The sequence below is a fragment of the Rissa tridactyla genome, chromosome 1, assembly GCF_028500815.1.
Source record: "Rissa tridactyla isolate bRisTri1 chromosome 1, bRisTri1.patW.cur.20221130, whole genome shotgun sequence".
NCBI lineage: Eukaryota > Metazoa > Chordata > Aves > Charadriiformes > Laridae > Rissa > Rissa tridactyla.
In genome coordinates, this window is record NC_071466.1 from 101,648,907 (window position 1) to 101,720,995 (window position 72,089).

A 72,089-nucleotide genomic window follows, 5' to 3' on the forward strand; every position below is an offset into this window, starting at 1 on the left:
AGTTTTGTCCTTATGTTTACCCCAGACAGCCTCTGATACACTTGCCCATACTGAACTATACCTTCAGTGTGAACGTGCCCATGTCGAACAGAACTGAGAAGACTGTGTGCTTTGGGCTCATGGAGAACATTCACTGCACCCAGTGAAAGGGAGGAGGACTTGTCTTGCCTCACCACAGATGGCAAGAAGTTACACGTCTAGGTTCAGTCCCTTTTCTGGGTGCCCTTTATAATCAATTGAAGGAGACAGATACCTCCAGAGGACCATTCCCCCTGTCATCTTTAGGAAGGAGCAAAGCAGTGCCTTTTCTTCCTGATTGCCTATAGTGACAGACAGGATGGTCCGCAGAAGTAGATGCTTCTTGCGGGTGGCTGAAGCGAGGCAAGGTGAATGCTGTCCTGAGCATGTTCATGCAGTGCATTAATGCAGGATAGCAAGCCTCCTATAAATGCTCGCTCCAGCATACCACACAGAAAACTCCCCATAGTGACCAGTCTAGTCTAAGCAAACACAATCTGACCCTTCAGGAGTCTAACAGATGAGAAAAGAAAAAAAAAGAAAAAAAGTAAAAAGCCCATCAGGCCATATATTATGATGTGTATATCTGGAATTATTAATGGGTATTTGTTTCGGTGCAGTTTAGGATGCCTTCACCTCTGCCTTTGCAAATCTTTTTCAAAAATATTCTTAGTTTTAGGTTTGCAGAGTTGTGTGGGATTGCAGTGATGCAGCTTGTACTCTGCTAGAACTTTCTAGCCTGACTTGCACTCCAAACTCCCACAGACTTGCACAAGAAATTTTAGGCTCATAAGTCTCAATGTAACTTTTCAAAGAGGGATAACAGAACCTATATCACTTGGATGCTTTTATATATTAAACTGCTTTTTGCTTAAGTCTAGATCCTGAAGTCTCTCTTGTAACCCATCCTTTCCAATAAGGTTACTGTGACTGAAAGTGTAAAGGCTTAAGGAGCAGGTAATTAGTGTGCTTACTGTGGGAGGGAACAAACAAAAGAAAAAACAAAAGGAACTATAGATTTCTATGTAACCATGAAGGGCAGAAAAAAACACAAAGACTTTTTTATTGTACCTTGGGGAGGTTCGTCACATCATGTTTCAATAACAGGAGTGTTCTCGAGAAAAAAAGAGACAGGAACATACAAGGTTCTGCCTTCAGACTCCTGCTGAGCAATAATGGAAGTATAACTAATTAAGGGCCTGATCAAGGGCCCATTGAAGCCAAGTGAAAGCCTCCCACTGATTTCAATGGGCCTTGGATCTGCTCTGAGTGCGTGGAGTGTAAATTTGACTGCATTAAAAACACGATGAGCCGATGTCTGCTTTCCATTGGGGCTGGCTGCATTATTCTGTGCCACACCAGAGCTAGCTTAAAGCTTCTCAGAAGCACACCAGGGTCAAAGGTTACTACTCCAAAATGGAGAGCTCAAGCGCAGCTACTCTTGATGGACAAAGTTGGTAGAGCAAGGCCTTGGGGAAGGCTATGGTGAGCCAAGCTTGCTGCTGTTCCTGCCACTGGATGGATGAAATGAGTAGCTTTGCAGGAACTTCCCTCTACTCACCAGTGGTGAGACCACACTTGGTGTACAGTGTGCAGTTCTGGGCTCTTCAGTAGAAGAGAAACATGGACATACTGGAGAGAATCCAATGAAGACCCACAAACATAAGTAAGGGACTGGAACGTCTCTGCTATGAGGAAAGGTTGAGAGAGCTGGGTCTGTTTAGCCTAGAGAAGAGAAGGCTCAAGGGGGCATCTTATCAATGTATATAAATTCCTGAAGAGCAAGTGCAAAGAGGATGGAGCTAGGCTCATTTCAGGGCACAACTTGAAATGCAGGACACTTTGTCTGAATATCAGGAAACACTTTCTTGCTGTGAGAGTGATTGAGAACTGGCACAGGATGACCATGGAGGTTGTAGAGTCTCCCATCCTTGAGATATTCAAAAGCCACCTGGACAACATGCTGGGCAACCGGCTCTAGGTGTCCCCATTTGAGCAGGGGATTGGACCAGATGACCTCCAGAGATGCCTTCCAGCCCCAACCATTCTGTAATTCTGTGATTCTGTGAGTTTGCCCCCATCTCCTTAGGCATACCCATCTCAACTCAGCAGCCTGAATTTCCAGAGATCTGGCTAGACCAAGCTGCAAGACAATAGTGATTTTTAAATTCCCAATAGTCTGTTGTCTACTTTTCCTGTGCACAAAGTCAATCCTGCACTCACCAATGACAGTGATCTTTCTACCACACTGTTCAGGTAGCCCTTGTTAATTTGTAAGAACTGAAAGCTAATGTCTCTATAAGAGAATGGCACCTATTTTATAATTTCTTTTAACTCAGAGTCCTGACTAGTGTGGTGCTAGACTGTTTGCAGAGAATGGAATATCTGTAATTGCATTATATATTCACCCTCAGATTCCACAAGTGCTTCTTTTTGATTCTTTGGCCCTTTGTAGTACATTAGCTTAGTTCTGAGTGAACAAATATTATCTCCAGTTTCCTAATGTGGGCTGACCTACAGAACAGTCTTCATATGCCTGCTCCTAAGGCGCTCTCTAAAGGCTATGACAGCTGACTACAGAAGTTGACACATCAATATCACAGGGGAAGAAAACCCCAACCCTAGTTTGAAAGGCTATTTGCAGTCCACATAGGAGCTTGGATTTCCTTGTATTTCCAGTGCTCTATGGTGTGTTACTCCTCTTTTTTACATCTTGTTAAAAGTGTAAGTTCAGACTCTCTGGGGGCCTTCCTGTGTGCACTGCTTTAGAGCAGCCACACCTTTTCTCTACCCCAAACCATAAATAAAAGCCTACCCATGCAACATCTGTTTACTCCCTTGTATTCGGAGTTCACAGATTAGAGAAGAAACATAAGGTAATACGTTAACACCCAGGAAAAAAAAAAAGACTCACTCATCCATAACCAAAAAACACAGAATACAGTTAATTCTCATCTTGTTTCTGTGATCAGCAAGAAAACTGCCACCTGAGAAACTATCCAGGCTGAAAAAATGTATCTTCTTGCCATTACTATAGCAATTCCAAGCTGCAAAGTGCACGTGGGTTTTTTCCCACAAAAAGTGGATTAGTAGGCAAAGAACAAGAATTTGTCAAAATAATTTACCAAGCCAGGCCTGCTATTACATGAGTTAGTTTAAAGTCATGGACTCTGCCAACTTTTAACACCCCCTTCAGCCTACTAGAAGAAGGAAGTTAAATTAGTAGACTCTGGTGCAATGGCAAATATTTTAAATATCTGAAATGTTGGAACTCCACATGCCAGGCAAGTCAGATGTAATCCTCTGTTCTCTAGTTCTGATCAAAATAACCGCATATCCTCAGTTCCAGACAGAAAATAAAGGGGCAAGCACACAAGAGCACGTATTATGCAAACTAGAGGAAAAAAATCAGCCTTCCCAATGACCAATAAAAAAAAGGAAAATCAGAACCAGGAGTCAATTTCTATCCTTTTTTTTCCTATTCTTTAATCTACCAATTGGTTAATGAAAGGTATGGCTGAATCCAAGACCTGCCTTATAAACGTGCAGTATGTGCAAAAGACTAAACCAACCCTGACAGGAAAACAGATATGACCAATGAGAGCTGATCTTTGCAGGATGGTTTCTACATAGAAGAAATAACTGATTTGAGATTGTCATTGATTTTTTGGGTATCTCCTGTAGGTTAACTCATAGCATTGCCTTAAATTTACTCAAATTAATGCCTTGGGTACTATTTTACTATATTTTCTTATTAATCAATGGTTTATTGATAACTAATTCTGATAATCAATCCTTTTTTTCTTGAAAAAGAAATAAGTATACATGGGGAAAAAAGATGCAAAATCAAGAAAAGCCAGAGAGAGTAAAAAATCTTTAAGAAGAAAAATACAGCAAAGGTCTCTAGAACAAAAAGTAAGAGATTTTCCTCTTTGCAGACAAGAAGCAATTTGTGTTCTGAGGTGATGCATCATAATGTTGCCCAAAGAAAAATACGTATCTCACTTGGCAAAGTGATTTACCCTCATAGGCTTAAAAAATCTCCTCATAAAGCACTCTTTAAACATGATACCACCATTGCCATTACCTTGCTATCACCAATGGAAATCCAACCTTGTCTAGTAATGAATTAATCAATCATACCATTGCTCCGCACATAGTGACAATGCAGTTTGTGTCTTGATATTATTAGGTTGTCATTCATTACATACAAATGGTAGATAGACAGACAGACAGACAGACCGACCAACCGACCGACCAGTAGACAGACACATTCTCTCATATATATATATATATACACACATAAATATATATATACATATATCTTTCATTGTGAAGAAGCATGTGACAAGAACCCTTATGTTAGACCTGTGCTGCAGATGGTGGTTTTAGATACTGCAAACAAATCCCTGCTCTGTGTTTAGGTAGATCCATTCAAGCTCAACACGGTCAATGCAAACCTCTCTTCTGAGCTTGGCTTCCATGGGAAAGTAAAAAGAGAACCATGGCAACAAAGGAAGAGAGGAGGTGCTAGCAAGAAAAGATTCCGAGAGCTGCATTTTTAAATTGTTTGTTACACAGGACACAGAGCAATTCATAATGACATGAAAACTCCCTTCAAAGACATGAGGACTTTTGTTTTCAAAAAAGGTTCATAAAGCACCAAAAGTTCTTAAAAAAAGTGTTCATTTACAAAAGAGGTGTCCCCAAATCAAAGATAGGAAAACTGGAAACAGGCAGTTTTTCAGATTTTTGTCAGATGCTTGTGCAATCCATTTATTTAAAACAAAATCAAGCAAACAATCTTTTCTAGACGAATTCCAGCACTATGCTTCTGACTGCACCCAAAAAGATGAAGGAAATAGTATCTTTCATACCATTGTCTTCCCTTTTTCTGATTAGAAGACTGATATAAGTCTTTTGGGATAGAAGACCAGTCTCAGCGCAATTGTCTTTGGACTAGGGTTCATAAAAAACCCAAAGATTTGGAAATGGGAAGGTCCCTATTTTATCCAAATTGAGTGATTTGTCCACAATCAAAACCAGTCCATTTATTTTTAGACATAATTGAACACCTTAGGGCCCTCATGGAAAAGCTGTATAGATTGATTTCTGTTCTAGCCAGTTCTTGGCTCAGAGCCTAAAGAGGTTACTTCTGGGCAAAAATAAAATGGATATTTCAAAGGTCCATTTCACTTCTGAAATCTTTGATTAGTAGGAAGTATTGCTGACATTCATTACTATTAAATTTTAATTTGTCCAGCTTGAAAAAAAATCAATATTTTAACCTAATGATTTTTCAACAAGCAAGAAAAATACAGAACACGTTGTTGGGCAATTGATAAGGAATGATAAACACAGTAATTCAAGATACAATTTTGCTAACACACACCAAAGAATAATAGCAAGCAACATTTGTTGAGACTGTATCATCATTTATATTGGCTATTCTTACACCAATTAGAGACATGGCAATTTGTTGACATAGCTGTCCTGACAGGATATCCTGGGACAGACACATCCACTCTAGCAAGAACACAATTCTATAATATAATACCTCATTTCACTTGGAACACACGAAGTTGTCACAGAGACGATACTCTTACTACACCTCCAGAAGATATTTTACCCTAAAATGTGAAAGTATTCTCATAGCAGTAAAGAGATCCTCATGTAAATATAGCCATTATAATAAAATACATAACAAATACAGTGCAACAATATCCTTAAAACCTCTCAAAATATATTACAAGAGCATTTTTCAACACTGCTGGTACACGCTCAGTGTTACTTGCAGTGTAGATTACAGCTTCCATTTTGAAAAACTGGTATTTCTAGTACTAACAAGAGCAGCAATACAACCCTTGCATGGTACTTACACATTATCATTTGGAGTAGTTTAATTATCTATGTTTCTTTACTGTTTTCCAGATTTAAAAAAAAAAAAAGTAAGTCAGTTTTCTTAAGGTGTTTAGGTGCCAAAATAAGTAGATGTGTCCCACAAAGTACTTTCAGAGCTGGCTGGACATCTACTCTCAATCATTTCTCAGTGTCAGCACCTGCCTAGATGAAATTTCCGCCAGTCTCAGTATGTGCTCCGGACAGATCAATGATTTTTGTAATTTGACACAGCACTTCTAAGGCTGACAGGGTGTGGAAAAACAGTGAAAAGAGACCACAGATAGAAGGCAACTGAAGGTGCCTTTTCTGATCAGTGCAGCCTGCAAGGTTAAAACAAAGTAATACCCTTCTGAGCAGACCCGAAGGAGTTAAATAATTCACAAGGACTGGCAGACAGATGAATGAATTCCCTGCAGGGAGCTCAGCAATTTGATCTGGGGTACTCCTAAAAGGAGATCGGGTATCTTCATGGGTTACAGTCTATTTGAAGAAAGTGATAAATGGCAATAGAGGCCACAAAATCTCCCCTGTCTCACCTCCCCTTTTCAATTTCCACTCCTGATAGACTGTACACATATTAACAGCTTTCTATGTCTTTCAAGGGTATGTATTGCTGGCAAGGACATATACTTTTCTGTCAAGGTTTACAGAACATTTTGTTCTGCACCATGTATACACATGCTGCTGGATCCTATTCCTATTATATATTCAAACACCACACGTAAGATTGCCATCACACAATCTGTCTTGAGCTGTCCCAATAAGCAGAAAAAGTCCAAACTGTGATGTAAAAAAATAAGTCACCCTTTACTAATTCTTATTCAGAATCAATTGGACTGTTTTTTCTGGACGGATAGGCACACCGTGGGAGAAAAACACTAAGGTATCTGTTCCCCACCTCTCCTCATCCATTCTTTCATCCATCTGCACCTGCTCTTAATAACTTCATGGAGGCTTGTCATTTCAGGAACATCTATCCATAATGGAAGTATTCTATCAATACAAGTCCTCATGCCCTTCTCCATTATGCCACCACAAAGCAATTTCAGTGGCTTTTAACCATCTGCTTAAACAGGTGTGCAATTGCTTTCCTGACTAGAGAGGTTTTGCAGTATTGCTACCTTAATCCATGATGAAGGCTGGCAAGCAGATGAATAGACTTTGTCAAGGATTCTAGACCACCAATAATTTTCAGCTTAGCCAAAAATACTACAGCACTAAGTGCACTTTGTACAGTCAGCAGCAGGTCATCTCAGGAAGTACCAGAACAAAGGAATTTAAACTATTGAAGAAGAAGAGAGAAAGCAGTGTTAAATTAATTACTAAAAGGGAATAATTAATGCATATTTTACATTAAACTGGTACTCTTGTTCTACTGCTGAATGTCTTTCCTTCAGTATGAATGAAATGAAAAATCAAACTCATTTTTTGTGGGTGATGTAAAATCTAGGAGACATCCATTTGAAACAAAATAAAATGGCAATCTGTTCTAGTCAGGAGAATTACACAGTGAGTTATTCTCCAAGTCCTATCACATCCAGAGTAAAGATGACATAACTTTATACTCTTCTCAGAAGACAGAAGGCTGTAGCAAAAATGAGAAATACAAAGAACTACACAGCATCAGAAAGTTGTGCAAGCAAGGCTCTGTGCAGTACGTTTAAATATAAATTGTTACCTGATTAAAATTTTTATCCCATAGCTAGAAACTTGTAACTTAACCAAATACACCAAAGACAACTATTACTCTAGAGCTGAAATTGTGCCTCAGGGGTAAACATATTGACTGTCGTGGCTTACCAAGACCTTCAGGGAAGATACTTAAGTTTAACGAATCACAGAACTATCACTGTTTGAGCCCCTGAAGGTGCATATTCTGCACCATCTGTGGGTAATTCTTGGAGAAGCAGAAGGCACAAATTCCTGTGGAACTGTCCCATGTGAATTCTCCACTGCCTAGCAGTAAGTTCAGGCCAAGCAATGTCTCTTTCTAGGCTGCCAATTTTCAAAAAATTCCTGATAAATTGTGTTTGAAACCTGTAACTGCTCTGACAAATGTGGTTGAAACTGATCTCAAAACTGTTGAAAAGTTTTCAGAAAAGGAAAAAAAAGACACTGTAGTCACAACAGAGTTCTTTCAGTAGGAAATCAGAATAAAAAAGAATTATAGCCCTGGGGTCATTTATAAATATATTGTATTTTAAAATGGCTGACTTTTTAAATAAAATTAAAAAAAAACCACACAGAAGTTGGTATAGAAAAGGGTATTAACATCAATGTCTCCAAACAGAAAAAACTAGGCATTTTTTCCAGTCACATCAAATACCAATCTTTGCTGTAGCATCTCCATTAAAGTGCAAAGAAGAAGTCACCATTTTAAATTTTCCTTCAGCACTGCCAGAAAAAACTAGTGATTCATCCGTCTAACTGCCATTGTTTTGGCTGGGGAAAAAAAAAAAGAAAAAGAAAAAAAAAGAAGAATTGCTTGGATGCACATGTCCACACAATCAATTTGAAACTGAACATTGTCTCATTTCTGGAGTGATTTTATTCAGCTCTCCTCCCTATTAAGCTGTTTTCACACTCTTCTGTCAAGCAAGTGGAAGCATCTTGAACCTTCAAGGTCTAAAGTTAAACTCCGAAAGCTCAGTTATTTCATGGTTTCGTCAAACATCTTGCACTAACCCATCAAACAGTGCCGACTTCTAAGATAGATCTGAATAGGCTGGTGCACCTCACACCACGCATCTTACGCAAATAGTTGTTCAAGACCTGAACACAGTACAGCCATGTTAGCACAGCACTATGTCCAAGCTAATAAATTCTGCTTTTTAGGATGCTGACTGGCTCCTCTAGGAGATCCTGCCATGCTGACACAGCCATTCTGCCTCCGATCTCCAAACAGGAGCTATGCTCTGCTGTGCAACCATCTCCTCTTTGCACAACTCACGTGCATTTCTTCTACCTTTCCATGCCTTTAGGCTCCCTCAAGCATTTCTACCCCTACACGATATTTCCTCTCCACTACCTGTCATTATCCCTCCTCTTGTCTTTCTCTCCTCTATTCATGCATCATGAGCTGGCTCGGCTGAAGGCAGGTGATTTCCTTAGGACTAAATACAGAAAGACAAATTCTGATGTTTCTTCCCACAGAATGCAGCCCTGCTAATCTCTTGAGGAGTGGAGTACCATGCAATGTGGCTATGGTTGGCAGAACAGGCCCTGAAGAATGAGTCCAAGATTTAAACTCACTAAAATCATTAGCAGCAGCAACAAGGAAAAGGGTAGCGAGGGAAAAGCTGTATACTTCAAATACAACACACTCTGTAGATGAGAGACCTTCAGATTCAGAGAACACCAAGGAAATCAGGTTTAAATCATGATGCATTTCAACAAAATATACATGCAAAACATGAAGAGTGCCATAGGGCCTACAGGAAAGCTGGAGAGGAACTTTTTACAAGGGCATGTAGTGGCAGGACGAGGAGTAATGGCTTTAAACTGTAAGAGGGTAGATTTAGATTAGATATCAGCAAGAAATTTTTCACTATGGGGGTAGTCAGGCCCTGGAACAGGTTGCCCAGGGAAGGTGTGGATGCTCCATCCCTGGAAGTGTTCAAGGCCAGGCTGGATGGGGCTTTGAGCAGCCTAGTCTAGTGGGAGGTGTCCCTGCCCGTGGCGGGGGGGGGTGGAACTAGAAGATGATCTTTAAGGTCCCTTCCAACCCAAACCATTCTGTGATTCTATGATTTGGCTGTGCATCTACCAAGAAAGAGGCCAGAGGGGAGATGGCACGGGGAGTTTGTAGATGGTTTGTGGCTCTTTTCAATTTCTCTAATCTAGCTTGGATTACCATCATGACTTTCACTGAAGGAGGTACTGCGTATAACTTCTGTAATAAAAAATGTACGGTAGTGTGCTAGGCAGAATGAAGAAAGGATATAAAATCATAATAATCCTAGTTGTGCTGAAGAATACAGCCCAGGGTATATATCAAAGTAGTAAAACAGATTTTATTCACTAAAGAGTTGTAGTGGAGTGTTTCTCTTTTCAAATATAGAAGTATAAGATAATTATAAAATGCTGGGGTTAAATATTCTGTATGCATTTTCTGGAAGTGGAGCTGTGATGTGATAAATCCAGTAGTTCTTGACTACTGATAATTATGTGTTTGGGCACGCCAAAGTAATTTTCTGGACCAGTTTAGTAATATGGTAATAATTTCTTTCTCCTTGAAATTAAAATTCCCCTAAAATCACAAAATAAGTGATTTTGGAAGTGATGCAACCTTGTGGATAAGGTCAAATAGAGCTCATAAACAAACAAACAACAAAAAAAAAACCCCAAAAAACACAAAACACCCAAAACCATCCAAAGGAACCCCTCCTAAGCAGAAAATTAAAAATTATCCAAACGTGCTAGAGGTCTCATGCCTGTCTGATAATGTGAGAAAAACTTCTCCTTTGGAGACCTGAGTAGCAGAAAACAAAAGGTAATTACCATCTGACAGCTTTCTCTATATACAAAGAATTGGTAGCTCCTAATGGGCAGGTGTCCACATTAGAAAAAACATTAATTAGTACCCTTGTTGGCAGGCTCAGCTGAGAAAAACATGACTAAATGAGCATGGAAACTGAAGTGCCTTCTGTGATGATAATTGCATGTACCCACATTTATTGTAATTTGGGATGTGATTTTCCATTTGGATCTGAATCACTGAAAGGGTCTAGTTGTTGTGACAACATACCGAGATAATGACTCTGTTAAAAACACTCAGGGCCTAATTTCCAAAGGTATTCATCACCCACACCTTTAATAGGATCAGAAAACTTTCGGTAGCTTGGAAAATTTGGACACTCATCATAATTGCAGTGCAAAAACTGCCAAGTAAGAATTATGAGAAAGCCACAAAGTAGCAGTCCCTGTCAACACAATGAAAAGCAACACCAAACTTTAAAAGAACAGATTTCATAAAAATGAGGAAGACAGAGAAGTATGAGAGGGAAAATGTTTTGTTTTCTTTCATTTTACATGAAGAAAAAAAGAGCAGTAATAAATGCTAATCCTGGGAATTATACACATCAGCAACTTCCTTCAGTAGCAGAAATGCAAATTCAAATAGTATATTAAAACTGAATTATAAAATTTCTAGAAAAGTTGAAGGTAAAATGTATTTTTCACAAGGACAGATTGTAAGCAAGTGCAGAATGATATGGCAAAGGCAGGTGTGATTTAAGCAGATCCTCAGAAGTACTGGATGAAGCCTTTCAGAAGAGGCTGATCCTCAAGGCTGTAACACTGAAATACCATGCTGGGCTTCAATATACGGTGGACCTGTCTGCAAAAAAGACCGACAGCTGTAACCTGGGAAGATGTGGGTCATTCTGGTGATGGTCCATTAACCTGATCTATCTCACCAGTTGCAGAAACAATCACACACCATCTCATAAAGCCCAAACAAGTAATTTTCCCCTCATGTAAGTGTTTGGAGTGCCTGCTTTAACTTTTCCAATTGTTATTATTATCACTATGGTAAACATCACATTCTTTTAACTTGCTTGATATGAAACCCTTTGTAGCCATGATTCATACCAGCTTGCATCAAATTAGTAATTACATAGCAATCAATTTATCAAAGTGAAAATCATTCTGATCTGAGGAGTTGCATCATCAGTGTTGATTTCAGAGGGTGGACAAAAAGTGAAGACACCTTGTTACTACTGTATACTTAGAAAAAGTAAAGGAGAATTGATTTCTCTCCTATGGAATGCAAACCCAGGTAGTCACTTTAATTTGTGGCTTTTCGAATACCACGGAAAAGCCTGGGAGGAATTCAGAGCCTTAAGCCCCGACCCTGCACTGAGACATCTCTGTCTAGACTGAGGGTACCTGTGGTCTGACCACATCCAGCAGAGCTTCATGAAGATGTATAGCAGGTCTGCCTGCACTTAATTTCACAATCAGGATGCCTATGTTGGATAGCATTCTCCAGGCTTCTGCAGCTGAAATTGCTCTGGAAAGAAACAGAAAAACAGAAAGAGATGAAAAATAGTCCATAAAGTTGCACACCAAGGTTTTGCAAAGCAGAACGAGCTGTTCCATTGAATGGTTAGGAACGCCTGTAACTGCTCTGTTGTAGTACGAATGACTAGAAGTAGACCTTTATTTTCTAAAAACAAAACAAAACAAAAAAAGGAATTTTAACTAAAAGATATCAAGAAACAACAAAACGTCTTACCTGAATCTTGTTCCCATTTTCTGTGAGTAAAGATTAATTTAGCCTTAAATTACATAGAGTTGACTGAAGTGTCAAGCATTTAAGAATTATGTGGCAGATATCAAAATCAACTCAAGCTACAAAACTCAGAAGATTTTTACGTATCGCATATATTTTGCACAGTGGTAAAATGCTTATGTTAATAGGACAGTATGGGAACTGTCATGTGCGTATCTTTTTATTAACCAGGCAGGTTTTCACATAACCGAATGAATGCTGGGCATAATTTGAGGAGGAAAAAAGACACCATTAAAATAGGAAATAAGTATGTTTTAAAACTCGGAGAGAAAAAATACTTAAGTACTTCTTCTGACTACATTTATTCTTGATTAAAATTTCACAAAACAGCTCTTAGGAAATATATTTGTAGTTCTGAGTAATAATGAACCTCCTCGTAATCTTAAAATGCAGTGGAAAATTGCATTTTAGACAATGAAGAGAGACATATATAATAATAAAGAGATAATGAATAAAATAAATACATACATAAATACATAAATAAATAAAAATATATAAATGAGGAGACAATGGAGTTAAAAATGATAACTGTAATGTTTTTTCTCAAAAAAGTAACCATTGTTAACCACAAATAAATAAAGTATAAGACCAAGAAAACCCAAAATTGGAATAATATAACCAGAAAATTCACAAAGCAACCTTAGAGACCTCTGACTTCTATACTGTCCAGTGCAGCACGGTGCAGTTATATCCAACGTATCAGAAACTGTCCTGCCTCTTAAGGGGAGACACTACAGTCATATCAGTGCATCCCAGGGCCAAGCTGATGAGCTGCACCCACAGTCTTAACGGTGATACAGCTTCCCAGCTGAGCCCCTCCAAGGGCATGAGGCTGGATTAGCTCCCATCAGTGGCAGACAGGAGGTCTCTCTGGGGACACTTGTCCTAAGTTTACAGGTAAATACAGTCAAGGTGACAGAAACCAAGAAGCTGATAAGCAATTTGTGCTTGATGTGCAATAAAGCTCTGATGCTCTTGTCAGTCTTTGCTGCCTGGCATTGCCCTCTCTGAGTGCTGGCTGTTCTAGTGGGCTAGTGCGGCTCTGGGGCTAGGTGAGCATCTCACTCTTTCATACGTAGGCTAGACTTGAGCATACTCCTGCTCTCTGGTCTCTCTGTACCATCATACAAGGTTTTTATCCACACCAGGAACCTTCAGCCTTCACACAGGACATAGGCCCATGGGCATCTCCAGAGCCTGCTCTCTGCCATACTGCTGCTTCTATTTTATGCATGGAGGCATCTCAGACAAGAGGGAAGAGTGGTTAAAACAAAAACAAAAAAAAAGATAGAGGAAAAGTCAGAACATTGTAATGTCAAAGAAGCAGGGACTTCTTTAGAGCAATAGTGAGGGAAGAGTGTATGATACAGGAGCTTAGAGAGCTCAGGAAAGAGCAATCATGTAGGAAAGTTATGGGCCGCTGCCTTAGAGACACCAAAGTACAGCAGAGGAGCCTAGAGGATATATCTGCTAGTGGTACTGTCATTACAGTTTGATATCTCTGTAATGGAATAAAATGCTTTATCCCATCCCATCTCTATTAGAGCACATATTTTTCCCTTTAGAAGCTAATAGCCATTATATTTTATTACTATTAACTCTTAATTAGACTAAAAGCAATGAAACGGCTAGCTTCATGAGCTCACCTTTCATCACTAGAATCATATACATTATTTTGGGGGTGGTTTAACTTAAAGGCAACTCAAGCTAGTACATTTTGAAACCTCTTCATTATATGGCACTGTATGTAAAGTACACTGTATATAAAGTGCAATCAGCAGTAGTACCTGAGAAACACATAGATTTGCTGTGTCTGACTTGCAAATGTTTAGCCCGATTCACAGAGAGTTTGTCCGGATGCTCCAGTTAAAATGTATTCAAATCCCCAAGACACAATACAGATGTCTACATGGCACAGTAAAAAACATGTCTAGGTAAAAAGCTAACTCAAGTACTGGCAACACAGTTACATTAGTGCAAGGCTCTTGCAGACTAATTTACTTGTTGACAGTTATTGTTCTTCCAGAAGCTGGTTGGGGATCTCTAGCTAGCATTGCACTGTGCCGAGATGACATTCCCTTAGAGAAAACAGCCTTTGGTTTTAGCCTGAAACCATAAACGTGAATGCTACATCTAGCCTCAGCCGACAAAGAGCACGAGTCTCTGAGAGCAGTCAGAACCTTTTGTCAGCTTGGTCTAAGTACCAGGAGAATGGCGAAAGCAACAGTGCAATGATTTTCATCCTGTTTGGTATTTTTATTAATGAACATTTTATACTTCTGTCATTTATGATCATGTATAACATAATATATTCTACACATTATTGAAATACAAATATCTCCACAGAGTCTAAAGACTTGAGGTGATGCTATGATTGAGCCTGCAGAGTTCAAGCAGTAGACAGTCCCTGCCTCAAAGATGTAGAGTCTATTTAGATAAGATAGATAGTACATGTGGGTTTGAGGGGTAGAGGGAGGCGTGCACCGTGTGATAGCAACAAACAGTGTGCTAGTTTCACAACCATTCTTTTTGGAAGTGTGGGAGAGTGTGAAGAGAGGGAAGGTTAGTTATAAAGTTAGATGGAGAGGAAAGGGAAGGGAGAGAGCATTTTAGGAAAGGTGCTGGGCTGCGTAAGACAGGAGAGAACAAGAAGAAGAAACAGTACGTGGGGGTGAGGAGAACAGGAGGTGAAGGGTAGGAGCAAATCTTTAGCACAGCAGAAAGACGATAGTCAATATCACAGCAATTTCAGAGAGACGGGGCTTCCTACCCCCTTTGGCCATATAACAAGTATTTAGTTTGATTTAGTCATGTCAGTTGTGTTTCTAATGAGTTGAGCATGTCCACCTGCTATTTGACTGCTCTGGTTGCCCTCTGTTGATGCTACAGGGAGCCTAAATAACTTGCTTAGACTGTATATCCAAATTTTTAGTAGGCTGAACTTAGGTGACACAAACCCCAAGCTCTATGTCCAAAGGTCCCCATTTTGACTGCTTCTGCTGCAGTTCCTTTTATTATCTTCATTAGTTCTGAAAAGCTGGCAGATGGAAGCCCAGGGTTGTGACTTTGTGCATTTGGGGAAAGACAGAGTTTCACCCTAAGGTGGGAAGGTCACTGATAACAAAGTCATCATATGGAAAGTGCTACACTCTCATTTTCTGATTTTTCTCTGTGGAAGACACCAACTTAAAAATGAAGTCTCAGTTTTGAAATTCAGAAAGGCTGGTTTACCTCAGCATTTCTCTTTTTTTATACTTTTGCAGTTTCACCAAAAAAGACCTGTGTAAGCCAGCCTGAATATTGACATAAGCAACCAAAAGTTCAATTTTCTCTCAGGGAGTAGTAAATGGGAGGTATTTTCAGATATTTTTCAGTAGAACAGGGAGGTATTTTCGTTATTCATATTTTTGCATCTGACACGTTACTTTTTCTTTTTTAACATGTCTGCTTTTGAAGATTTTTTAAAATAGATTGAACAAAAGACTGCTAAAATTGGAAACTGTGTGAGACATTTTGGTATTATTCAATCGGAGACAAATCTGACACTGAGGACAGTTCTTGTTTAAGAACTTCCATGGAATGAACATGATCACAGCACAAAACAAAGAAAAATGTCAGTTCTCCTAGTTGTATGTTCATCATTTAAGTCTCACAAGGTACCTGAGGAAACAGGTTCCGTTTTGAAATGGTTGATCTGTTCTATTCAGTTATGAGTTATTTTTACAATGCATCAAGGCAAGTATTAAAAAAACCATACTTTATTAGATCATAATTCTCTTAAATAGTTTGAATAACAGTTTCTAGATTAGTTCAGGAATTCTTCTACTTATAATTTTTCATGTGAAATCCCCAGTCTATAAATGTTCTTTAAGTGATTCCTATTGAAATATGGAATTTAATGCTATAAGAATACAAACAACCAGCTGAGATTTTCCCTTTGAGGGGCACAGAAGAAATGAGTTCATGAAAACCTAAACATACACATTATTAACAGCTGAAAAGATTGGATAAGCATTTTTAAGTTTCTTTTCTATATTGAATCTCCTCTTTTGTGTTTCTACCAACTTTTTTAAATAAGGTAGCTCCTGTTATCTCAAGGTAACTTATATTTCTTCTATTACAATTCAGAATATATTAATGAATTATGCCCTAAAAAGGAAAACAGCAGTTTCTTAACAGTTTGATACAAAGGTCTTTGAACTGGTAAGAACATCTCTACAGAATATAGAGCTTTTCACCATGCATTAATTGTACACAGCCACCCTACCTGCACTCTGGAGATTTAGATGACAAAGCATGTGTAAGATTATCCCCTCTGTCTTGAAGACCATTTGCCGAGATGTAATTTGTGCTGGTTTGTCCAATGTAGTCTTAACAGCCCTAAGTAAAAAGCTTTCCAGTCTTTTTAGCATAGCAACACTGCATCACTTTGTTGCCAGGATAGTCTTCTCGATTTTCAGCTTATACTTACACTTGCTTAGTTTCACAATGTAGGCTAGAAATGTTGTATGTAAGACTTAAATACACCATTGCAATAACTTCATCCATAATTTGTTAGAACACCCAAGCTGAGCTTCTGAAAAGCAAACAGTACAGATAGTTCGTTGTCTGTCAAAGTACAGAAGTGGAAGCTCTGCTAATGTTTAGTCAGCCCAACTCATTGTGTTAGAAGAGATGTATTTTTACTGGGATCTGAGGGAATCAAATAGATCTTCAGACATTCTGTAGGGTCTTTGTAATGGGAGAAGAAAATTAAGCCTGTATACCTCATCCTCTAGAGCAAAGAAACTAAGAAAATATATCTGCCTTTAATCATGTAGTAATACCACAACATTACTTAACTCCCACCTTTGGTCTTTTAGGTACCCCAAATATTTCTTTATTAACCTGTCACTGTGTAATGTTCCCATTACTTCTTTAATGGCCATTTTGTATTAAGCCTTAAGAGACTCTTCCGCAGTTGACAGCAGAAGCAACAAGTATCTAACAGCATAAAAATGTAAAACAGAATTGTTAGTAAAATAATCTGCAGATTCTGGCACTGTTACCACAATAAATTAAAGATATTTAAATGCCTGTAGTTCTGAGGTTTGCTGTCAATGGTAGGATTTTTTAATAATTTTTAGATTCATGTTCTCTGCAATCGATTTTAATAGTTTAAAATTGTGAAGCTCTTTAGATTATTTAAGAAACACTGAAAACCTGAGACTTACTACAGCTTAGATCTTACTTAAGATGCCAAAAACATAACATCTTTTTCTCTCTCCTTTTTTTTTTTTTTGGTTTGTTTCATCGGTATGATTATTCTTTCTCCTGCAAACTCTCAGATTCTTTTTTCTCTTTGTCTTGTTCAAAGAAATTTTTATTTATTTGTGTTCTGGTAGATGCAAGTACATTAAACAATGTCCATACATACTCAATAGCAGTCAGTAACATTTATTTATGCTGCTTCTGTTCCTAGAAAGATTTCCCATCCTCAGAACCACCACTTGCCATCCCTGCTGTTTAATATGTGAATATTTGTTCCTTACAGTTAGACAATGACGATGTATTTGCAGTGAATTTAATACATGACTCTGTAAGCTTCGTATCTTGAGTCTGAGGGGAGTTGACAAGCTTCTCTAGAATTCCTGCTTGATTTTCTGCCTGGAAAAAAACAGAGATTTTTCCATACATATTTCACAGACCAAGTGTGAATGATGAGTAAGTTAACTAAAAACTCTGAGAAATGTAAAAACTATATTCTAGAACCCAGAGAAATAAATTCAGTTCCTCCTGTTGTTAATGCAAATTTCCTGCATGTAAAGCATCTTATATCAGAGCTACTGAGAGTGCTTTATGACATCTGAACCTGTTAATGAGCCATACTCACCCCTACTGCTCGATAACTCTAGTGAACCCAGATAAGGTACACCCTCAGTGAACTCTGCTCACTCCATCTATTCAAATACTGTATTTTAAGCTCTTTCCAACTGATGCAAATTGAAATCACCCCTTGTGCCAAGCACAGGATAGTCTTCTAAAATGTATTCTTAGCCATTCAAACACTGGGATCACTGCAAAGGAATGCAGATTACTTGCTAGTATTCTCACCTTTAAAGCTGAGGATGAAGATAATTTGCTTCAGATCACACTGTGCTGGGTCCTGCACAAGTATAGTCATTACAGTCCCTACTCCAAGAGTTAATTCTAGAAGACAAGACAAAACAGGCCATTGGGACCAACCACCTTTCTTGGGATGGGCAAGACAGAATAATAAAATTAAACAAGATATACACCATTTTTTAGCTTTGGTACAGGGAGGCATGAAAAGCAACTCCCATAGGCAGGTCTTGTATACAGCTTGGATTTTAGTAATAGTAAAATAATGCAGTAATACGGTGCATCTCATTGTTAGAGGTCTTACAGATGGGCTATTAAGCTATTTTTTCCCTTTGTTGGATACATGTCCAGATAGAAATGAAAGCTCCTATGGTATTTTTCAAAAGGAACAGCTCCAACTACTTCCAAAGATCCCTCTCCACCTAAAATAGGCTATGCTTTCGAGAGCTGAGTGTAGGCTATTGCTAAAATGAATAGCACATAATGAGTGCTGCATTTGCCTACACACCATTGCCTAACAACCAGTATCTAATTCATTACTGTAAAGCATTTGAGGATGTCATGAGCATGAAAGACACTATATAAAATGAAATTCTATTAGTCTCATTTAATAGTGTTTCAAACATAACACCATTTCCATGTAGTTTGAAAAGTAATTTAAGATATCCCAAGATAGATTACTCTAAGCTAAAATTTTAGAAAAGGTTCTTCTTTGCTTCTTGCTCATTGAATTTGCATTTAGTGATTGAATAGCTATTGCCTTAAAGGATATATCAATGAAATTACTAGGGATTTGCCAGTGAATTACTTTCAAAAGTAACAAAGCTTCACAAAAAGTATGTGTAATGGATATAATGTATTTGAGTTCTGAGCCATAGCTCAGCCAGTATAGGACTGGTGAAATACTATTAGAAATTTCAGCCAAAGTTTTAGATTACTTCAACAGATTCCTAGAATGTCGGCACACTCTGCACTCATGAACTGGCAAAAGAAGAAGAGAAGTTTCAGCTGTGCAGTAAACAAACAAAACAAAGACAATGATCTCATCAGTTTGTGCCAGCTGAAGCTAACAGTCATTGAAGAGGAAGTTACAGGATGTAAACATGTCCTTCTATCAGAAAAATTACTGGAAGATTATGCACTCTCTTGCCCAAGAATGTTTTCCTACAAGAGAAGTTACCTAGATGTTCCATGTATTGATTCCCATCTGGAATCTGATGCAATCCTCATGATTGGATTGCATGATTGCATTTGATGCATCCTCCTTATACATGACTGAAAATGTAAGTTTGCACCACCTTGTTGGCACTATTGGCATCTTCTTGTGCGCCTTCTGACAGAACCTACGGCAGCCTATGGGAAGTCAGGCAAGGGGAGCTTTATACAAAGGTGCCTGATTTTCTTTGGCTGAGAAGTGAAAGAGTAATGTGAAGGCCACGCTTTCTGTGTTGGCACTTAGAGCATCACATTAAACCCATGAATGTCACAACAGCATGATAATTTGAGATTAAATTCAGTGCAAGGCAGGACACCACAGTCTTGAGATATTGTAGGATTGGGCAACTGTTCATTTGCCTTAAAGAAGCTTATAGAAAGGAAATATGTTTAAACCTATCTGACTATTCAGTAAGAAAAGGCACCATGAGTTGATAATAATGTGCAAATTTCACAGCAGTGTCAACCAAACTAAGGCCAGGCACACAGCTGAAAAGAAAAAAAAATAAATAAAAAGGGAAAACGACTCCATTAGACAAGAAGAGTTTCCAGCTTCTTTCTTATACCCGCAGCTGAATGAAAGACCTCACCAACAGTGCAAAAGTATAAAGAAGCATTTTAGATAGCCATTTTTACTAGTTGAAGTTAGCATGCTTCACATACCAATTTACACTTCACACATCCCTTCTTGCATCACAACAATATCATCTATCACTTGCACTTTACGTGTATATCATTTAAAATAAGAAGAGCAGGATTTCTTGCTTTTTATGCACCCAGGAAGATGGTAGCCATATCACACAGGTATGAAACGGCAGCACATCTCTGCACACAATCCAGTCTCTTACAAGAGCAGAGTCTGTCTTTGCTGCTCCCCTGAGGTTGTGGAAGATTTGGGCTCTTGGCTCCAGGACAGGTACACTGTCAGCAACTGCCCATGGATTCAGACCCCTGGAGAAATCTCTCCATGCTGACGGCATTGCTACAAAAAAAGATATGAGCCTCACTGAGCTAGGAGAGATGAAAAATAAGGCCTGCTTTTCATGATGTGTTTGTTTATTCAGTGATGTCAAGAGGGAATACTACCAAAGTCTGCCCTTAAAGACAAGTTCTGCCCTGAAATGATACACTCTGTTGTGTGTTTATTTACTTTTTTTTAAAGAAAGAAAGTCTCACTCTGCTGTCAGTCTGTATTCAAAATCACATCTGCTGAAGTCAGGACCAAAAGTATGTTTTAATGTTTTTTCTTCCCCAAGTTAATCTGTTAGAACTCATTCTGTCAGAAAGGATGGAATTCCTTATTTATCTGCCATCAAAACCCAGATTTCTTAGAGGTGTTCAAACTTTCTTAAAATATGCCATTTTGATAAAAGAGACAAGTGGAAAAATTTGCTTAGTTTCCAGAAGAACTTCGTAGTGTGTGCGTGTGTGTGTGTGCATGTACTAGTGATCATTAGAGAAAGGAAAAAATGCAAAACTTGAGAGAATAATTTCATACAGATTCTAAATCTCAGTGATAACAATAAAAAATATTATTTTTTTCAATAAAATGCCTGGAAAATGGGATGTCATTTTTTAACCTGTCCCATTGAGAAACAACGTTCATACAAGAGTACCTTTATCTTCTGAAGAAGGAAGATCAGAACTTCAGTAGTCCTGGTCATTTTTCTTAGGACAAGTAAACAAAACTCTTTCAATATTTTCAAATGCAGCAATTACTTGAATCTCGTCTGCAATTTCATGTTGTCTCTCTAATGGCAAATTTCACACCCGTGACAGTATCATAAGCCTGAGAACCTTAGCTTGCTTCTTTAACCTGCTATACTCTAACTGCTGCAGTGAAGATATGCAGCTTCTTTACATGTAAATGTTTCTGTGCTTACCTATCAGTGATCTCAGGACGTTACTGGAGGAAAAAGTGCATTCTGTTAGTGCTTGCCTTTACCAGCTTCTTCAAAACAAATATTTGACCATCAGCAGAACTCCAAAGCTCAAAATCTTCTGATCTTCTCCTTATATATTATATTTAATACTTTCACTTTAAAGGAAAATGACATTCTAGTTTCCTATGTCCTTATGATAGACCTCATCATTAGTAAAAAGTATTTAATAATATGCAAGAGCAAAGTATTAATATTTAAAATCACAGCTTGTTATTAGCCTAATAAATCCAGCCTTCCATCTTTAGGGCTCAACATTTATCTTCCCCAACTGTTCGTTCCTGATAAACTACAAGTTCCCTGGTGGAAGGAGGTGTTTTAAGGTCACATTATAAAGTAACATGGACACAAGTTACTGATGATTTCCACAGCACTGTGCTTTCCTTTGATGATTAATACCATGCAAGAAATTGCCATACAGGACCTTTTTTTTTTTTAACTGGCACTCTTGTGTTATTACTTTCTTCCTCCTTTCTCTCTTTCATAGTAATGCATGAATCTGATGCTGAATGATACATTACCAACATGACTTAGGGCACTGACCTTAACTAAGGGCACCACAGATTCAGGGCATAACCTTAAACCTTTGTCTTAATATGAAATGCTCTAAGGGGTGTGCGTGCAGTTGTGAAGCATTTTCTGCTTGTTTCATGCATTCCAATTACTATGAAACGTGAGCTTTTTGTTAGCAGCAGTCTAGCTTTATGAAGTGCAAGTAGTAGCATATTTGGTATAGAAAATATTTCTTTCGTGTTTTTTGCAAGAGATAGAAGCCAGTACTGGGATAAGACAGAGATGGTCAGACCTCACCTCCTCTCAAGTCATAAGATGATCCTACTCTTTTAAATAAAGCAGGAGGGGTAGCACTTGTGACAGCCTGGCACCCCCGCAGCAGGGTCTCCTCATGTCACAGTCAGATAGCATTGGAAGACTATGTCTATACTGTCGAATAGGACCTGTCAGGGACCATTCTCACACCATTCTCAGCCCATGGCTTGCCCCAGTGCTACTTGTTTGTACAGACCCATCCAAAGAGGGATGTTGCCATGCTGAATCCTGTCCCAAATCATTTCAGCAGCTGTTGCAGGCCACCCTGCCCAGAAACCCACACCAGAGCTGAGACAGGGGGCAGAGAGCATCTCTTTGGGATTGCTGCCTGTTAAAGTCATATTTTGGAGGAAATCCTCTCCTCTGCTGAGGTTTTTGGGAAAAAAAGCTGCTTGGATCAAGAGCTGACATCTGCATACCCATGGCCTGTGAGACAGAGGTGGAGGCAGGCTCCCACACCCCTTATTAGTAACTGTTGACGCCTGGCCGTTTTTCCTTTGGGTTTTCCAGCTGGACTTGTCAGCTGTGGTTAAAACTAGTGAATATCTGGGATGTTTTCATCTTGAAGACAGCTGTGGGGTAAGGGACAGGTAACCACTAGCTCAGCTTACCCACAGGGCTGGGATTCAGTCACTGAAGATGCTTGTATAATTTCAGGGATCGTAAGGGTGAGAGCAGCCCCACTGCATATTCTCAAAGCCAGCTTTGAAGGTCTGAATGTTTTAACTCTGCCTCTGAAATCAGCAGATTGGACTCGGCCTCCATTGTTCTGGCTGAGGCGTGCTTTGGGGCATCAGTCCCTGTTAAGGGGAGTTCCGCCAAACCTAAGAGCTCTGGATTGCCCAAGCCTTCTGACAAAACAGGCTTAGTTACAACATCTACAACAAGTGTCTGAAATGGGAAAACAAAATTAGATTAAAAAATTTATGCCAAAGACAAGTGACAAAGATAAGCAAGTTTGATTGGGAGTCCCTCATCTATCAAAGAAATAAATGAAGCAGTACTTCAGACAGCTCATTTCGGTGTCAGACCCAGTGCCATACCACTCACTCCAGCTTCCGTATGAAATTTATTTCTTTCTAAATAAGCACTTTCTTTCGTTCAGTATATCTGTTTTGTGGGATGGTCATTTTCATACCTTTTCTCAGGAAGTCCTAGCATATTTTAGTGCAGAGCACAAAACAGAGGAGGATTTCCTCCTCCATTAACACTTTGATTTAATAACTTCAATTACTCTAACTAGATATACACACAGAGAAATAAATATAAGTTTCACACTTCATAGTTGACACAATTCAGAGACTACAAGAAAAAAGCCCCCAGAGGTGCAGGCTATTTAGGAGTAAAGTTAAATCCCTAAATAAAGCAGAAATATATAAAGGACTAATGTCCTTTCCTCACATTGCCACTTGCCCTCAAGTGTATTTATATTTATATATATATTATATATATATGTTTGTTTTTTATTTTGTCTGTTCCCCCAGGAGAAGCCCAAAAGAGAAACAGAGATGGCCAAATTGACAGAGTCAATGAGTGAGTACAAATAGGAAGTTCAACCACTTTCTTTTTCCATCTATCCCCCTCCCTTACATAATGCCACAAAACCAGAAAATAGTGCTTGCATTCAGGGATCTCATTCAGCCCTGTCTTCACTCCTAACTTCACCATAAATCATTCCACTCCTAAAAAAAAAAAAAAAGAGGAATGCCCAAAACAAGGACTGCTATTTCCTTCATGCACTGTTTAAATCAACTGGATTTGGACCTAAATCCAGCAAAGCAGCTATTACGTGTTTGACTTCATGAGCCTGAGTTTTACTCAAATAGAATGTAACTACTTGTGTTTAACAAATGCCTTATTTACTTGATTTGGGTTAGTGCATACATTTCTTCACAAGCTTACAAAAGGTTGCACTAAATCCAGTGCAATTATTCAGACTGTTGCCTGTGCCAGATTCATCCAATAGGAATTATGCCCTGAGATATATGTGGAAAGCTTTCTATGGATTTCACTGGTTTCTAAGAGGTGTGTGTTGTCTTAAATATGTAATCAACAAGAGGTAGTTTGTATTTCTGCCATAATACAGGATCTAGGTAATGGAGTACTACCTATAAACACTTGTAGCTGAGAGACTCAGAATGGTTAATCTATTTCTGAACAAAATTAGGAGGCAATTTAGAACAAAATACTGGCAAACCACAGGCTCTTTCTCAAAACTTATCTAGCTCCACAGCCTATGCGAGCTTAGATAAATTGACTTTAAAAGGGAGAAATCTGTTTCTCTGCTCAGCCAGAGACTATAGAAAGACAGAAACACAGATATGCATGACTCATTTACATTAGAAAGTTGTTTCCAGATAATTTTTTTCTGTTAGTTTATGAATTACTGCTCCTAGGGGTATGCTTCCCTACCTTTTTGCTCTCCCAGTTCATTTCACTTCCTTTTGAAATCATTCTCTGTATCTCCTTACATATGCCATTACAGGGCAGAGTCACCCCTAGCTATAAAAAATTATTTCAGGATCAGAAACAACCTATCCCACAAAAAGGTGCTGCAGACCTGGGAGACATGATAGAGGCAGCAGAACATCCAGGTGGCAAAGACCCCACTCCTAAAGCTTCGAGCACAGTTACAGGATGCAGAAGTCAACCTGAGAGCTTCTCTCCCCACGGGGAGAGCATTGCTAATCAGTAGCAGACTACAGGCAATGGCATAAGATGCATGGCAACCTACTGATGGGTAGTTCAACTCTCATTAAAGCCCTTGATGGAGGTGTGCGTTGTTATCTGAATGCTGTTCTGTCCACCACTACTTCTCCCACACTGTCTGCATCTCATAAGACCTGGCAATATTCAAGTTTCTAAGTCAGATTCACAGATGAGATTTTTAATTTTTTGAGCTACCAACAGGGTACACATTTCTATACCTTCTGCAGTATTCATAAGCAGAAAGAAGTATTTCTCCATGGTGTAGTAAAGCCTATATGGTATCAGTAGAAATGTCAACAATACAGTTTAGCAAGGCCCAAAAGGACAATGATACCAGACCCTAGAGAACCCCTGTGCTATAAGGAACGTCACTTTTTCTCCATTAATCTCTGTCAATGTACAATGTCATTCTTAGAAACATCCCGCGACCCCATCACTTCTCTGGCATTACTGGATGCTGGATATCTGTATAATTATGTCCCAATGGAGGGGTGGAAGATGGATGGAACAATGGTGGGATCTGTTATCAAAGGTGGAAGCAGATAAGTAGTATCTGTTCTATGTGTTAACTACTTGCTGGACTTGGCACAACCTTTCTGAAACAAGGTGAATGAATCTCACCAAAAAGTGTCAGGGCAAAGCAAGTAGACTTTCTGAATGGTCTGAAGAGTCAGAGGAGCAGCCTCCATAAATCTTTATAACTGATCAGGAACACAAGCTCAAAAATGCACTTTGAATTTCCTTTAGGATGTGTGTTTGTCTTATGAAGTACTTTTATTTTGCTTCTTTAATACAGCATGCTTCTTAAAATGATTGACTTGCTGCTTTCTATAAGGATTTGTTCATACTTCATGCGAGCCTTTTATGAAATTTTCAGATGATTTCATGACATTTTTAAATATTTTTAATAAATGATAAACTGTGTTGCAACCTGGAAAGAAATTTCTTCCTGAACGTACCACAGTGCCCATTTTAAAGCTAGTGCAGATTAAAAGGAAATGAATGGAATGGGGAAGCAACAAGCTGGCATAGGATGGGCCTCTGGTTTGGACTGCAGGGCCTTTTTCCTGGAACTGAGAAAATAAAGAAAGGCCTTTGAGGCCTTAGAGGGTTTCAAAGGCCTCAAGAAGTGGCTTGATAATGGTACCAATATAATAAAATTATTATTTTCCTTTCAGTTTCACCCAAGAGCTGTGCTTCTTGTCTCTTTCCTCTGTTCACATCTCTGCACAGTTCCAGAAAAAATCAATCACCTTCCCTACACTGCTCTTTTTCTCTCTATCAAAATGCTCTGATGAAGTTACCAAGCACTGCTCTCTGCTCCTTCTTCTCCATAAAGATTCTCTGGATGTTTCTGCAGTAAGAAAATCCCCGTACCTGAGATTCGCGTCACATTGCACGCTAAGAGCAAGACTGACAGAACACTGATGCAGTAGTTGTTCCAAGTCTGTTATCTTCGCCAGCAGGGATAACAGTCTGTATTTTTGTCACATTTTGTATTTCCATTCTCAGAGGATCTGTCGCATTGTAGGAAAGCTTGGTACAGAAAAAAAGTGTTGTAATACTTTCTGTCCTGTTTCTATAGGACTTCTATGATTATTGAAAGATACAAGGTATCATGACAGAGCCTTTTACTTGTGTGTGTTGAGACAACTGTGTGCCTTGAAAGTTTAAAAAAAAAATCATTAAAATACAACAGTCAAAGTGCAAACTAGAAAGAAATGTTGTGCTAAATGTTTAGGGATAGTCCCTTAGAGCTGATATTGAAGTAGAAATGCATACCAAATAAGACCACTCTTTGCCCCAAGTTATTATTTTACAACACTTGCACAGAGTTAATAGAAAGCTGCCCAAGAATTCCTTTATAATACCTTGACATCCATATGCATATGCCTGAATTGAGCAATTTACCTCATATAATCTCAGAATATTTAAAAGCTGAGCAGGAAAAAAAAATAAAAATAAATAAATGGCAACCAGAAACCAAATTATTTTCCCCATGGTTTTCTCCTGTTCCTGTTCTCGTGCTTCCCATGCACTGGTGGTAATTTTTAACTCAAATGATGTCATCATCTTGCCTGCAAATAGCTAAAGCACAGCAAGCAATGTAGGAGAGCAAATATTAAGTGATACAGGAAGGTATCAGATGTTCAGCCTGATGTAGTTGGCCAATATGAAGAATTAGATATTCAGAGAAACATCCTATACGGAGCTATTCAGTCCTCAGGAATGATCACCATTTTGAATACTCTGGAGAATAAGAATTGTTACAAGACATTTGGTGAGTAGCCAAATATGATAACGCCTTGATAGTACCTTAGAAAAGTCCTGTTAGGGTCCAGCGTCGTGATATTGACAGGAATTTCCTCTTGAGTTCCATCAGTTTCTTCTCCTGTTATCCAGTTAGTCAAGGCATACGGCATGTTCCTGAGTTGCCTTGGGTGAAAGCAAGCTGTCTACATCACAAGCCCTAAGTGGTATCTGTGGGATGTCTACCTTATCCCAGGGGCTAGCTGGTTGCTTCTTTTGCAACATGATGGCTCACCAGCTTGGATAGCACCTGCAAAGCTCTCCTTAGGGTCCTGGTATTTCTAAAAGCCCTGCCAGAGATGTGCTTTTTGTTGAAGACCAAGTGAGAATGTCAGTGTGTCCCTTCTCTTTCATCCATACTGAGCTCTGAGGTCTCCAGGTCACTGGTGTACAGATGAGTTTGTACAAACTCTTCTCCCTTAGGTAATGAGGAAATCCAAGGTCTCAGCTCCAAATTTTGCAGAAGCATGGATGTGGTGTGCCATATGATGGCTGCAGCATAATCAATGTGTGATATGAGCGGTGTGAACTCGCTATTGGCTAGAATGGAAAATGGGCAAGGTTGGATGCCTTAAAGCATTTAAACAGAGAAGTGACAGACAATTAAGATGTACTCTGGCCATAGGGGCATATCAATAAACAGTCATGTTTGTTCTGCTACCCAGTTAAACTGCATGGTACACCTGCATGAAGACAGCCAGAGGCAGAAGAGTTGGTTTAAAATAAGGAGGTTCCTTCATTTGTTGCAAAAATGTCCACTCCAAATGTCTGTAAATTTACTTCCAAAGGCAGTGGAATAATGAATACTGAGACCTTAGATGACTCCAGACAAAACCTTCTGAATTTGGCATGCCATGCATTTTACTCGGGGGGAGGGGAGGGAGGGGGTGGTGGGTAAAAAAAAAAAAAAACACAAACAAAAAATCAAGCTAACCAGAAAGAATTTCAGGAGCAGACAAACCCTAGGAGAGACCTGGTTTGTGGTGGAGTGCTTTTCCCAAAAGCTTTCTTTTTCTTCTCTACAGTATCTGAATCTGAAGTGTCCCTATTGCTCTCTCATATTTGTAGAGAGGGTTCATAAAGAGAAAAATTTTTCTGCTTTGAGTTACTTTAAAGTCACATTTACATGTGCCAGTGTAGTCTGGAAGTTTTTGAGCGATTCTAATTATTTTGAATTATTGCTTTATGACACACAAGAAAAATGTGTGGTATGTTTACAGTAAATTCATATCCACCATACTCTGTCTTGCTATAGGACATATAGGACCTTTCTACTTTAACTTTTTTTATTTCCCCCATACTACACCTTTTATCTTTTGTTCAGAAATGTAATCTTTTTCCTATCGCATCATGAGTTGGTGGTGCATGCATAAATGCTATCTTCTGTGAACGCAACACCAGTTGTGCATACACAGAATCAGGACTTTGAAGAACTGAACCCAAAGCCATGTCATCAGTCTAGAATACTGATTCTTCAGTCTCAGAAAGCATTTCCAAGTACAAATATGCAGTTCAACATTTTCCACTGATATCAAGTACCATCAATTCATTAGAAAGAACAGATTCTTACAATGCAAAATTCAAGTGCAAAAATGCCAAAGCATTCAGAAAACTCATTCAAGAAAGTAATTTGCCCGTGCATGGGGAAGTTAGAGTCATTTATTTTCAAGATACTCAGCTATCCTTTTATGGTTACCCATTTTATGAGGGTGTGCCAAGAGTGAAATAGGAAAGCTGTTTCTTCCACACTGTGTATTTTCATAGTCTCTTACTTTTCAGTAAGAAAAGAGTTCTGTTGTAATAGTTACTTCTGGAGGAGTAGTCTTGCAGCAAATATTGAGCCATAGAGATAAATGTTTTATTAAGTGGAACATCTAATTACTGTTGATTTGTTACTGTATATACAGGTTGATAACAATTATTTCAAAATTAACTCCTTAAATCTTTGGTCAAATTTAAATTACAAGTAACCAGAGCGAGGATTTTTATTATTATTATTATTAATAATAATAATACAGTTAATAATAATAATAATAGCAATTGTAATGATGTTGTTGCTATTTCAGCAGGAATTAGCTGATGTATATAATGAAAAGAACAGAAAGAACAATGCTCTTATCATTAAATGAAAATGTAGTCTATTCTTCATGGTAAAGGTCAGGTTTTGAGAGAAGAATGAAATTCTAAAGCAGGAGTTCATTATGCAAGAAAGCAAGAAGTTCTATTGTTTCAGTGATGCACTAGCAGGGGCTTAGAAGAACTGTGAACTTATATATGCAATAAGAAACAAAAGAAACTTGTCTTAATAAGGAAGCCAATTGACAGTACTTCCAGTCCTCAGTATACAACAATGTGAAGAATGTTTGCTTTGCATTCTCTGAGCTTTTAAGGGTCTTGTCTTTAAATTCTCTCTGCAAATGCGAGGGACAGAAAATTTTTTTTCCCATATAAAAACCAAGACTTTCATATAGTCATATGATTCTAGGAGCTTAGATTTTTCAAGAATGTATTAAAATTTGATAGCACTGCTAGTATTACTTTGCTAAGCTAAAATATTTGTGAAAATTAAACTGAGGGATGAGATAACCAACAGCTGAATTATGAATGAAGTCTGACTTTCTGTTTTTCTAGTTAGGAACAGTGAATATATTTAGGCTGCGTAGTGCCACTTCTTATTGAAACACTATATTTCCTGCTACTTACACCTTTAACATTTATTCTGTTGAGGTTGTCATTTTCCATTGTAGGTGTGTGTTTCAATACTTCCCTTACTTTTATCAGCTCAGGATCACCCATTTCTAAAATGGAGGCTATGGTCAGTCTGATACTATTTAAGAATTCTCGGTGCCTTTCCTTTGCATTGCTACGGTCCACAGCACAACAAAGCTGGGTTTTTCAGTCACATGCTTCCCAGAGCAAACACTCATCTTCTATGCTAAATCTAAATGGTCTAGACACAAAGCTATTAGATAAAACACCTCCAAAGCTTCCCACAGCACTTGTTTCTACAGAACTCAATCTACAGTCATATTGCAGTAACATCTTCTGATCAGCACTAGGGCAAAATTGTGAATCCATATCAGATTTGGTATAAGATACATTTAAGTGTAACATAGTCTTTAGAGGGGAAATACACGACGAGAATTAGTTTAAGCATGTGCAGAAATTTAATTTTGAAAGCAGAAGTCACTTCAGATTTAAGTACCAATTTTTGAGGACCTTGGTACAGGATGGAGTTGCCAAAAATGTGGGTTAGGTGGCTAAAGCTTTTTTTGAGATAACATTTTCTCATCATACCCTAAATATGGGTATGTTCACATCTGGGCCAGTTAGCATTGCACCCTTAACTGTCTATTTCCAGCTATTTGGGTCTCGGCTTCACAGTTTTAATGCTTTTCTAGTGCAGAACTTTTTCTATTTTTATTTAACATGCACTTAAATCTTCCGAAGGTGCTAACCAACAATGGACTTCAGTTGCAGAAGTGAGCAGTGTGCAGTGCTGAAAGAAAAGACCACAGAAAGAGCAGGAAGTCCATATTCACTCAGGATAAAGAAGTCATTAAAAATGTCTAATCAATTGTCTTCACAGAGAACAGATGAGTTGAATTAAATGGTGAAAAACAGGATCAATGTTTCTGAAAGCTGTAGAAAACTGTCTGGCCTGGATCAGGCTTATTGAGCTATCAAGCAGATAAGAGACCGTAATGGATTTTAGTTCTAGGAAATAAGCGTAGCATGATGAATAGCAAAGAATGCTCGTCAACAGTAAAGGGAAAAACAATCCTGAAAAAAAAGGTATCTGAGATGTACAAGAACAGCTGTTAAACAGGTAGTACCATAAATGTATTGGATTTTGAGACCCTTAGACTTTGAAAACGAGTTGCAAAGGTGTCCAGAATCAATAAATGGAAAATGTCATAGAACATGGTAGGATAAACTATTTGATGTGGAAGAAAAATACCCCACTTCATTGGAAAAAGGGCCAGTTGCATTATTCAATACAAGCAATGAGAGAAAGGTCTTATGATGGTATTTTTGACAGATGTCTTTTAAAAGCCTTATAATCGGGTATTAAATTAATCCCTAAAGCTAGACTATATTCTCCCTGTATTTTTCACCTGCCTCCATTGCTCTTCAAACATTTGACAGGGGACAACAACAACTATATTAACCATATTACAGGCAAAATAATGCCTACAACGCATTAACTCAAACTGTATTATTTCTGAACCAATGCCTGAACTCACAGCTCAGGCCCTTTCAGCTTTATTTACTGCTATTCCTTTTACCATGAAATATCTTGACCTACAATGGAAGAGAAAGCCAAAAAGACTCCTGTGAGAGTCATTGTCAACAGTAAGAGAGCTGTTAAAAGATAAACCAATAAGAATGAAGACACCTGTAAGATCTGTCCTCCTTTGAGTCAGTGCAGCACTGTTTCCAGACGCAGGGATAGCAGCGATTGTGCAATGTTCTGCAGCCCAACATCAGTCTATCCCAGACTGCAGCGTTGCTCCCTTTGCTGTCTCAGCCCAGGCATGTTGCACCAGCATATCTCTCTGCAGAAAAGGAAGGACACAGTTGTGTGCCCCTGCTGATCCTCACTGTTAGCACTGTGCACTGCATGAAATTCTGCCATGTGATGAGAGATTGCTCCTTCTTCCTATTATCATCCCTCCTGTAAAAAATTCCTCTATCTCCCCTCTTCAAATATTTGCCAGCTTGCAGAACTGCTCTCTAATCACCTTGTAATTAAACTGCAGAATTAGATCTTATAGTCCACTTCAACATTCAGGGCCTCCAGTCCTGGTTGTTCTTTGCTGAACTCCCTCCACTTTGTCATCATCGTACTTCATAAGTACATTTCTTAATCCACATACCTATAAAGCAAATGCTCAACACAGAAGTAGCAGCAGCAAAGTTACACTGAGAAGCCTAGCTCTTACAATGGCGTGTCCCATTTCACCTGGAAGTCTTCCACTGGATATCAGTCGAAGCCCTAACTTCGTTTTCTTTTCTTAGTTTGGCTTAATGACTTACTTGGAAAAGGAAAAGGAAAAGGAAGAAACATAAAAAGAGAAAAGGAAAGGAAAGGAAAGGAAAGGAAAGGAAAGGAAAGGAAAGGAAAAGGAAAGGAAAGGAAAAGGAAAAGGAAAGGAAAGGAAAGGAAAGGAAAGGAAAGGAAAGGAAAGGAAAGGAAAGGAAAGGAAAGGAAAGGAAAAGGAAAGGAAAGGAAAGGAAAGGAAAAGGAAAGGAAAGGAAAGGAAAGGAAAGGAAAGGAAAGGAAAAAGAAAAGAGAAAAAAGAAACAGGCTGCTATAGCTGACCATTGTTGAATATAAAGTAACTCATCAAAATCAATATTCATCCAAAATAAAATCCTGTTTCCTCAGGACAGACACAGCAATTTCAGCCCAACTGATGGAATATTACCTTAGATAAATGCATTTCTCTTCACCCTTCCTGGCAGCACCATCTTGCGGAGATGGGAGATGTCAAAAGACAGATATCAGAAAAAAACTGTAATGGCCATCATATCTGAGGGAAATACTTTTCATAGGGCATACAGCCTATGAAACACTTTGCCACTAAATACTATAGAGTAAATAAAGAGTTTAAAAGAATCCTGGCAGAGATGGGCTGCTGAGCTACAAATACACAGTTTAGAATCTCAGACATTAAAATACAAGGAGTTAGAAGGAGATCATCCACTAGGAGGGAGGCTAGAAGGAAGTGATCCACTAACCAGTAAAGACTAGGCAAAAAGTTCTTCTGTGGATGGTTTCACAGAACTTCACATCAGTCTGCTTGAGAGATTAGTTTCTATCTCCCTCGTCATCACCGATGAACGCCACCTATTACCATCGCCACCACTAGCCCCACATTAGGACTATCACCCAGCAGTTAAGATAACTTTCCCTGTCTTCCTATAGTCTTAAGGCCAGGAATCTTTTTAACCCGCTGTCAGTATGGACGACCTGTGTCCACCTGAGCAGTAGTAAGAGCTCTAAGAATGGCTGCAGAACTATTCCAGTTTGGTCCTGAGACCTCAGAGATCCTATCGAATTCCCAAAGACAATGTACCAGCTTACAAAGAGACAGAAAACCCATGACACTTCTGAAGCTGAGAAGAGTCACTGCCGACTGTTACAAGGGCTTTCACTGAGCCCTGTCCTTCCCCAGCTGGCTTCTTCCTCACACGGCTAGAGAGGGGGCTGAGAGAAGTGTGGCCAAAGAGACTGGAGACGAAACCCACAATGTATCTGGCTTCTATAAACACATACTTTCTGCCTCATCTCCATCAAGTCAGTTGAATTTTAGGGTTATGTAAGTGATTTGGCTCAGTCCTTGGGTGAAATTTAATTGCTTGTTTTATCTAGGAGGTCAGATCTGATGGTCCTGTCTGACTCCCAATCCATATCCCATATGTCTTCACGCAGCTCACGCTTTATGCATGGAACAATATCAGGCTCTGTTCTACTACAACTGATTTGTGAATGACTGATACAGAGATGATTACACTTCCAAATCATGGACACTTTAAATTACCATTTTCGTTCATTCACAAGAACTAAATTCACAGAATGATTGTCATCGTCTGACATATTTATCTTTGTCAAGCTGAGCCTGCTATCTCTACATCGCAGGTTTCCTCTGTTGCTCCCAGGAACTTACACAATGGAGTCACGTCACGTGTCATGAAGCATTTGCTTACCTAGCTACAAATCAAAAGGACAACAAATAGCATGATTACTTGTCCTTAAAAGTGGCACATTTTTGTTGAGTTTAGAAAACCTATACTTTCACTTGACAGATTTGGGAGGCAGTTTAAATATCCTGTTCTGCTCTGTTTTCTAGTATAGTTTGAATAGTTATTTTAATGATAGGCAAAGAAAAATTTTCTCTGAAACCTACTGAAACATAGGATGGTGTATTGGCGCACATTTTCTTATCTTTTCTTTTTTTTTTTTTTAATAAGGAAAAGAACTATCTACAGACCTCCTGCTAAGTCAGTTTGCTGCCTATGGCATATTGCTCTTGCATGCGGTTGAGTGTCTTTTTGGTGATAACATTATTATTTAGGGGAGTATTACTATTTAAGGCACAAGTAACTCATGCTGTTGTACTAATTTGTGGGTGAATGCTGTATATTTTTAGTATCCATTCAATCATATGTGCTGGGCTGTAATGTTTAAAAATGAATTCATGAAAAGCATGATACAAAACCCATTAAATTGAACAGAAAAACTCCTACTGTTTTTCTGCCTCCCTAATTTTATAAGGTGCCCATAATGTTAACATGAAAAGGAAGGAGAGAGACTCATAAACTAATTTAAATGATTTCTTTATGTCAGTAACTTTGAAAGGTATTAACCCTGCATTAAGGTATGACCTCACTGACTGCTAGTTGGGCAGAACAGTTCACACAATGGAAAGACTGCCCATGTCAAGGTCTTAAATATAGTTGCGTTGCCATGTCTTAATCATGTGACAGGTTTTAAAAACCCAGTGCTCTCTCGGTTCATTCTGTGCCCCTACTGCAAGAGATTCTGCTCTGGGTTTCGTCACGCAGTTTGACTGATGTTTACAGAAATCCCAAAGGCTTTGCAGGTGTAAGGGCAACGTTCAAAATGACCACGTTTCAAAACAGCTTGAAATGGTCTAGTTTTAAAGTACATTTCTTCAAATCAGTACAGTATACCTTGTCTTATCTTTTGGGGTAGGTCTGAAACAACCACACAGAAACCTGTTGTCAAAAGTGGACTGGTAGCAAAGTTTGTGTTGTCAGGCTGTTGGCACAACTCTGTTGTTCACTGTAGAGCTTTGTGCAAATGTCTGTGAAGGGGTCCATGACCGAGAGTCCCTTCCTCTGAGATACAGAGCCACAAGGAGAAGGAGGCAGTGGTTTCTATGGCCACTTTCACAGCTTGAATAAATGGATAAGTCTAAATGCTAAAGCTCCTGGACATGAGGAACCTTGACTTGAAGCCCTGGAGAAACATGGTTGGTGGGAGAGATTAACAGTGGGATTTAGGCTTCGTTCTGTGGAAGTGATTTAGTAAGAGCTGGTGTGTTCATGTGGGCCAGTTGCAGTAAGCGTCAGTTCTTTCCCCAAACACCCCACTGTTCGGGAGCAGACAGTTGGCTCCCTCTGCCTCACTAGCAAAGTCCAGTTCCCTATGAAACCTTTCACACCTTAATGCTCCTATTTTGGACACCCCAACTGTAATCAAATACTTCTATTCTCCCTCTTTCCCACTTCCACTTCCAAATCCTTGACAAAAGATACTGCAGATCTACATCTTCCCACTCAACAGCAGAAGGCCTTGAAATGCTTCTTAAATGCTGTTGAAATTGGTCAGTGGATTAATATTTTTTTTAAATTGTCACATTGAATGAGTGATAAACAGAATCCATAATAGTCTATGTCTTAGAAAACTAGGGTAAAAATCCAAGGCCTAACTTGATAAAGGCCTTTCCAGTAACCCTTGCAACCATTGTTGGTTTAAACTCAGGTATCCTTTTTCCATGGCATTAAACAAACAGCTGAAGGAAAATAATTTAATAATTTAAGAATAAGAGGAGGACAAAAAGCAGCCAAATTATACAAAATTTAAAATGTACAAGGAAAATGAGTGCTGAGAATGTGTATTTTTAACTTGAGCAGTGCTGTTAGGTGGTGGGTTTTAATTTTAAGAAACTCTTTTCAAACTTCCTTTGGAACAGAAGAGAGGTATGCCATTGTGGCAAAACCATTTATTTTTTTTTAAAAAAGAAAATACACTGAGAAGGGGGCTGGGGGAATCTCATCTTTATCAAGAGATTATAATTTCAAATTAAGTCTGCATTGTGTGTTACTATAGAAACTCCCATTTTGTGGCATGTTTGTGGGGAAAAAGTCAAAAGTTGCATTTTAATGAAGGTAGATCACACATGAGCTTCCTCAGTAAAGCAAAATAAAATAGATGTTTCTATCAGAAATTGAATAATTACCCAAAATAAGGTGAGCTAATTAAGGTCATGGGGAAGGGATATTAAATCCTGAAGTGACAATATGTTATGTTGATTTTTCAACACTAGTCTCCGCCTTACAGATTATGTATTAGATACTGCGGGAGTGTGATGGATTGAGAGGCTTGTTGCCATGGCAATATTTGCTGCTTTGCTGGTATTCCCTACAGAAAGTAAAGGATTTTTTTTTTTCTACTCAGTTAGACAAATTGGCTATATATAGCAAGAGATGTTGGAGAACTGAAACAGCAGAATCTGGTGAGGGGAGTCTTGGGGGAAGGACTGACATTTATAAGTCTTAAGAAATCACAATAGACTACATACCAGTGAGGACTGAGGAGGGCTGCTGAAAGAAAGAAAGAGAAAGGGAGAGGGATGGAGAGAAGGAAGGAAGGAAGGAAGGAAGGAAGGAAGGAAGGAAGGAAGGAAGGAAGGAAGGAAGGAAGGAAGGAAGGAAGGGAGTGAAAGAGGCTTATGTCATATATACATAGTATATCTTGTGTTTAGGGGCAGGGAGGCCAGCAAAGGAGAATAGGTGATGTTGCTTAAAAGAAAGGTACAGCTGCTGTTGATTGACTATTCTTGAGGTGGTTTATATCTTCAGGGAGAGCTAGGAGGTAAAAACCTCTAAAACCAAAAAAAAAAAAAAAACACAATGGAAATGCTTACCACTGAAATTGTCAGTGTAAATCACAATTTAGGCTCCAAATATAAGACGCCTTCTTCTGTTCTTTCTTTTTTTTTTAATCTTTGCTCACAGCATTTTTAAAGCAAGGTGTTGATACCATTTCTATCCTCCTCTTGGCACAGTGAAAGCAAATGTGCTTCAGTCAGATGTTAGGGAGTACTGTCTCTTATGTATGGTTCAGTCTGTTGCTCGGAGGTGTGGGAAGAGTGTGACAATGTGCTTTCATTTTAATATTAGCCCATCTCAGCCAAGCATCTATGGATTACTGCAGAGGAAAAAAAAGACTGTTTTGTTTCTTCCTCTTTTCCACTCCTATCCCTTTTATACACAGAAATGCATCAAGCAATCTATAGTATTTGCACTGAGGCTTATAAAGTCACTACCCCAACAAAACTGACCAGGCAGCTCTAACTGCCCTTGGTTCTAATTCACTTGCCATACCCCTAGCCACTCTTTCTTCCTCCTTTTTATGCCAGTCATCCATTACAGTTTTTCATTTTTAGAGTATCAGATACATACAGTAACCTGTACAAAAGACAATCTGTGGCAAATCATTAATACAGCTCTTGCACCAGAGAGTTCAGGCTTACATGAAAGAAGAGCATCATAAGGAATATGTTCTTCACTGACCACGACTGACTGGCAGTTTCATGACTATGGGGCATCCTGAGGAAATGCACTTTTAAAGGATACAGGATGAATAGACAGAGGGGAGAAGAGCAGGTCTATAACCAGGATCTGATTTCTGAAAGGCAGAAGCAGCTTCAATTTAATAATAGAAAAAAAAAAACACTGGAAGAGAAACAGAAAAAACTGGAAACACAAGTGCAACAGTGAACAGTGGAGGAGCGGTGCGAGAGTATACATGTGCAGAGGCAAGGAAGGGGAAATCTTAGCAGCAGCTTTGCAGGCTGTATTTCAGTCTATGTTATTCCATAGAGCGTGTATTACAGCAGTTTTAGTGATGTGATTAGATAGAAAAGACATATAAGATCATTATAAAAACACTTAACCAATTAGTGAAGAAGTGAGGGAAAAACAGGGAAATTAGAGAAGATACTGAAATTATGAAATGCTATGGAGACAGAAATAACAGAGCCCTCTGTTCACACCAATGACTAGAACTGGGAATGAAGACAAAAGAGGTTTTTTGGAAGGGAGGAGTAAGAAATCCTTCCTTAGACATATTAACATTCAGCTGTCAGATAGAACAAGAAAATTAAACTAGAAATCAGAAAATTAATTACAGTTCAACAGAAACAGAGAAAAGTTGGGAGGGGGGAAGAGAATGATGAGAATCTTAATATCCTATTTTCACCTGTATAACCTCATAAAATCCGCACCTCTTTGAAAGTACAGGTACTAGAAGACAAGTCCTCACATAACTCAAGGTTCAAAACCACTATGCAGCAGGGTGGGGGACAATGAACAGGGATCAGAAGTAGAGTGACTATTGGTAGAGAAGGATCAGGCTAATGGGAGTGGGGCTAAGTGAACAATGATGGCAGGGATGGAAGTTTTCGCTCCTTTCACCAACAGATGTATATAAACCACACAGTTCTTGAATCAGAGATTGCTGGAGAAGGAGGAGTTGCCTTTGGGTTTTTTGGTTGGTTTTGGTTTGTTTGGGGTGTCTTGGACTTTTTTGTTTTGTTTTTTTCTGAGGGGAAGGCTGTTTCATTACCAATAACCCACACAAAATAAATGAAAAAATGCAGCGCGTCATGGAAGAAGGCATAGTAGGATCATCAGGAATGAATAAGAGTCTGTATGAAAGAGGCTATTAGCAAACTGAGCAGGAGCACTTTCAGATGAGTAGCTCAAGTGAATGATTTGACAGAAGAAGACAGAGAATTAGGGCTGTCTGAGGCAGACTGTGTCCCTTTGGAAAACCTTAGCCACAGTTTGTCTCTCCGTGATCAACACTTAGCATTTCAGAAGCATTAACAACTTAATCATCATTATGTTTTTGAAACTTACCAATGGAGACAAAACCATGTGTCCGACAAAACCATACTGTCCTGTTCCTGACATCTGGCTATGAAGCCAATTGCACATTGTGCTTAAATAAGCGCTAACTGTACACCTGTACGTAGCAGAAGTTTGATTTGCTTTGGCATAAAGAGTGAGGATCTTAAGTTTCCACACAGGGCTATAGGTTACCCTGCCAAGATTTTCAATAGAAAATGTAAAAAAATTGACCAGAACAAAGAACTGTATGGGCTATGTAGTATCAGGCATTCCCGAGGTGGCAACAGAACAACAGATGTGGTGTTTCAGCTTTTGTCTCCCACCAGCACTGGGGAAGCTATTAGAGAAGCGTCTGTTATTGATTCACACTGCTTAGAATCCATTTATACTGGCTGGTTTGGGAGCCATTATAATTTACAGTCTGTCATGTAAATTGTTCTTGGTCTGTGAAATATTGATCTATTAGATAGACACGCCATGCATGCACACTGAACACATGGACTCAAAATCCTCAGGGATTTTGCTTTTTAAACAGCAGATTATTGCCCACGTTCACTAACTACTTCTACAAACAGCTCAGTAATTTCAGGCTTTAATACCCTCCTCAACTCTCTTCCCACATAACTAGAGGTAACATTTGATGTACTAGGGATTAAAGACCTGACTTTTTTTAATTTAAAATAAAGTAATTTTCATGTGCACAAAGTATTTCTTAAATATCTTATATTGAGATATATACACACACATATGTGCACAGATTTATCTGTATATAAATGTATATGTATTTTACACAACCTTAGATTAGATTGGAAGAGGTGGTGATGGGCTGGCTTCTTGGGTGAGAATTTGTTTTGGCTTTAAACCTTACATTGCCAGTAACATAAAAGAGAAACTATGTACAGCTGATCTGTAAATGACAGTGATATATGAGAGTAGCAAGGAAAAAGCAGTTGTGTCTATACATATTCTGTGCCCATCAGTCCGCAGTAAAAAGGCTTGAAGCAGCTGTGCTTTCAGAGCACCCTCAAGTTTGGAAGTGCCAGTACTAACATGCCAAGGTCACACCACTTGCTCACATGTTTCCTCCTGGGTTGTCCCCCAGGACTTTCGACACGGTATCCAAGTACTTTGTAGACAATAAAGGAAATTATTTCTGTCTCCACTTTGCTGACAGAAACTGAGATGGGAGTTACCTGCTAAAGGCCACCAAAGGAACCGGAGACGAGGGCTACAACTACTGATGTCCTGAGCCCCAGTTCCTTTGCATCCCAGTTGGCCTTCTGACAAAGGTGCTAAGCCACAGCAATGTCAGGTGCAAAGGCTTGGTAACTGAGATTAAAACCAGAGTCTCCAGGTCTCAGCTGAGCACCCAGGAAATGAAGAGCATGTGGTTCTAATGACAGCCAACAACTTTAATTAAGTATTTCTGTAAGCTTCCGAAAAGGACAACTAAAAGTGAGTTAGGGACCAAGAACTAAATGACCACCTAATTACAAAGTCATTATTTATACACCTGTGAAATTTATGAGTAAAAGAGAAATTAGATGTACAACCAGCCACCTTTTTCACTGCATATCCTTGGTTCACACACTAAACATCAGAGAAATGTAAACATCAAAGAAAAAGCAAAATACAATTAGACACCATATTATAAGTATTCAAGCCCTAATTTTGCTAACTTTGTGGCTTTAAAACGATCTTTTAATACAGTTGTTTTTGCATACCAGCTCTTCTTTTTAAAAGGGAAGAGGAAGCTACCTGTCATTATACAATGATGGGATACAGATGGAATATGTGTGTATGTTCCATCAGCAGCAGATTAAAATACAGATCCCACACTAGTGCAGCAGACTCCCTCCCCCATCCCGTGGCACAAAAATAACTGCTTAAGTGGCAGGAGGCAGCTCTCATCCTGCTTGAACCAAGCACTAGAGAACTAAAGTACACTAAAATAGCAGTAGGTGTGGTGTTAGCCGTGCACCAGTAGTTGTGCTACGCAATCAGGATACTCAAGAGGAAAGAGGCACAGTTTGCTCTGAAATGCAGTGCCAGTGGGTTTGATGGGCAGAGATGCTGCTGAACCCGTGATCTGATTCTGCTGCCAGCTCTGTCCCATCCCATGAAGGACAAGGCCTAGCTTTCATTAATGAAGAGCCCTTGCTGACAAACAACTTCTAATGCAAGACCCCTGAAGAATGCACTTCCTTCTTGGCCCAATGGTTTCTGGCAGAAGAAAGCATGGTAGTCATGACCAGACATCCCCACTGTATCTATTTCTCATCAGACCATTCAGACTCTATTTTAAAAGAAGTGAGTTGCTGGAGCAATGTACCCAGTTCTATAAAACACTGGATGGATTTGGAGGAATGCTGCCTTTTTGTATGGCATAAACCACAGACAGAAAGTGGTAAGGAGAAGTCATTTACTGAGACAATGCTAGGGAGATAAATATAAGATCAGAACAAGGCACTCCTGGCCTCCAGTCAGACATAAATTTCTTTGCAAAAAGGTGCAGATAGTGTAACTTTTCTAAGAAATACTCCCACCCAAAATAAAGGAAAAAAAAAGAAAGAAAAAAAGAAAGGAAGGAAGCAGTAGAGAGCATTAAGCTACCTTAGCATGACAGATACCTGTGCTTGCTGTAGGGGTGGAGAAGGCTGTCAGAGCCCTCTGCACCTTCTATGGTGTCAGTTGTTCACTGCACTACAATCTTATTCGGAAAAAATTCTCTTTCCGTTTTTGGTTAAATTTCTGGGCTATTTCTGCCCACTTGGTCTAAAAGAATAAATAAACTAGTCATCATAAACTGAAATAAATCTACGTGGCAAGCGGTGTTGTTAAAATGGCGGTTAGAGATTTAACATCAAAGAAAGGTGAGCTGGCAATGTATTGGCCTTTGCACATCATATGAAAAGTCATCTGAGACAATTAGTGGGAATATGTTCTTACAGATACAGGGGAGAGGGACTTCAATTTTTCATCTCTCGCTGCCTGCAAGACAGAGAATACATCACTCAGTCCTCACATCAAGGTGAGCAACACCAGTTACAACCACATACGACAAGCACTAGCACAACACCTGAGATAATCACATACAGAAAAGTGATGTGATTTATCATATTCACTTCCAAAAAACCTAACAGCAGTAAACCAGTTTACTATTTCATTAAGAGAAACAGACATAAATTTCCCCAAATGAGCTAAATCCATTTCAAGAAGAGCTAAGGATCCGCCCTCTACATGCATTCTGCCAAGGGTGATGCAACAGAAAGCCCCTGCCTTTAGAATTCCAAGGTCTCAGTGCTGATAATTCCCACAGGAGTCATGGTAAAATCCAGGAACTATTGAAAGATTACGACTTTGTACTGTGTTTCCATCTAAAAATTCAACACATTGATATGTTTTTATCTCAAACTTGAGTTAATGAAGATGAGTTCCCCATATATTATGAATAAAGCAATAAGATTTTAATCTTAAAATGATCTTGAAGTACAGTTACACTGTCTGTTTGGAAGCTGGATTTCAATGTAAGGAAAGTCTGTTTCACAAAGCCAATAGATCTGGAGTCACTCCAAGAACATATACATCTACAGCTTTTAAATAAAAAGGAATCAATTAGTTCTTCCATGGTATCAATTAATACAAAGCAAAATCTTTATTTTTTGTAGTTTCCCCTCAAAAACTGAAAATATTTAAAAGGATTACAGTCCTTTAGCACCATCTTGAGAATAAAGTGACAAAGTTAACAGAGTGTTATTTTACTGCAGCAGTCATTCTGTTTATAGTAGTGTAGAAGACTGATGGGGTAACTCCTTGTTCTTTCTTCCTGTAATCATCACTTCACATTATTTTATATTCACCTCACTAAATGCATCCCAAGAGCAGAAATGTATGTCACCAAAGATTATTATTTGCCACTAGCTTTATTAAACAGTTCAGAAAATGATAGAAAGCTTTGCAGCTACATTGGCAACACCCCAATGAATTGCCATTTTAAGATGTATTCTAGCTACTTTTGATGGAAGGCAGTTCAGTTATTCCTCAAATTTTTAAAAGTGATAAATATTATGAAGACTGTAAAAATGTGACAAGTAGGAATTGCTGCTCCGTATAGTGTGCAATTATTTATTCCAGCTTTATAATATAAATAAAATACTCCATGAAAAATCCCTCTTAAATATTATTTTAAAGACTCTTCCTATAAATAGCTAGTGAAAGCATTCATTTCCATTCCCTTAATGCATTAGGAAGAAAAGGTCACTAAACAGGAACCAAATGGTTAAAAGGAAAAATTGATACAAAACTTTTTATCTCCAATATGCATCAAGATTGAGTCTTAAGCAGTGCTTACAAAAAGCTACAGTCAAATTCATGTGACATGCACATAGATGTGTACACAGGCAGGTACATATGCACGCACAAAACAAATTTTCTAAATATTCGCATTCATTACTACATACATCTGAGGTTGCTAGAGACGTGGCATTACCAAAATTAATAATGTATCAGCTGAAATTCGTTACATGCATATTTCAAAAAAGTTGCATAGGCAGTACTTCAAATCACTGCTGTCTGGGAGACTTTAAACTTCTGTTCTGATTTAGTGCTTATGCAAATGCAATGGATAAAGCCAGGAGCAGCTGAGAAAGGTGCTTTGCAAGCTTCCCCTGACAAGTTTGCCAGTCCACTTCATCCCCATGCTCCCATATCCCTCCTGGTCCTGCAGGTCCTGGTCCTCTTAAACATGTGGTAACGAGCAGTTGATTATTCCAGCTTCACATCTATGGAGGTCCGCTTGCAAGCTCCCCTGCAAAATTCATTTCAGCATTTACGGGCTGTCATTATTTCCCAGTAGTGCAACCAAGCAGAACACAAGCAGCGTGGTGGCAGACAGAATTTGTGGTTCTCGGAGCCAACAGCTGTACATGTGAGGACCATGAAGGAGCTTCGTCTTGTCTCTGTGCACGTTCATAGGAAGTTATATGCACATATTCTTTTCTCAGCCTAAAAAGCCCATCACGACACTTTATGGAGACAAACAAGGTGAACAAGTGCCTGCCTTCCCATCACGCCTCCCTGCCTCATTCTGCTCCCAGGGTAGCATTACTCATATCACAGGATGGCTGGGAAGTATGGCACCAATGCTCTAACAAGTGAGATTCCTAAGGAAAAAATGAAAAACAACCTCTCTGATAGCTTTCCATCTGCCTGCATTCCCTCACTGGCTTCTGCACCAAGGAAGCCCACTGAGTTGTATTTCATGCCCACACTATTTTCTAAGGACAAGTGCAGAAATTACATTTGGCTTGTGATGCATTTTGCCCTCAGCTGGGAACATACAAACTGAATCATCACCTTTTTCCTCTTTCAGTACTTTCCACACAGGAGGTGGTCACATCTCCCACCACCACTCAGAACTTGGCATGAATGTCTCAGCCTCTGTGGAAAGCCACCGCTCTCCTGTGTGTTGTCCTTGGTTCACTTGCTGAGAGCTCCCTTCCGTACCACAGACAAGATTGGAGGTGAAAGGGCCAGGAGAATACTCTATTCCCCCATCACAAGGATATCAGGTTTTCCAAAGAAAACAGAAGATTCTGGTGACAGCACTGTTGACGTCAGTACTAAGCAAAAACCTAGAGTTCTTCCAAAAAAAAATGCCTGGAAATAAACCCCAGACAAAATTGAAAAATAAGCATTCACTTAATCTAAAGTTACATAGCAGATAAAAGGTGCTTCTTAAATCAAAGGTTCTTCAGTAGCTGTTGCGAGGTCTATAAATAAAGGCTACAGGTCTATCATAAGCCTCTTTGGTCCCACTCTTCCCATAGGGATCTTGGTTTTGGAACTCACTGCTATGAAGGCATGAGCAGGTTTCTGGTACCGGCAGTGGCAGCCACTCATGCTGAAGTTGGTGCAACAACATGTCAGAATCTGTGATACTTTATATTCTGAGGTCAGAGCTATAATCTATGAATGAATTAACAGACAGAAAATGAAATTATGTATAAATACAAAAAAAAAAAAAATCAGAGCACATTCTCATTTGAATGGTCCCCCTGGATCCAGTATCCCTCAGTAGCTCAGTGTCTCTCAGTAGAGTTAGTGTCATATACCTAGGTCTAGAAGGCCAAAATTTCCCCTGCAAGGCAAAAACACTGTGCCTCCAACACTGTGCCATCTACAATACTGACAACTATTTGGAGCAGTGATTCTTCCTGGGTGCAAGAGAGGTTGATGCCTATTGACCCTGTCTGGAGACCACTTCAATCTAGCCTATAAACCAAGCGAGTTCAAGGCAAGTCTCACGGTTGAACAGTACTTGCACATACTACACACAGTGAGGAGGAAACACCGAGAAAAGAGGAAAGGGAATGTTTCTAACAATGCATTATATAAACAAGAATAAAGCAAATTGAAATAGATCACAATGTTTGTGCAAACAAACAACATGCACGAACTGCCTACCATAACATTTCACATTACAATTGTAATGGCTCTGGGTAGCGTGATGTTCCGCTCTGAAAATGCATTTGTACTTTCCCCTAGGCTAAAATAGACAACTGCAGGCTGGATTTAGGCATTCCATCTTTCATGTCTAAGCTCTCATAAACACTCGGGAAAAGACCATAGCACAAATTCACCTGTTCATAAGATGCTTAATGATATTTTATCAGTCATAATTTTGTTGTTGCTTTAAACTGTGTCAGCAGTTACCTAGTTTAAACTAATTGCTACTTTCCTAATAAAACATTCTAATATAGAGGTTTAGAACTAATAGCCCTCCTAGCCAAACTTACAAATGTCCATGCTCCTGCTGCAAGAGACTCTGGAGTGTCTTGTTGCATTGGATCATTGAAAATAGAAGCAGAACTGGAAATCTCAACATCATTTTGACAAAAGAAGGAAATTTTTTACCGTAAGAAGGATCATTCACTGGAAAAGCCTCCACAAGGATGTGGTAGAGTCCCCATCGCTGGATATTTTCCAGATGTGATTGGACAGGGTGCTAGATAATCCCATCAGGCTCCCTTCTCCACAAAAAGTTGGACCAGATAATCTTTCGAGGTCGCTTCCAACCTGGGCTATTCTACAATTCTATGAATAATATTTGAAACCTGGCTCTGACCTTAGAAATAAAATAAATCGGCAGTCATTGTAGAAGTGGATGGAGGGAAGCGAGACAGATGTTGCCCATGTGAAGGAACACACCACCTTATTAAGGCTAACTATTTACCCTTGCCCCCTTTTACCTGTACCCTTGTTTACCCTTTCTCTATTTGTAATTGTTCATATAATTAAATTACTCTCATCTGAAATGAGTCCTCCTAAATATAAAAGCCTCCTTTCTGGAGAAATGATGGTCATGTAAGATCACAGCTCTATTTATCATAAATTAGCCAAGAAAGTATCAATACAATTTGTATCTAATTAGCCATTATAGGCATTTACTCTTTCCAGTATTCCAGGACAGACTCTAAGGTCCTGATCATGCAACCAGCTTAAATGGTGTGGGTGGACCATTGCACTATGTTGCTGAACTGGAGCCTCAGGCTTTATCTCTAGTGCAGTCCCTGCTGTGACCATAACTCGTGCGAGCATTCCCTGCTAGCTTTAAACCAGCTGGTTTAGACCTGGCTTGGAATAAAAAAGCAACAGCCTGGAAGTTCACACCAGGCACAAAATCTGCCTGATAAAGGGACAGATCTGGCAGAGGGTGGTAAAGTCTTGGGAAAACTAAGGATGTTCCCAGACGTTGCTATGGAGGTCATCCTCAGAGGCTCTGCCCAGAGCTCTGAGCTGCCCAGCAGGCAGCTCTCCAATCACTGCAGTGCACAGCATGGCATTTTAAGGCAAATAATCAGCAGTCTCCATGACATTTCAGGCTCAGACGTACCCCATCATCAATTAAGAAACTGAATAATTACTCAAGTGGTTAGTCTGGGCTAAGCAGTGTCAGCTCCTTTCCCTTTCAGTGGCAGTAAAGGCAGCTCAGCTTGCAGGGTTTTGTGAATCCTCCTATGAAGGCACATCCCTCTCTTCACTGACCCACTGGGGCCCTGAGCATCTCACCTCTATCCTTCAGATCCCTTTCCTGGGACCATCTGCCTGATTTAACACTGTACCAGACCAGGGTTAGAGACACCCTGATGGTTGCAGCAGAAGTCTTAGGAAAGACATCTCAAATGTAGCTCAAGGAACATACATACATTTTTAAGTGCAGTGTCTTAAGTAAACTCACCATTCTGAGAAGTTCACACTCTCACAGCTTTGACAGAATCACAAGCAGCAATATAACTTGTTTGTAAAGCTGTCTGATAAGAAGCATGATAAGAAGCATTTCTGTATACTCTACAGAAATTGAAAATACAGTCCCTGCCCTGGGGCACAGGATCAGAGAAACTAAAACCACTTATACAACTGAGAGCAAGCAATAATTTAGCAGTGAAGTATTGGAGCTTTATTTCTTTTACTATTTACTGATTATTAACTCATTTCTTGCACACATTCCAGATTTTCTGCCTATTTTACACTGAAGTTAGAAATCCAGGGGAATTATTCCATTCCTATCGACTGAAAAATCATAAGCAGGACTACAGTAAGAAGACAGTCAGCTAATCTGGCAGAAATTCATATATGCTTCAAGAATGAGTCAAAGGCATCTAACATACTTGTTCCTTTAGCTGATCCTGCAGCTGATCACAAACCAGGTTCACCAATTAGTAGCAGAAAATGAGATGATGGGCAGTATGTCTACAGACAGCAGCAACTGTCTAAAGTTCTCCCAGCTATTGACCAGCAATAGCAACATTTCATATACCAGCTGCTATCCAACTTTGGAGAGGTCAATCAATTAAGCACTGCAGCAGTCCCACGGCATACATATCATTTTCATCTGGGCTACAAATGCTGAAAAAAGTCACTAGATCTCACAGGGAGTCTGAACTTGATACCTCTTTTGTTCTGCCACTTTTCAGTAATCTCAGTGCTTCACAGTCTCTTCCATTGACTCCATTTCCACAAGCATAAGGAGGGGTAACACTAATTTGTCTTTAAAGAACTTTACTACACACATGATATGTTATCTATACATTTTCAAGAAGAATATTTACAAATATTTAAAGAGGACTTCAATAACTAAATGCCTTCCACATACCTGAAAATCAATCCAACTCTATACCAATGTATTGTGTGCATAGTTTCTAAATATTGCTACATGTGAAAGTTCCCCAAGCCAAGGAATTTAGTGATTAAAGTAAAAAAAAGACATAAATACAGAAACAAAAGACTAGAGAGCCTACCGTTTGAAGCTTCTGATAACACCTCAAGCTTTACTTAAGTGTGCAAAGGTAAAATAATTAGTTTGTGTATTCCATAAGGAACCTGAACTTGCGTTTCCGTTTATCATTTATACAGCAAGGAAATGTCTTGCAATAATCAGGTAAAATAATAAAATTTGTAAAAGCTCTTTTAAAAGCCAATTAGGAGTGTAATAAGAATCTCAATGCATGTTGCAGTGAAAATGTGCCCTGGCCAGTTTGCTCTGCTACCCAAGGAGGATGTAAGCAATCCATTAGACTTTTGGCATGATGTTACCACAGGGCACTACAGAGTAGATTAAGGACAGAATTATTTCCAGCTTTACCTCTAGGTCTGAGTCAAGCTCTTCATATTACTTAGCATTTGTATTTGCTTAGGTTTAATAATACGTCTTTAGCTGTTTGAGGGCAAAAAGAAAATAGCCAATTTAATAAGAATGTTTGCCAACGAGAATTCAATATATTTTAATTTTTGTTATTTAAGGGCACTGCCATATTATTTGAGCTCCTCAGAAACATTAGTTTTACCTTTCCTCAGGACTGCAGGGTGACGCAGTGTTGCCCCCTGAGGTGCAAACATAGGCTTGTATTTTCAAAAAGTCTGTGGTGCACTGCAGCAGAAATATGTGTGTTTGAAGTGGTCAACAAAATCCAAGGCTCCAAGTTTCAATGGACATATGCCAGAAAAAAAAAATTAATCTGATGATAAGACTTGCTGGATCCCAAAGGATGTTTATGGAAATGTGGGGAACAGATTTCCTGGGTTCTGTGCCTTGGGCACAAGTACAGTCTTCTTCTGGGACACATCACAATACAAAAGTAAGTAAGGTTGCAATTAGAAATACCTCAGGCCACCTCGAATGCTCACTGCTAGCTCCTCAAATAGTGTAAATATGCCAGTTAGCCTGGGAGGAAATCTAGTCTCATATACACACTGCACAGGAAACGAATACAGTATTAATCATTTGAGCCTAATCCTGTTATTCAGCTCACAAGTAAGGAATGAGCTGCTATATTTTACCTTCTTCAACAGCTGTGTTTCATCTCATTTGAAAAGATGGAGTAGGAATAGGGAGATGGTAGAATTGCATTATGCCTACCAAAACCAGTACCTTCTCCATATGTGTTACGCAGTGACAAATACATTTTTTCAGGTTGACAAGCAAAACTGCTTTTCTTTTACAAAGTCTGGTTCACCAGGTGCTGTAGTTCACGTGCTGTTTGGAGGCTGGGTGTGATCACCTCTCCATCAAATTGCAAGCAGCCTGGTGTCCATTTGACCTCTAAGCTGGGAATGAAAAACACCAGTAAACACACAGTTCAGAAGCTCAATTTTACTTTTCATGATTAGTGCATGCACACCAACTGTTCCCTTGTTTGCGTGCATGCTCGATTCAAACAAATATTCCAAGCGGGTAGATTTCTATGCATATTTGCAACAGAGGCAGATCTCAAGCAGAAAGGTGGGTAAAGGCAAAGAGGACTCACAGCTCCCCAGCATGAAATACGTTAACAGCTTCCTGACAGAGAGGGAGAGAAAGTCCAAGGCACCTTACAGGCCTGGCAGATCCCCTCGGGCCAGAAATGCAGAATTCTGTATTTGTGCTAGAATAGGCCCTCTGGGATGTGCCAAACTGCCATTAACTAATCAGTGAGCAGCAAATACAGAGTAGCTGCTCTTACTGCCTTCAGTTGGAAATACCCTGGAGTGATTCTTTCATTGAATTCCCAAAGACTGCTTAGGTACAGGGAGTGTTTTTCAGTGTGCTGAGAATTCCTTTGCGGAGAGTAACGATTTTGAAGGCAACTCAGAAATAGCACTAAGACTCAGAATGCAGACAATACAGCTCCATGTCAGCTGGCGGTCGCTCTGACAAGTAGATGGTATGTTGGGAAGATCCAGAATTTCTGCCTTTCTCCCTCAGGCATGCGCACTCAAAAAGCCTAACCAACCTTACTCCAGAGTGCTAGAAGAACGACACAGAATTTTAAGAGCCCACAATTGTCTGTTACTGCCAGCTCATAGCAAGAAATATTTCTGAAGGAAAGCAGAGGGTTTTTTTCCTCTAGATGGAACTGTGTGCTTGGCAGCTGGGTGAAATGTGTCACTCATACAAGCAGAAATATCAGTCTCTTGAAGTACCACACCAGCACTAAGGCATAGACAAGAAGAGATCCAAGTCAAACTTTGCCCTGAAGCACCTTATGATACTTGGCAGAGCAACTCCAGCAGTGGAACTGCTGGCCATGAAATGCAAATAAAACTGTACTCTAAACGACAGTACCAAATACACCAAAGAACCTGCTGATTCCAATAAAGTGGACATGAAATACAGTATATGCTCTTGCTTATCATTAGTAGTAATATTAATAATACATGCCATTTTATTTTATTTCAGTATTCCAAACCGTTGAATTAACAGCATCTTGTACCTGTTTTTATCAGACAAAAGTAATACACATATGCACATGAACAAATACATGCAAGTATAGATATACACGGACAGCTGGTTAGCACAGAGCTATAAACAGAAGCCAAATGCCTGAAACTCGCTCCCTCCAAAAGAATAGCCAGAGAGAGCCCAGCACTCCCAAATTTCCCTCCCCCCAAAAGACCTCAAGTCCCTGAGAGCCTTATCTGATGGTTTTTACTGAAGGACCAAGAATGATTCAGCCACTCAGAAAAAGTCCTTAGAAACAAAATGTAAACATCACATTTTGTGAGGGATTTGTGTGTGTGTGTGTGTGTGATTTTTGTGACACTTTTCAGCTCTTTGTCTGCTGGTTAAAAAATGAAAAAAACAACTGTGTCATATAATCGTTATATTTCTTTCTTCCTTTGTTCACCTTCCAAAATGCAATTACTCCTTTTGGGAGGTAGATTATCTTCATCTTTTTTAGTGGCATATGATACTCATATGCAGATCAGTAATTTTCAGGGGGGTTTGATGTCTTGTTTTCATAACTATCACTGAAATCCTTTCCAAGCCTGCCACATCAAAATACACCCTCTTTCATTAAATGTCATTTGAATTGTGTCATCAAGAAGGCACTTTTATTAATTTGCATTTTAGAGCTAAAGCATGCTTGTGCATATATTCTTGCTTCCACTTATAGTCCTTATGGTCTTGTAGGCTATAGCTTGGTCTGAAAGCTTCTCATACTTTCTTACTAATTACTACAGTGGGAACACTGGTGCTCAGGCTGGGTACAGTCATCAGGAGCTGCTTCATGGAATGAGCTAACTCTTACCTAACATGGTACAGGAGCCAGCAAATGAGAATTCAATCTGTAGTCCCTTAGGCCCATCATTCCTTTACAAGAATCAATTCTTCTCATTTTCCTGCCTCCATAAAATACGGACAAACAGGAAACTTCACTGTAGCACCATCAAACACTGACTGGTTGAAAAATCCACCCATTTTTATTACTAAGCAATTTAATTTTATCCTTCTCTTGAAGTTTGCAAGCTGTATCCCTTTACCTGACATAGTCCAGGGGGCATTTTATGAAGCATCAGAATAACCAGTGACACCACCTGACTTCCAGTACCGTGTCAGAAAGCTTCTCTTCCAAGGCTTCTGCATAGGTTAGTTTAAGCACCCATTTTAGATACTCTGAATTAGGGACCTCTGGAGGAGATCCTCTCCCTCTGCTGTCTACAGAAACAATGTGGGGACATGGGCATCCAAGCTGATGTAGCCTAGGGCTGCATGTATTCATTTCAACTGCAAGTTTCCATATTCATATTAAAAACCCACGCCAATAACCTTCACCTCGGCATGCATAATTCTTACAGATGAACATGCTTCATATGACTATTTGTGAAGGAAAACGCGGATTTACTAAAAGAAAGAGTTGCCATTTCTTTCCTGTAATATCTGACAGAAATTCCTCCTTCTTGAAAACTTGTAGCAAAAGTGCAGGAGGCAGCACTGTTTCAGACAATGTCCCAAACAGGTCATCCACTCAAGGCAGCTGGGAGGTAGGGGGGTGTGCTTCTCTCCTCATACACTGTAGGGGTTAGCTGTAGGTTTGCTTTTGCCTCTGTGACCCTTAAAAGTGAAAATAAAAGCTTTTTAAAAGCATCTTAGCCTTCCAAATTAAAACCAGCAAATTTTGAAAATTGTGGACAAATAAAAAAAAAAACACTGTAGTTTACACTTTCTTGGGTAGGACATTCAGAGGCATGTCTGCATGCTGCATTTGTCCAACCACTCATTAATTGTGGCAGAAAAAGAAGTTGCATGTGGGAAGATAATAAAAGAAAGAAATGAAGTAATTACATCTAATATATTATTAAGGGCAACTAAGCTCCTTTACTAAATTACCTCCAAAAACTTTAAATATGAGGTTTGCTTCTAAGGGCCTTAGCAAGTATTCAAAATACAGTTTGTTCTTGTGGAAGAATAACAGTTATGTGTTCTACCAAATGACTCTCATATGCTTGCCCTCTTGGCTTAGAATCCTGTCATTTAGGCTTTTAGCTCTTGGTAAATGTGTCTAGACCTTTCCGTTGGTCTTCCCCCAGCTTTTTGCTGTGCACAATGTTATATGGTATGGGATATCACTTTGGTCAGTTGAGGTCAGCTGTCCTGGCAGTGTCCCCTCCCAGCTTCTCATGCACCCCCAGCGTACTCGCTGGCCAGGTTGTATGAGAAACAGAAAAGGCCTTGATGCTGTGCAAGCACTGCTCAGCAATAGCTAAAACATACCGGTGTTATCAATCAACACTCTCTTGTCATAAATCCAACACACAGCACCATACGAGCTGCTATAAAGATCAACTCTATCCCAGTCAAAACCAGTACACAGAGCCATTGGCCTCTACCATTGACGTGGCTGGCTGCAGACCAGTCAGAGGAGTGAAAGGGAAGCCTGTGAGGGAAAACCCGGCTCTTGTAGAAAACTTTTAGGAGAAAGAAATGTAGTGGTGGAACAAAGAGAGCCTGTTGAGTGTAGTGCACTCAGCCCATGGGATCTTCGCAATATATCATCTAGTGGCACTGAATATGGAATATAATCAGAGAACAGTCTTAAAAATGTCTGAAAAATACTTCTGTTAAAAGCCTTTTGGTTACTTATAATGTTTTGCACATGTAACACGTCACGTACTATATACTGGGGTGTGTATCATAGGGAGATAAGAAATATTTCTATTCCAAATAATATACAACATCCCCCTCCACAAAAGGAAGAGACTCATGAGGAAAGATTTGTGGTGAGAGCTTACCTAAATAATACAGAAGGAAACATACCAGTTGCTAAGACTCCAACACCAGGAGCCAAGGAAGACCCATGTGTGTCGTTTTCCTAGTAGTTTTTTTCTGAAGAGCCCTTTAAAAAAGCTTTTAAGAGTTTTGCAGCCTGCTGGCTGAATCCTTCATCAGTCATTAGGATTGGCTTCTTTCATGTGAAAATATAGCAGAACTTCTTTATAACTCTAACTATTTCAGGGAGGAGAATGCAATGTGACATTCTTCGGGTGACATACATTGAATCAGGACATAGCTGTCTTGACTCATATAGCTAGGGATTCAGTTTTAATAATACAGGTTGCATCACAACTTGATACAGAGTTCTCAGGGTAAAGGGAGAAGACACAAAACTGAGGGGCAACATTGGTTCCCTGAATTACCTTTCCCTTTTGACACACAAGAAGATAAGTGTATTTTGCAGCTATTATTGTATTCCTCTTACACTGTGATTTCAGAACAGAGTCCCTTCTTCCATGTTTGTCACCCAGCCACTTTAAGCTAAAGCTGTTGCTTCCATGCAAGAGGCAATTTAATGAGTGAAAGGTTAAATGTCTGAATTCTGTGCACATGAACTTAGCCTGAAGTCCATGTGATAGCTGGGTAAGCAGGCAGAACATTAGTTGTAGCAAAGTATTTCCTTTAGTGTCCAGGCCTGAAGGAAGGTTTGTTCAATGAGGCAAAATAAAGGGCTGGGCAAAAGAAAAAGGTGCTGATTTCTGAGCTAGTCAGCTCTTTGGGAACTGATATTCTTGTTAAATGAAAGTTAAATTTCTCCATTAGGAAATGCCATGACCCTGATCCTGTGCCATCAGCTGTGTTTTCAAGCTGGACCTACCTTGAGTCTAAAAAGCCTCCTCCTCCCTTCACTGATCACCAATAAAAGATGGAAGTTAAGACCATCCCCTATATACTCACAATATTTATTATCAAAAGAGAAGCAACTTTTTTTGGATTCTCCAAGTTTAAGAGGATCTAGAAGAGGATTGATAAACTTGGAGAAGATGGCTGGCCCATTCTTTGCACTAGTCATATTAGTGCCAAAGCATGGCAGTTTGTTCAGAGTCTCACAAGTCCTTCACGGAGCACAAGCAAACCCAAGAGCTAAAGCCAGGAGTATATAATCAATTTTACAAGCCAACTGAAAAGATGAACATGATTGTCCATTGAGTGACATGGACAAATTTGTTTGACTTACCAATCAAGAATCTCCTGGCCATTTAAGTTATTGCTCTGCAGTCCAAGCGGGAGATGTAGGAACAGGGACATTTGCAGTCTCTGGAACCAACGAGCTGTTGGACTACCTCAAAGTAGTTTTTTTGGATAGGTGCTTCCCCATTTTGAATCTCATGTTACAGCCTGGGAAAGGTGCAGAAGGAAGAAGACTGACATCTGTTCCTAGGGCTTTTTTTTCCTTTTATCTTCACTGAGTCACATGTGTCCATTCACATCCATCATATAATTTCAATGTTTCAAGTAATGGGACCACTGAAGAGTAGAAAGGGAGTTAAACCCCAGGGTCTGGACTCCAGGGAAGGGACAGAAGATCTCTTAAAGCATTGTTCCCTCCTTTGCCACCCCTAGTCCTGTTACTGGAGAGGAAGTAAATTCTGATCAAACACTGTGAGTGTGGATACAAAATCAGTCCAAAGTGGTAGGTGCCCTGTCACCACCAAGGCACAGCTCTCTTATGCAGATTCTGGCTTCTTACAGAAATAAACCCTTCTTTTCCCCCAGGGGTCCCGAGTCCAAAATGTTTAGTGTGATGAAAGGGCTTCCATTTCTTCTGTTTCAGGATTACTAGTGAATTGAGGCTGTAAATTATTTAAAAGCATAATCTACAGAAAATGTTTAAGTCTGAGAGTGCTTAGTGCTGACCCAGGAGAAAATCAGTCATTTCTCTCTTGCATGCCGTTGTCTTGTTGGTTCCAAGCTCTGCTCTATCAATAGGAAACTTAGTTCAGTTGCCTTTGAAATTAAACAGCTATATCAGACTTAGCAGTTAGGAACTACAGGAAGGCATCAGTCAAATGGCTTTAATTATTCCCATTCTCTCCTTGATCGCTCCTTTCTCCCTCCTCATTTTCCTCCAAGTGATCAAAAGCTAAGCTGTTGTTTGTGTCATGGAATACCAAGCAAATTTCCTTATGTTCTGTACAGGTATCAGTCATGATCTCGTATACCTGAGCAGCATGAAAATGACTGCTGCAATGTGATCTAAGCTGCCCTAGAGACTTGACTGATTGATAAATAGACCACACGGGTGCATCAGATGTCCTAAGTAAGCATGTAAACAATAAACAACTCCACAAGAAACCATAGCCTATTGCTTGTGCTAGTAGCAGGAGTTTTCATTATACATAGAAGCTTTGTTCTCATTATTATTGTTAACAAAAGTGGTTCTTTTGGTTGTTACCCAAAAATATATTTCAACAGTTGTCACTGCAAATGAGAAACTGGTAAGTCACATTGACAGAAAAACATCTCAAGCCAATCTGAGAACTAAACTCTTGCAATAATATTTCTGTCCTCAGAAAAAAGCCAAACTAATATCCAGATTCCTATATAAAACACCAAGATGATGATGAACTGTCAAAATAACACATAATAACATCTTATTAAAGAAATAGGAGCCATCGGTGACAACAGCACATTGGTGGTAGAATCATCAAGTGAGCAGTGCAACATTTCTGCCAGGCACGATATGGCAGAAGAGGGATCGGGAAGCTTTCTAAGGAAATCAGATCACACTTGACATGCAGCAAGTGTGAAATCCACAGCAATGCTTCCTCTCTTCCCTAGCACAATCTTGCTAAGCGTATTCCTTTCCATGCAGCTGGGTCCCTATAAAGCCCTGTGAGGACAATTCAGCAAAAACCTTTAAAATACTCATGAAAGTATGTAAGATTCATTCTCTTACTTGAAGTTGTGTTCATGTCCTGTGTTAAGTTAACTTGTAAAAGCAAGGTATCTTCTGCTACAACCATGAATGTACTTCAAAAATAGAAAATTCAGATTCTTCAAAAATAGAAAATTCAGATTCATATGGGTTGCCTGACCAGGAACATTCACACATCTATAAAACTTCCAAACACTGTTTTATCAAAAGTGGAGTGTATTAAAATCCCTTTTCCTTGACAGGAGGGAATTATTCAACCTGAATCTTCTGCCCACCACCTTCTTCCCAAGGCCTTCCAGTCTTTCTTCCTTCATCCTTCCCAATTCCTTGGACAGTCTTCCACCCAGGTACCGGAAAGACCTGCAGGCAAGCAAATTGGTGCTTGACTCAATTTTATTTCCTCTTGCGCTACCACAGGTTTCCATCAGCATGCGGCTGCCAAGCAGGGGGAAAAGGTCTTGTCTTGCCTTTTCTCATACTTTACTGCAGGACACTATGTGATACTCTTCACTCTGTGCACATTGACCGATACTTGTGCTCTATTTGAGTAGGGTGAATTTAAAAGGGAGAGCAAGAGCTAAACCCCACTCCAAACTCAGTAATAACTGGCCTAAAATAACTGGGTAGCAAAAAGTCATATGATGCCCTGAGTTGCAGCTTCCCTGAAAAAAAGAGGATGCAGCCTCCTTTCTCCCTTTTTTTTTTGTTAAATAGGGAAGAGTCACTTTTTCTAAGAAAAGTAAATCGCTCTGCATCTTGGCAGTTTAGATTAGCACCATTTCATTTTCATTTTCCACCACCTACGTTTCATTTGGCCTGTCGGCAACCCCAAAAGCGAACAAGGACAATGCAGAGATCTCAGCAGCATGCAGTCATGAGACCACGCTGCCTGGCTGACAGTACTGTGGGAAGCCTGGAAGCACAGAAGCAGCCTAGATCCCTTGCACATTGGTGCTATAATTTGACCTGCTTCATTATATAAAAGGGCAACCATTAGGAGAGCCAAGTGACACTAATGAAGCCTTGAGCATTATCGCACATTGATTAAAAACAGTTTAATGTCTCAAAATGACAGGGGGAAAAAAAGGAGCTGAGGGAAGCCCGAAGGAGCAAAGGAACTCAGCAAGGCAAATAAGCCTGCAGTGGTTCTCTCATACTAAACCGAGTTATTTTGGTAGGAAAAGAAATGACAAGGAGCAATATGCAGCACCATTAGGAATTTTCTACCATCTCCCCATTCATCCTAATTAAAAATATTAAATGCATTCAGCACATGTAACAATAGCTTTATTATCTTCATGTCCCATTCCTGCAGGAGAAAAGAAAGCTCACATCTTATGGCAACTTTATTCTAACTGAATCTCTCTTCCCATGAAGTTCTTCACTTTATCCTTCTTCCTGTGTTTCCTGCATATTACCTGTATTTACATATCAAGAACACCTTGCACATGAAAAAATTATTTTCTTGCTTCAAAATAATTCATATCAGATAAAAAGAATTAATATAGAAGTAAATAGAATGAAATGCAAAGCTAATGGCAAACTTACCTATTAATCTGTTAGCTTTGTTTTTGGTAAGCATCTTGAGGATAAATGTGGTGTGACTACTCATTCAAATGTTCTTTGTGGGTTATATCTGAAGATCTGAATTCTGGCTTTTGCACATAGTCTAGATTGAACTCATTATTGTTTAGAACAACAATTTTTAGAACGGTAATCCTGCTCTGAATAAACTGAATAATTAAACACCCCCACAAGTATTGTTAAGAAAGTCAGCTGTACTGACAGTGCCTTTTGTAACTGAAGGAGACTTTATCACTTTTCCAGAAGGCCTGGTTATAAGAATCTATTCTCAGTTACTCCCTGTTAAAGACACCCTCATGGATCGTGAAGGAAAGTTTGGGATGAGTTTCATAGAGCACAGTATAGAGATGGTACTTGGATTTTCCATTTAACCTGGCGATTTGTTCATGCTTTGAAATAGTTGAGTTTTTAAATCTGTGAAGATACTAGAAGGGATGCTAGTTACTAGCATTTAGGCATTAATTGATGCTACAGTATAGATTAGGTGAAATTTCAGTGGAGCAGGAGGACTGAGCCTGAACTGCATCACCCCTCTGAACAGTGCATACTTCAGGATTTTCCACTTTCAGTCACCAGCATCTCCTCTGTTAATCTGCAGTACCTTCTCATTTGCAGTTTTCTTTCTGCTCAGAGGCTACTCCAGGCCAGAAGGTTGACGGGCAGCTCAGGATGCTATGACAGCTAGAATTTTCACACTGGCATTTCCTAACTTGTAGCTCACAGGAAACGTACTAGCCAAAAGATTCAGCAGTTCTGTTTACAGCCTGATATTTTGCCCTCTGCTGTTACACATTTCTTCAGACAAAAAGAGGGAGAAAATGTGATGTTGCTGTTTGTCCAGGGGCAAGCAAATATTGAGGCTACTCGTCCTAAACCCTAATCTAGCATCCAGGCGAACACAAGTAGTTATGGACATCTATACAGCTTCACGGTGCATTTAAATGTGGCCAAATTAACCCAATTGAAGTTCCCAGATGTATCTTTTATTGCTAAAGCTGCCTTATAATTCCCATTACAGCAACATTTTCAGCTTGTTTTAACTCCCATCAGATTAACTGCTTGGGCTGAAATTTTCCATGCCGAGGGTCAACTTCAGTCAAAGCATTTACTGGATGTGGCAGGGAGAAAAGCAGAGAAATTAAGAAATCTGCTTATTCAGAAGGTCCAGGAAAGCTTCACATTCCCACCTGCTTGAGCACATACGGTATGGGAGAACATTTAATTATGCAACACAACACCATCTTTTGTTTCCATGGGTCCTCTCTCATTCAGAGCACAAATATGCATAGTGCTGACTTGACTGGAAGATATTCAGTATTTTATTTTATTCTTGTTATTCAATGTGGCTTTACACCCTCTTTCTTGCAGACCATTTACCCACGGCTCAGCAGACAGATTTAGTGACTTCTTCGTAGTCTTTGCTACAGAGCCACACCAAGACAAAAGAAAACTGACAGAAATTTGCACTGTGTTGCAGAGGCTGACCTTAGTAATAGACTGTGTGGAATAACAGATAATTGAGCTAGGCTTGAAAGCATGGCAGCAAAAAGAGAAATGGCAGTAGATAATTACTTCATACTACCAAAGAATATCCGCCTCTCAGTTAACACCCAGGTCCAATTAATGGTTCCATTATATTCTAAAATAATGGGTTACATTACACTAAAACCACGTACTTTTGCATCCTCTTGCCTCCTCCCTCTTAATATCTTTTCCCTCTCTATAACAAGAATAATTTGGGTGGTGACCCTGCAACTCGTTCTGTTCATGTTGGCCCCTGCAGCCATGTCAACCCCTGCTGAATTCAACAGGGCAAGACAGAGTGGAAGGAAGGGAGATCACTCTATTCATGTAGTGTAGATTTAAAACCAGAGCTCTTAGACCTGTTTTCATCATACATAGCTTTAGGTACCTACCAGATGGGGCTGCATTAAATGCATGGCCATCTTTCATAGGCAAAGGAAAGGAGACAGCACATTGAAAGATTATCCAGGTATATGGGACAAATCATCCCCAGATGGTGCTGAACTCTCTCCTTTGACCATACAGATGACCTGTTGACACAGAGCTCTAATCAAAGAATCATAGAATCATTTAGATTGGAAAAGACCCTTAAGATCGAGTCCAACCGTAAACCTAGCATTGCCAAGTCCACCACTAAACCATGTCCCTAAGCATCACATCTACCAGTCTTTTAAATGTCTCCAGAGTATGGGCAGCCTGTTCCAACTCTTGACAACGCTTTCAGTGAAGAAATTTTTCTTAACGTCCCATCTAAACATCCCCTCTTGCAACTTGAGGCCATTTCCTCTTGTTCTATCACTTGTTACATGGAAAAAGAGGCTGACATCCACCTCACTACAACCTCCTTTCAGGTAGTTGAAGAGAGCAATAAGGTCTCCCCTGGATCTCCTTTTCTCCAGGCTGAAGAACCCCGTTTCCCTCAGCAGTCCCTCATAAGACTTGCTCACTAAACCCTTCAGCACCTTCATTGTCCTTCTTTGGACATGCTCCAGCACCTCAGTGTCTTTCTTGTAGTGAGGGGCCCAGAACTGAACACAGTACTCGAGGTGGGGCCTCACCAGTGCCGAGTACAGGGGGACGATCACTTCCCTAGTCCTGCTGGCCACACTATTTCTGATACAAGCCGGGATGCCATTGGTCTTTTCAGCCACCTGAGCACGCTGCCAGCTCATATTCAGCTGGCTGTTGACCAACACCCCCAGGTCCTTTCAATAAATGACCTTCTCAATAAATCCATATCTTCACATCAGCACAGAATACAGACTCTTCTGTGCTGGAAGGTGGATTTTTTTCCTACTTTCTCTACTGCTTTTAAGGCCAGAAGAGACTAAAAGTTCTCTATGGCACTTGCAAGAATACTTCAACCAGTAACCCCTGTAGACGGGTTATTACTTTGCTAATGCATTCATCCTACACTCCATTTCCAAACTAAAAAAGAACACTTCTGCCTAAAGGTATGTTTGGTTGATTGGTTTTGACCCCAGTTATATGAGTTGATCTGTTAGAAGATATAATTACCTTCTGCAGGTAACGAGGAGTCACCTCCCATGTGAGAGTAACTTCAGGAACAATTTCCCACCCTGTTAAAAATAAGTCACTCCTTTTTTTTTTTAGGTTTCCTTTATCGGTCCCAGTCTTGCCAGTCCCATAATTTCTTCCTGTTTCTGATTCTGATTTCTATGCAAGCCCAGAAGAAAGTTGACAGTATTATGAACAAAGAAGAAATACATCTGAGTAGTATCTCAGAATGAAGGAGACACAAAAAGGCAACAGAACCCCAGAATAGAAAGCCAGCTCTTTTGCTGAACGGTTTCTTTTTGTACCCACGTATACCATAGCTCCTAAATTGCCCATGCATCTCATCCTTCCTTGCACCTGTCTCAGCTTTCAAACCCAGCACTTCACGCAAAAGATATGCCTAACAGCATATTTGTAAGTGCTGGGAGATAAGGGGAAAAGCTGCCTCTGATGTCAGACTTGGAGGCAGGGTGTCTGCAGACTGCATTTTCGCCTATAGGAACCATCCCCTGCTTGGCATGCACCACAGGCTTTGTCATCTTTACCACACACTCCCTACAACCGTCCTTGTAAAGCAGTTCAGACAGAGGGCAATGAGCCATTTCCAGGGGGGAGTGAGGGGGATCATGTACAATATCTGTCTAAGGAAACAAATGGGCAGGATGTGGAATAGATCCCAAGAGAATCCTAATCAAGTCGATATCAAACAAACCCTCCATATGCTGAAGGAACATAACACTAAACTCCTTTTGAAGTTAGAATTAGTACAGTCGTACAATCCTTTTCTATTAATGCACAAGTAACAAGGCTACATCTTAATATGGGTTCTGCTGGGTTTTGTTTTTTCCCCCCACACTGCAATATTTGAAGTACTTCGTAAAAATAACAAAAGTGGGGAAATTACATTCATGGTTTTCTGTTTCAAATATTTATATGTTTTTACAAAAGTGGGGGGAGGAGTGCTGGGATGTACATATACATGCAAATAAACATCTGGGAACTGATCAAACCATTGAATGCGGGAAAGTTTTGGCAATCAAAGAGTACACATGCAGATCTGGGCACAAAAGAAGAGAAGAATATATCTTTCATGGGAAAAGAGGAGGGGGAAGGCGAGCAGGCAGCCAGCAAGCAAAGGATGGAATTGTGTTATTCAGCAAGCAGTTTTGACTCCACGTCAAGGGGAAGCCTGCTTGTCAGGTCGGACAGTTAGCACAAGGAGAAAAACAAGAGCAACAAAACACAGAAAGGTATTCAGGCACTGGTTTATGGCGGGGGATTTCACTCCTCACCGCCACACTGTGCAGTACAGCATGCCAGCCCCATATAATGCAACCCAACTGCGGCACTCCCACTCTCACCCACTAAGTGCTGCCCTGGTCCTGCAGGCCACAGAACCCAAACCTTGTTTGTAAGAGCCCACAGCCCTCTCTCCACTTCTGTAAAGCAACTAAAAGCCATGAGAGGTGTATCTGCGCTGAGTAGATCCATTGAGCAGATGTCTTGGTTTGCAGCTGCTGACATGGATACCTGGATGGAAAGCATTTTGCTGGTAGGTATCTGCTCCCTGCAGGCTTGTGCAACTGGAGAAAGAGGCAGCACTCAGTGGCAAACAAGCTACGTGCAGCCATCTTACATCAAATATGTGCATGAATGCATGTAGTCTGTGGTGGATGACTTCCCTTGTGAGAACTGTGCGGTGCAGCCCAGGCCCAAGGCAAAGAGAGGGGTCAGAGGCACGTTACAGAAGTCAGGATATCAGGCAGCAACAGGGGGCTGAGTCGGCACCTCAGCAAGGAAGGCTCAGAACAGCTGGTGAGAGAGAGTCACTTTGGGCTACAATTCAAAACTCCCCTCATATCACCAAGGAAGCAATATTCAGACTACACCCCAAAGAGGTACCTAGGAATGGCTGACTTTTACCTCTGGAGACATGCTCTTTGTCACCGTCCTTCCTGAAATTAAAGAGAGTGCATTCAAGATGCTTTCGATCTGTTGTGTTCTTGAGTATCATAATGGCAGTGGCTAATACCTGGAGGCTATCACCATGGAAGATGTGAATTTTACTTTCATTTTCTTTTCTGTCTTGGAACCACCAAGACATAAAAAATCTGAGCAATACATGAAAAGATTTAAAGGGAGTTTCTTCTGGCATACTGGCGTACAGGTGGTATATCTGTTGCTGAGGTGAGGTACATAAGGATCTGGTCATTTGTGATAAAAAGCCAGTTCTTCTTGTCCATAGCACAGACCAGCTTCCAGAAAAAATCAAGCTACTTCTTCAAACAATGCAACATCCTTTCTCAATTAAACGAAGTGCATATTTCATGATAGCATCTGGCAGGTGCAGAATTACAAATGACTACCACATTTGGTTTTGCTAGAAACCCTGTTCATGCCATGAACTGATTTGTTTTGTCATCTTATTTGAAGACACGGTGATTTCCTTATCATGTTGCCCTTAGGACACTCAAAATACCACTTTTGCAGGGAAATCTTGCTTTATCCTCCTTTGTCAAACAGGAAAAAAAAAAAGGATCTATATATATATTTGTTCTAATTCGGGCAATATTTAAAACTGATGCTGATAGATTTGGAAAGGCAAACAAAGCTCCATGACAGATAAGGAGCCGATATCCCTATTGAATATCTATTTTTTAAATTGTGATTAAAAGGCACTTTCAGCCCAGCAACCTACTGCACAACAGAGGCAGAAAATCTGACCGTGCATGAACTTGCACACATTTTAGTGGGAAAGAGTGGGGCATTTTGTCAAGTTTCTGGTCCCAATGTGAACAGATATTCAACGGAAATAGCTTCTGATCGGGCCTTAATGATTCATCATTTTATTCACTCACTTTCTGTTATGACCATAGACTTTTTCCCCAGCTTTATTTGACATTATTATGCTGATGGGCCACGAGAAATTCTGACCTAGACAACTTTAAGAATCAGAAAAAAATACGTTTAGTAAAAGCATGTGCAGTTGATTATTTAAATTAAAAGCATGGAGCTCTCTCCTCACTTGAAATCTGATTTTCTTCTTCCCACACTACTTTTAGCAACACACCTTACATGAGATCTCCAGCTATCATAAATCAACAAGTGAAGACAGTACCTACCAGACAGAGATTCATCCCTTATGCTATTTCATTTTCTCAGCCATTTTAAGAATGACAGACTTTGACACACGCTTGCCTCACCTTAACACACACTTTCTCACCAAGCGGGGGTTACTTATATCTTACTCCATCATTACCTTAGGCCTGACGGCTGAAAGGCTGGTGTGTTACTGTCACACTTGCATGACAACGTGGGGGTTTGTGTTCATTGCACCGTGCTCTAAGCATGGTGAAGAGGAGGCCTTTAATGCAGCGTATACAATCAGTCTGTGTGAGGGGAACACACACCTGCCAGCTGATAGAGTTGGTAACCCCCAGGCTATGGAGCGCACCCTCAGACCCGTAGGTCTCACACCACAGCCGTGGCCCTCTCAGCCTCAGCAGCAGGGCAGGGTACTTCTAACACTCCCGCAGGTGGTGGTACCCCATATGCACCTTCAGAGACAAGGACCGCCGTGAGTTTGCTTTCAACAGTGTCTGTGTGTGGAAGTAAAGAACCTGCAATGAGACCTTTACCACCATTTCTCCTAAGGAGCTCCCAGCTGCAGGAGCTTGGTGCCTCGTCTCACATCAGTTCTCCTCACTCTCAGCTGTCTATATGGGGCTCCCCGTCCCCTGGCAGTTTGCAAATCCTCGTGCAGCAGGAGAGGGTTAAGAGCTGCTTTGTGCCAGTGGTTACAGAGACATGGGAAATGCACAACTCCAGCAGAGTCATTATAACCCTTTCATTTGCCAAAGGTGCTCCAGCTGTGCAATGAACTACCAGTGTGCACAAGAGAGATTACCCCTAAAAAGTATGTAATGGCTGGGAAACCTAAAACTTCAAAATACCTGTCTTGCAACATAGCATAATAGAAGTTCCTTTGTGTTTTTGAAAAGGCTTTTTTAAAAGCTAAGGAGTCTGTTGGAAACCCCAATAGATTAGGATGGAGGTTGGTTTTTCTATAAAAGAAGAAGGGACGTTCTTTTATTTCTGTTTCCTTTAGGAAGCCCTAAGATTGGAGATTCAGGAAGAAAGAAAGCATCTACTTAATTTCTTTACTCTCCTGACTCTCAGAATAGTCTCTTGCATTGTTCTACTTTCTTTTGGGGCTTTTTTTTTCTTGTGTGTTTCTGCAAGCCTGTTAGTAAGAGCCTGAATGACTGCTACATATGATGACAAGGATTGTACAGATTTGATCAGAACTTGAGTCCAACAGAAATTTGAAATTCTACATTAATAGCCTTAAACCCAGGAATTTTCTGAGGCTTGGATGAATGTAAATAAAATTCTTTGAGTGTTTTACCCCTTCCACTTTCTCACACCATCCTCTAGAAAACACCAACATATGTGCTTATCCAGATTCCAGGAAACACTAGAGTTCAAAATGATACCTACTTCTTACTAGAGAAGCCAAAAATTGAAAATCTTCTTCACCAACTGCCACATTGCTATGCATGTTCTTGATCAGAAAAGGAATCTCATTTAGGAGTCTTATTTGTCATCCAGAGGGACCTAGACAAGCTCAAGAAGTGGTCCCACGTGGCCCTCATGAGTTTCAACAAGACCAAGTGCAAGGTCCTTCATGTGAGTCAGCGCAACCACCCATATCAATATAGGCTGGGGGATGAAGGGATGGAGAGCAGCCCTGCAGAGAAGGACTTGGGGGTACTGATGGATGAAAAGCTGGACATGACATGGCAATGTGCACTTGCATCCCAGAAAGCCAATCATATTCTGGGCTGCATCAAAAGAAGCGTTGCCAGCAGGTAGAGGGAGGTGATTCTGCCCCTCTTCTTCACTCTCATGAGATCCCACCTGGAGTGCTGTGTCCAGCCCTGGAGCCCTCAGCACAGGAAAGACATGGACCAGTTGGAGTCGGTCCAGAGGAAGGCCACAAAAATGATCCAAGGGGTGGAACACCTCTTCTATGAGGGAAGGCTGAGAGAGTCGGGTTTGCTCAGCAAAGGCTCAAGGGAGACCTTATTGTGGCCTTTCAGTACCTAAAGGGGGCCTACAGGAAAGATGGGGACAAAATTTTTAGCATGCCCCATTGTGATAGAACAAGGGGTAATGGTTTTAAACTAAAAGAAGGTAGATTTAGACTGGATATAAGGAATAAACTTTTTACAATGAGGGTGGTGAACAGGTTGCCCACAGAGGTGGTAGAGGCCCCATCCCTGGAAACATTCAAGGTCAGGCTGGACAGGGCTGTAAGCAACCTTGTCTAGTTGAAGATGTCCCGCTCATTGCTCATTCAGTCTTATCTAGTTGAAGATGTTGGACTAGATCACTTTTAAAGGTCCCTTCCAACCCAAACTATTCTATGATTTATACCTGGAGTATGAGACTGTAACTCAGGAGCCAGGACTATACTGGTTATATGGTTACTGCTCTCCTGGTTAACATTATGTCTTTTTAATTCCTTCCATGAATTACAGAATACAGTCCTGACTGCCTTGCATCTCAGCAGCACATGCATTATATATACAAATGTGGCAGTGAACTGAAATAACCTTTAGTCAATCTTTCATGTGGACCTGTGGAGGATCTTTATTTAGTTTTGCAAACACACTCTGTTAACCGTGGATGGCTGGTGAGATTTCACTAAGTAACATGTTGCCAAGCAGCACCCAAAGGAAAGGAAAATAAATTATAGAATAGTTTGTGTTGGAAGGGACCTTCAAAGATCATCTATTCCAACCCCACTGCCATGGACAGGGACATCTCTCACTAGATCAGGTTGCTCAAAGTCACCCTAACCTTAAATACTTCTAATGATGGGGCATCCACAACTTCTCTGGGCAGCCTGTTCCAGTGCCTCACCATAAAAAAATTATTCTTTATGTCCAGTATAAATCTACCCCCTTTCAGTGTAAAACAATTGTGCCTTGTCACTTCACTACAGACCTTGGTAAAAAGTCTCTCCCCATCATTTCTGTAAGTCCCCTTTATATACTGAAATGCTGCAATAACTTCTCCCTGGAGCCTTCTCTTCTCCAGGTTAAATGTGAAAGATAGATCCAGTTTTGGCCTGGGGCAAATAGAGTCAAGAGTCAGAACTGGTATTTAACATGAAAGTTAGAAACAGGAGTTCTGGTCTTTATTTACTTGCTCTTCTCTAAGTAGGAAATGTCTGCTTAAGGAACTGGGGGAGGGGAGATTTTAACATCTTCTCCATGAGCTCTGTGGAGCGCAGACAGAATCACAGTCGTATCACCATATGTTAATGCATTTACTGAGTACTGTTTTTTAATAATTTTCTGTTGCAGCAAGTGAAAATCTCATTTGGCTGTGATTTGCATTGTGCCAGCGTTAGATATTAGTCTGTGTTAGATCAAAATCAATGCTGTCACTGAAGTATCCATTCCTTTCATTACTCTAAATAGCATTTTGTCCTAATACATTGAGTCATCACAGTGCAAGCAATAAAAATCAGTAAATACTTCTGTTTTATTTCAGGGTATAAACAACTCTTAATTCATCCCCTCTTCACAGAAGGGTCGGACCAAACAAAACAAATTTGGATAGGCTTTATTTAGCACAACTGATATATTTTCCCTAGGAGCAAATAAAAGGGGCTATTTTGGGGAGAGGAAAGGTGACCAGGACTAGGAGAGATGGAGGAGGCAGCATGGGATCACGCCCATTTGGGTATCTGCCAAGAGGGAACAGGTCAACCCATCTGAATGTTGTCATCAGGGACGAGGAGACAGGTGCCATCAGGTCCTGGACTGAATGGACTGAAAGAGCAGATGTGACAAAGGGTGAGTGGTATTTCCCCAGCTAGAACAGAAAAGGGACTGGGCTGTGTTTTGTGTGTCATCCAACAGCATAAATTTGCTGCTTTAGATCATACCTAATGTGCTGCACACACCAGAGTTGTCTGGGCAGCCTCAATGGCAAATTAGATTGACAAATGCATCTGTTATCAATAAACTTCAGGGATTTTACAAAGTTCCCAGTCTTTGCTAAGGGAACTATCTTGTGTCCACTTAACAGATTGCAACCAGTCACGCACCCCTGGGGAAAGCAAATCATCAGACCAGAGTCTGCCCTGTGGATCAAAGAGGAGCAGATGTGCCCTCATTGGGCCAAGAATACTGAATGACTGACTCACAGATCAAAGGCTTCTCAGTTCTTAATAGTCACATCAGTGCCTTCTCATATCAGAGGTAACCCAGAAAACCTCAACTCTCTGACTGATTAGCTTGCTCGTCCCAGAAAATTTCTTCCTTCAGTCCCTTGCTCCCCAGTGGTTAGTTTATTCTTGATGTAGGGCACAACAGCTGGCAGTTCCTGGATGGAAGACAATGTTCCAAGCACTGCTCTGTCTTGGCTATTTCTCAAAACTGTGGTACAATATGCTACTTCTCACGTGAAAAGACAAAACAGCTTGACGTTAGTAACAGCTTGATTAAATACAAGATAGAAAAGGCATAGGAACAGTAAAGCTGTGGAAACATTTTGCACTTCTCTCAATCAAGCACGCTCCTCCTCACTTCCCAGATTTCTCGTTATGCTCCCAAAGTCCAGGCTAGCTCACCAGAGATGTGCGAAACTTCAGCGCTTTCTACACAGTTTGCACAAAATCTTTATCACACCCTGTATTTCCTACGGTGGCTTCATGGTCCAAGTAAAGGGGCATGAGGAGAGTCAGAGGAAATTCCTACAGCCCCTCAGGTCCCTATATCTTACGTTGTTTCCACAAATAGCTTGATAGGGGAGCAGGGGCCAGGCACCCCAGGAAGTCAAACCTGTTGGAACAGTTCTGACAAAAAGGTTTCTTGAAAAACTTTTTTCTTTGAAAGCCAAAGTGCTTAGAAAGGTGGGTTCTAGTTTCAGAAAAAACAGCGTTGGGAAGGGGTTTGTGAGGCTTTGAACTGGGCTATCAGGTCAGGGGGACTGTGGACGGGAAGCCACATTGAAAAATCAAAAAAAAAGGATGTTTTCCACAGATCCATTTCACAAAAACAATTCTTAAGGATTTGGTTCTCCTTCAGTGCAGAAGAAAAAATTCACAACCTCAGAAGCTGCCACAAAAACTGCAGAAGCAGTTGTGAAACACAAATTATCCCCTGACCAGCTTTACCTGCAAGTCTTTAAACAGCCATGGACTGAACTTTAGGTTTGCAAAGGTGCAAAAAAGTCAGCAAGTGTCTTACTTCTCTTGGGGAAATCTGAAATCAAAGCACTGTCTGGGAAAGCCAAGTGGTTTTTGGAGTCTTTCTGACCCACCATGGAAGAGCGCTTAAACCATACCAAATAAGAGCAAGGCACATAACTCCCACTGCAACTGTAGTAAATTCCAGGCACAGTGCTGGATTGCAGCACTGTGCCCCTGCGATCGGGAAAAGCAACACATTTAGTGATTCGTGTGTTGGCAGGCAGCAGATGAACAGCTACACGCCCTACTAATGCTATAGTCATGATAAGGAAATGATTTCCATGTTGGGAGGACAGACACAGAGCTGAAACAAGACCTTCAACCATTTTCAGTGCTAAAACAATATTATTTTTTTTAACTCTCACTCTTTTGGAGGTTATTTGGGGCTTTTTGCTTTGTTCCTTAAACCTCATCAATTTTACCTAATTTACAGGCTTCCAAAGACAGCAGGTATAACCTCAGTTGCTCAGGCAATTACTTGCAAGGGACAATCAAAATGAAGAAACGTGCATTTGACTTTGCATCTCTGTATACTCAGGGACTTTTGGTTTCCATGGAATCTGTGGCTTCTAGCTTTGTTAAGCCTATTAATTTACAGCTTTGAAAGCAACCAGCTTATTTTAAATGTGTACGTTGGTAGTAGTCCTAAGTGAATTACACCTGCCTGCCAAGTTCCAGTGCATGACAAAACATACTACCAAGAAGGTTTCCTGGATTTTGTGGGCAACTGGGTAGCAAAACCAAAGATGTGATTAAAAGCATTTAATCTCACTTCTGTAGATTAGCAATTTCAAAGTCCTGTTACCGTGTTTTTATAAGGAACTCATGCTAAAATTTAAGGATACATTTTGGTGGTATCTGGATACCTATTAAGCAGTTCTCACTTCAGATGCAAGCCAACCATGCTTAGAAACAAAACTTTATGAAGTGTCCCTACTAATTTTTGCAATCATCCACCTAATGCATATTACAGAATGAATGGAAATTGAAGTCTAGATGGGGACATCAGGCAGGAATATATTCAGGTCTCTATGACTCAACCCAGACTGGGAGCCTGAGCAGGCAGTGAAAGCAAGCAAAATACTCCTGAAAAGTTATTTTCACTGTACTGCCTACAGGTCTTTGAACACTACGGGTGTTTTTCACCTTCTGGAATCATGCGTTATCACTGGTTGCCACCAGTTAATGGCTGGTTTGTTGTTCCTTTTAATAGCCTGTAAGCATTACCTTCTGGTATCATTTTAGTAACATTTTTTTTTTTCTAAAGAGCATCCTGAGGCTAAAGTAGGTTAAGAGAAAATGAAATTATTCTTTAAATAAAAAGACTCAGCCGACACTTGTCAGAAAGGGCTTCAGTAAGTGTCAAGTGACTTGAATATCCCTGCCAGGAAAGCTGTACTGGGTGAGCTGGCTCACCACAGCTGTGAGAGAGTATTCTCAAAACCCTTCCTAGAGATGAGACCTCATCCTTCATAACACAATGGCAAACATAACAAGAGTAAGGCTAACCCTGCAGCAGCATGGGCATCTTGCAATAATCCGGTCTCTCCCAGAACAATGCCAGTGCTCGGAAGCAAAGCTTTTTAACAAAAATCACTCTTTGCCTTTCTCCTTCTGACTTCTCATGGGCATAGCCGTGCCAGCAGACTACCTTTCAGGCAGCTCCAATGCCAGAGGCAGGCTAGCCCCGTTGGAGAGCTGTGCTCCCGTGCACCCTCAGGGGATGCTCAGGCACAGAGCGCCGCACAGCTGGAGGCTTGCGGGTGTAAGGCAACGTTGCCATCGACAGGAGGTGGCCTCCCTGGGCTAGGAGTTCAGGCACAGCACTGCACTGGTACACCAACAGCTCACTCAGGAGCCGGGCTGGTGTCCCCATGCAGCAGGGTACTGCCGCTACACTGCCTGAATGTACAAGCTTGGGGCTCTCAGCTGCACTGATGGCCCCAGTGACAAATTCAGAGTTTTCACACATTCTCCAACCCAGCCAGCCAGGAAATGTCAACAATGTCATGGGATTTATGTGACACTAGTCCCAGCTGGAGAATCGAACCCAGATTTCAAATGCAACATATTGAATATTTGCAGCAAACTCTCTAGGACCAGTTCATCAAGGGAAAGTGGAAAGGGAAGAAAGTCCCAGAAATATTTATCAAATGCTTTCTAGCATGAGTGCCAAGAAATCGAGAGATGTTTGTGAGTAGAAAATGAAGGAAAAATTACCAAATTCTGCTCCAGAAATCATCTTCTGCTCTCTTTCTGAAAAGTTTTGGAAGAACTCTAGCTCCTTGCTGAATAAAAAGCACCTCATATGAAATTCCATCTCTTGTTCATTTTCCATTTGGGGCTTTCCTTACCAGCTGTAAGAAGTTCCACAAGTGGGCAAAGAGTCCAAGAAAAGATCTGGCTAAGAAGTTTACTCCAAAAACTAGAAAAGAAACATTGAAAACATGGATCACAGGTAGGGGGTTATCACAGATAGGGTTCGCGGGGTTTTCTGCCATCCAGCCACTAGAGGGGACAGGAGACACTCGGCCAGAGCAGTACATGAATAAACAAGCAGAAAGCAGTACGGCATGTGTATAATCCATTCTAATGAAACTGTTTATATGAGAGTTCTTGGAAGGGCAGAATGGAAAACACAGAGACCTTATAGAAATGCTCTACCTGAAAAGTAAGTACCTGCACACAACCTTCAGACTGTCCTTCTCAGTGATGTAGTTTTACCTTTCAAATGT

The 72,089-nt window shown here is 40.0% G+C and overlaps 1 long non-coding RNA gene across 2 annotated transcripts; it reads right to left on the reverse strand.

The window, feature by feature from the left end:
• Nucleotides 1-5,421: 5,421 nt before the first annotated feature.
• On the reverse strand, nucleotides 5,422-37,760 carry LOC128917515 (uncharacterized). Of its 2 annotated transcripts, XR_008469289.1 has the most exons (6): nucleotides 37,711-37,760; nucleotides 27,325-27,400; nucleotides 18,308-18,403; nucleotides 17,746-17,860; nucleotides 11,809-11,932; nucleotides 5,422-11,257 (listed from the first exon to the last, which is right to left on the reverse strand). It is a non-coding gene; the product is annotated as an uncharacterized LOC128917515 (long non-coding RNA). The 2 variants fall into 2 exon arrangements; XR_008469290.1 differs by lacking the exons at nucleotides 17,746-17,860; nucleotides 18,308-18,403 and having other exon boundaries at nucleotides 37,711-37,759.
• Between the last annotated feature and the right edge of the window lie 34,329 nt (nucleotides 37,761-72,089).